The sequence below is a fragment of the Monodelphis domestica genome, chromosome 6, assembly GCF_027887165.1.
Source record: "Monodelphis domestica isolate mMonDom1 chromosome 6, mMonDom1.pri, whole genome shotgun sequence".
Classification (NCBI taxonomy): domain Eukaryota; kingdom Metazoa; phylum Chordata; class Mammalia; order Didelphimorphia; family Didelphidae; genus Monodelphis; species Monodelphis domestica.
In genome coordinates, this window is record NC_077232.1 from 240,470,088 (window position 1) to 240,542,176 (window position 72,089).

Below are 72,089 nucleotides of genomic sequence, written 5' to 3' on the forward strand. Positions count from 1 at the left end.
TTTCATTATATTAAATTTAAAGAAAAAGGTTTTTGTATGAACAAAAATAATGCAACCAAAATTTAGAGAGAAACAACTGAGTGAGATATTTTATGCAAATTTCTCTGATAAAGGCCTCATTTTCCAAATTTATAACAATACATGTCATTTATGTCATTTACCAGTTTAAAAATGGTCAAAGGATATTGACAGGCACTTTTCAGATGAAGAAGTTAGAGCTATGTATAATAAAATGTTCTAAATAATTATTGATTAGAGAAATGCAAATTGAAACATTTCTTAGTACCATCTCACACTTATCACATTGGCTTTTATAACAGTATACGAAAATGACAAATGTTGGAAGGGATGTGGCAAAATTGGAACAATAACACACTGCTGGTGGAGTTGTGAACTTATCCAAACATTTTGGGGGCAATTCAGAACTCTTTATAAAGGACGATGAAATGGTGCAAACTCTTTCTTCCAGTCCATATTCTAAATAGAGTTTTTTTTTAAAGGAACAAGCACGTATTTGTACAAATAAATATGTATTGCAGTTCTTTATGTGGTAGAAAAAAATGGAAAATTGAGGGTATATCCAAAAATTGGAAAATGGCTAAATAAATTGTGTTATATGGTTGTGATGCCAAATAATTGTGAAAGAAGGAATGCTGATTGGCTTGATTTCAGGAAAACCTGAAAAAATTACATGAACTGATGCAGAGTGAAATAAGCAAAATAGGAAAACATTGTCCACAGTAATAGCAATATTATAATGATCAGTTGTGACAAACTAGCTATTCCCAGAAATGATTCAAGATAATTCTGAAAGTCTTATGAAAAGGAATGGCTATCCAAATTCAGAGAAGGAAATGACAAAGTCTAAATGCAGATCAAAGCATACTATTTTTCACTTTATTGTATTTTTGTGTTTCATATATGAATATTCTCTAACAATATGACCAATATGGAAATATTTTTGCATCCTTATGCATATGTAATCTAGATCAAATGTTTACTATTTTAGGGAGAAGAGAAGGAAAAGAGGAAGAGAGATGATTTGGATCTTATAATTCCCGAAAATGTATATTAAAATAATTACATGTATTTGGGAAAACAAAATATGCTTGAGAAAACATTTTTGTCCACTTAAAGCAAAAGAAAAACATGAAAATATTTTACTTGTAGAATTAGAGACATATCTTTGCTGAGTATCAGAAGAAATATGTTTTCATAAAAGAAGAAATCTCATGAAAAAAGCAATCCATAAAAATCTTGTGACATAACCTATAAATCTTTACAAACTTCTTTCTCCTTTTACCTTAAAAAAAGATAACCTCATTACTGCTCAAAACTCTAGTTTGATATGAATAAGCTCAGATTCATGGCTGGAATTTTTTTTGTTGTTTAAGTTCATACAATGTGATCTTTAAGATTTTAATTTGTTTTTGAAATTTAAATTGCTTGCCTTTTGATTATAGTAATTTAGTGAATGTAGTGTTCCAGAAAATTTAATCTCTTTTGTTTTTCTTCTTTGTGCATAATTTGCATTTCATACTAACATTCAGATATTCACAGATTTCTTAGCATTATTTCCTACGTACATATGCATACTTTATATACATGCATGTACACACATGCACTATATGTTAATATGCATTTGTACATATGCACATACTTGTGTGTAGTGTCCTGAATCATATAACAATTTATTTTTATTACATGAATATAGGGGTGTATATGTATATGAATGCATTTGTGTATAAACATATGTAAAACAAAGAAAGAGAAAGAGGAGAGAAAGTTTTAATCATCCTCAGTAACTGGGGTCAAGAATCATTGGTCATATTTAGAATTGGAGGAGTTTTTATCTAATTTAGTTCCCTTATTTTTTTTTAAGTGAGGAAACTAATGTGGTATGCAGTGATTTGTCCAAAATGACATCATTAAACAAGGATTTATTGTATAATTATTATGTTGCAGGTATGGCACTAAGCTCTAGGAAAACATAAAATTCATAAAAGTAACCTATTTTCAAGGAGCTGTCATTCTAATAGGAGAGACAACATGCAAACAGCTATGTACCTACAAGATGTATAAAGTATAATGTGGAGGTAATCTCACAAGAAAGATATTAAAAATAAAAGGGATAAGGAAAGGCTTCTTGCAGAAGTTGGGGGTTAGGTGAAGTCTGGAAAAGCCAGAAAAGCTGAGCCATGAAAGTTGTAAGGAAACCAGTAATAAGCATAGGAAAGTTAGTAAAAACTGATCTAATTAGTACATGGAGTGTTATGAATAAGGAACAGAATGGAGTTCCAATGTCATTAGGTCTTAGATAATATGAAGGGAAATATAGTGTAAGAATGGAAAGCTAGAAGGGCACTATATTATAAAGGCCTTTAAAAGCCAAAGAGGGAGACAAATAACTCATAGTACAGAAATCCAGGCCTAGAGATGAAAGGTCCTGGGTTCCAATATAGCCTCAGTCTTGCTATGTGACCTTGGGCAATTCACTTAACCCCAACTGCATAGCCTTTACTGCTCTACTGTCTTGAAATTAATGCTTAGTATTGACTCTAAAACAAAAAATAAGGGTTTTAAAAAAAAGTTCAAGGGGATTTTATATTTGGTCTTAGAGATATGAAGAAGCTTTAGGAGTTTATTTAATGAGGAATATTGTAGTCAATCCTATTTTTTAGGAATCTCATTTTGAGAGCTGAATGGTAAGTATATAGAAGTACGGAGAGACTAGAGGAAAAGAGAAAAACTAGAAAGCTATTGGTAGAGTCCAAATGGGAACTGATGAAGACCTGTACCAGTAAAATGGCAGTGGCAGAGGAAATAAGGTGATATATAGAAGAGGTTTTTCAAAGTCAGAATCAGCAAGAGTTGGCAACAGATTAAATAAGGGGCTGTAAGAAAATGAAGATTTAATGATCACTTTTAGAATGAGAGCCTGAGTGACTTGTAGGATTTCCCAAAGAATAACAGAAAAGTTAGGAAGATGAGAGAGTGGGGGAAAAGATGAGTCCATTATTGGACATATTAATTTTAACATATTTCCAGGTCATGTAGTTCAAGATGTCCCACAAACTGTTGGAATGGTGAGAACTGAGTTCAAGGGAAAGATTAAGACTAGATAGATAGATGATCAAAATATCTGCATTTGTAAAAATATGAATCTGGATTCTGAAATGAGGAGATAGTCTTGATGGTAGTTTGGTAGAGGTGAGATATTGAGTTTGATGGCTCTAGATAACCCACAGTGAGGATAGACCTTACAGGGCTCCACACACACACCCAGTGTGCTTATCTGACTCTTAGACCAGTTAAAAAACAAAGACAAGTTTTTATTTGAATCTCAGCAAGATGGATGGGAGGATTAGGGAATACAATGCCCTAAAATCTAAATTCTCTAGCTAACCCAACCCCCTTCAAAGATACCCCTTTTTATAATTTTTCCAGGTTCCAGAACACAGTCAGTTCTTCATCATGTGGCAATGTCCCTCTTTGCAAACTCTCCTCTCTGCTACCTGTTTGCAAACCATTTCTTTCCTTTCCTCATTAGAATTCTAAGCAATATCTTCTGGCTCCAAATATTTCTTGTGTATGTTACTTTGATTATAGAACCTAGCCAAAAGTTATTCTCAGATTAAATTTTCTTATATCAAGAGTTCAATTCAACAAATATTTATTGCTCAGTATATCCAAGATCCCATACGTAGACAACATTTCTTGCCTCCAAAGAATTTATATTCTATTGGAAGAGAAAACATATAACAAGGTAAGTAAATTCCAGATTACTTCAAGACAATGTGAGAGCTCTCATTGCTAATTAGGAAAATTAAAAAAGATTCTGAAGAGAAGCTGGCTTTTGAGTAAAGCTTGTGAAGAAGCTATGGCTTCAAAGAGTAAGATATTAATAAGGAGTACTTTCCAGGAATGGGGGCAGCTGTTTGAAAGTCACATATTCAAGAGGTAGAATTTCAAGGTCAATGAGCACCTCTCAGAAAAATTCAGGTAGAATACAGCATTCCAAGAATAATGATGAATTACACAAGAGAAGATAGGATAAGACATAATTATGAAAGATGTTAAAAATAAAGCACAGGATTTTTTAATAGCTAGAAGGAAGTCAATTTTTTTAAATAGTGGGGATATGATGTGGTCAGACTTGTACCTTTGAAATAATTTGGCAAAATTCAAAGATGGACTGGGAAAAAGAAATCTTTGAAACGAGACAATAATTAAAGATGATTGCCCTGGTACCCTTGAAGACCACAACTAGGAAGTCATGTCTATTTGTTTCTTCACCAGAATGACCAAAGAACAAAAAAGAATCTAACCTATACTTTTGTGAGCCAATAAAATTATTGCCACCAAATTTTTAAATGTCATTTGAAGTTCTAAATCTGTTCATTTGATATAACTACCTAAAAGTTTCTCCTTTCTTCTGAAACAGCGGGTGTGGATATCAAGTAAAAGTTGCTTTCGCTTTAAATTATTTTGGCCTAAGAATATTGCTGGCTAGGTTATAATTTGTACTTCTGGTCAACAGGTGTCCTGGTGCCCTTTGCTAATGAGATGGCTGCCCTACTGAAATAAATAAAAATGAAGACCTCATTAAGTAAAGAGTGAAATTTAATTTCTTCTCTGAGAGAACGAAATGTACATGGCATTCTACCAAAAACTGAGGATTCTAGACCTTTCAGATAACATGTAATTTCAGTGCTAAAACCAGATGCTTGGCAGGAGAACTTGGCACTTATTCAGCTTCATAAAAGTTTTATAGCTATTTTTCATGTCTTTTAAAAAAATTAAAAACTAACCTATAGAGCATTTTACTCAGCTTTTATTCTCCAGTTTAAAATAAAAATTACAGTTGATTTTTACCCCTAAAGTCACTTCTGTTCATCTATCTCTTTCTTTTGAGTGCACCACCATTCTTCAGTCACCTAAATGTGTTACCTCAGAGTTACCCTTGACTCATCAGTTTCCCTCACATCCAGGCAGAGGGAAATAAATCAGTATTGAAGTCAGAAACTCGAGCTCAAATCATTCTTCAAGTTGCTATTTGTAACTTTGAGCAATTCATAGACAACATCTTAGCCTCAGTTTCCTAATCTGTGAAATTGACATAGTAATATTACCTAGTGTGAACATTAAATGAGATAGTTTAAAGTATTCAATAAATCTTACGAAGTTATTTATATAGTCATTTTAACCTGTTATTTTTGATAAATCTGTTTTGTTTGTTATCCATTCTCACATGACCAGACCCCAACTTCTAACCTCATAACCTCACTGCAACAAATGTCTTCCCTTTCCTCCAAATAGTACCAGATGGGTTTTCTTATAGTTTAAGTTCAACCATGTTACATTCATGCTTAGGAAACTCTACTGCCTCTATATTACCTAGCATGGTGGTTTAAAACTCAAAGAGAAACTGGAGGCCAGTAAACTCTACATAAAGATCCCTTCTGACCACATATTGACTTAGTCTTAAAATGTTACCTATGTTTTGTTGCATTTGTATTTATTTAAAAAATATTTCTCAATTATATTTTAAGCTAGTTTAAGCTGTATTCAGTTGTATTGTGATCTGCATACAGCCTGCTTGTGTTTGATAGCTTTGACCTAGGGGAACATATTAAAGCTCTGTATTTAGCACTAATTGATAGAGTATTGGACTTACAGTCAAGAAGACCTGGGTTCAAATGTGGTATCATATACTTCCTAGTAGTTTCTCAGGTAAGCAATTTAACATGTCTGCCAAAGTTTCCTCATCTGTAAAAATTAGAACAAGCATTGCAACTCCTTCTTAGGGTTGTGAGAATAAAATAAGAAAATGTTTGTAAGAAACTTTGCCAAAAGCTTATTTTCATCATCATTAACTTACAATATTATCATGTATTTAGCCCCTTCATAAACTCTGGGTTATCAGAAAACTGTTCTTCTTGAATTTCCTCAAGATTGCCTTTTTTATCTATCAGCTTCATACAGATACATAGTCTTTTCTGCCTGCTTAAAACTATAATAAATAGGTGATATGATGGTATAGCATACCAGACATGTTGGCATCTGGGATGTATGATTGATGTATTGATATTGTATTACCAGACACATTGTCAGACCTCTTGATGGTCATTGTATGGAAAGGGACAGGTGGAAGTCCTAGCAAAGGACGGGTAAATTCATGGGCTGGGTCTTGACAGTGCTATGTTGCCTCAGCACAGAGTACACTCATTTGCAAAGCATGGGATGGATTAAACTCCACCTCTTTGATCTTGTCATTGTCAATTCAACCAATGTTAAAACCTATGTCATGTTACATATACGTTCCTAAAACCCTCAATAAATACTGGGAACAAGCGCTAAACTCTTCTCTTTCTAACTCCTTTCTTGCACTCTCTTACTAGCTCTCTCACCCTTCATTTCCTCTCTCCCTCTGATCCCTCCTCTTCACTTACTCTCTTGCTTCACTATATCCCTTTCTTAGTGACATGGTCATCCCCAGTGCCTACTATTGTTATAGAAACACCAGGAGTTGAGAATACCATCTTTTCTAGCAACGTTGTCGGCCCCAAAGGAGACTCTCTTGTCTAGGAGTATCAAGGAGTTGATACTCCCCACCTATTCTCTTATTCCTCCTATTTCCTCAGAGTTCGAGGTACTCCCCATGTGTTTCTACTTTTGTCCCTGAGTCATTATTATTCTCCCATTTCTTTAGCCCCCTCTTTCCACCTCAGGTCTGTAAAGATTAAAATTTAGGGGAGACGGGGAGACTGAGGCATGTGAGGCAGGTAGAAATGAGTTTCTCTCTGCAAGGAGTATTATATTTTTTTAGAGGTTTATTAAAGTTTAAAGATTAAAGTATATACAAGTAAGAAACATGTGCCTAGGCCTGAGGCCTAGACAAAATAACCTCACATCACGCAAGAGACCGCCTGCTCCAAAACAGAAGTCCAAAAAGAGCCAAGAGCGCTCTCAAAAGCCTTTTTATCAGCTTAAATACCTTCTTGATCTCGGCCCAGGTGAGATTACAAGGCATTCTTGGGAAGTGGAGCAAAGGCTCGTGGGGATTGTAGTCCTGTATTCGAGTCTATTTTTTACAGGTCATTAGCTACAGATAAATGTTATAGGGCTCCCGAGGGGGTGGCTATAAATGGATAGAGCACTGGGAGAAGAATCAGGAAGACATGAGTTAAAATCTAGCCTCAGACACTTCCTAGTTTTGTGACTCTGGGAAAGATACTTTAAACTCTTGTTTACCTTGAATTTATCAGTTGTAAAATGGGGATAATAAACTTAAAGGATGACCATGAGTGTCAAATTATATAATAATGTTAATATTTCATTGATTCCATTGATATTTTTGAACTTTTGTTTTTTAGAAGGATTTTGTTATCATTTTTTCTAGTTTGTTAGTTTGGATTTATGGTAGTGAATAAGTAAATTAATTTAGGTAAAATTATTATTCCAATTAATAGTTACTTAACATTTCAATAATATAGCCACTTCTCTATGAAGTAAAGTTATAAATGAATTTTATTCAACAGTAATGAGTGGATTTCAAAATCAGAAATTCTTGACAAAAAAGGAAACACACATGCTTTCGTCAATAATCGTCACATTGTTATCATTCGCTTAGGGTTCTCAATTTTTTGGATTATATACTCCACTCTCAAAAAATTATTCCTTCAGAATCATTATTTGGTAAACTAGTCTAAACAAACTCAAGTTCCCTCTAACAGATGAAGCTCATTGATACTTCTATATATTTACAATTTCATCATCGTAAGTATCCTCTTCAAACTCTTCTGAACCAAAAACTTCATTTTATTTTGTATAATTCCATATTCTTCCACAGGACATAGACCTTTTAAGTTGTATAGATACCACAGGCTGTGCATTATTTATTATTTCCTAGATGGCTGATCTACTTTTTCTCCACCATATCCCTCTGATGATATTTGCAAAATGTGTTATTCTTATATTACTCTTTATAGCTTCAAAACATAGGTTCAAGAAATGGAGTATAGTAGTTCAGTAAGCTATCAATTAGAAACAAATCATCCTTCTGTTCTGGTAAGAATAACAATCTAATGTTCTTGGGACCTTTTATGTTGTAGTCTCATTATGAACTTCATAAACTAAACCATAAACCACATTTACTGAGTAAACCAAAGATTCAATTTAGCATCATTTTCATAGGTCCTGGAGGCCCAAAAGCAAATGAGATAGGAACAACCTTTTTATTGTGAAGGGTGTAAGGTTTGCTCGGTGCCAACTGCTTACCTCAGGGTAAAGCCTACAAACATGAATATGGAAGATAAATATCAGCTATGACCAAATAATGTGTTTTGTCTCTTAACATATAGAGGCATTTAGGTCAATAGGGAAAGGGAAATGTTCAGAACACTGCAGAGCTAGAAACTATTCTCCATCATTTACTTTTCCCTTTCTTTATCCTATTTTTTCTGGTTCTCTTTTTTCTATTATTTTTGTGCCATACATTTTCTCTATCAAATAAAGAACATTAATTTATTAAACACTTGTTATATGCCTGACTGTCATTTTCCTAAAAATAAACAATCTTCTTTCAAGAAGTTTAGATTCTATTAGGAAATAAGTATATCTAGCTACTTATCAATCTATCTGTATCTGTCTGTCTATGTATATCTACCTATATCATATATTTGTATATAAATACATATATCTTGACATCCACATATACCTATTTATTTATGCATATTTATTAGTTCACAGTATGAGTGTATACACAAGCATAATACACTGGTTATTTCTAAGGTGCTTGTCACTATACTTCTTTCACTCTTCTAAGGAACAGCTTAGGAATACGCTCTGATCTGAATGTACACAAGCAGTCTGAAATGGGTTTATTCTTACAGGAACCTAACTACTTGCCAAAAAAAAACAAACAAAAAAACCAACATGTTCCTTTTCCTGGTATTCTTTGACTAGTTATATTTCAACTTTGGAAAGCAAAGTGGGGGTACTTTTAATTTTGACTTGTGTCCAGGTTCTCCCTGAAAAGGGAAAAGAAATGTATCTAATGCACAATGCAAATCATATGTATACCTCACTAAACAAATAATAAGGGTCTCACTAGTAGAATTTAGAAGAACATTAAGATAAACTAAACAAGTATCATTAATAACTATTGTTAGAATCTCAGAGGAGGTTAAAATCACCAAAATATGGTTTAAAGGGTTAATATATATTTCATATTTTATCTCTGTTTCTAACAGGTAAGGGTGGGACTCATTCTTTAACTGTCAGTCAGTATTTCAAGAACAGTGGAATAGTTGTGATTGATTCTTTTTTAAATTTTATTTGGTCAATATCAAAAAATATTCCTTGGTTACAAAAATCATATTCTATCCTCACCTCCACTCTCCCTGCCCTTCCCGTTGCCGAGACACAATTCCACTGGACATAATGTGTGCCCTTAATCAGAATATATTTCCAGGATGTTGATGTTTGCACTAGGATGTTCCTTTAGGGTCTATATCCCCAATTATATCCCCCTTGACCCATGTAATCAAGCAGTTGTTTTTCTTCTGTGTTTTTATTCCCACAGGTTTTCCTCTGAATGTGGGTAGTGTTCTTCCTCATAGATCCCTCCGGGATATTAATGATCACTACTGTAGTGAAAATTTCACCTTTGAAGATTGTTATAATATTAAAACTATGGACACCAAGGAATTTACTTATGAAATTCCTAAAATGAAACACTCAAGTCAGAACGGAATTTATGGTGGTTTAATCACAATGGGAGTAAGAAAAGGGAGAGGGAGAGAAGGAGAGAGGAGAAAAGGGAAAGGGGTTACTCAACCTCTGGCAGGGAGCCAGAGGGAGTTTAGGCCCAAAAGGCCAAGATAGAGAAGGAATCAGTCCTTGACTCACGTGACTGATCTGAAGGGAAGCTGTCTGAGGGCCTCCACCTTGCTCAAGCTTCTAGCACCAATTGGCGTCTAGCCCTATCCACAGGAAGTGAGCGAATTCCAGAGGCTGCTTTCTCCATCACTTCCTGTGCCTCACAAGTGCCAATGGTGGCTCAATCTTGGCTTAGGACAGCCCAGGTGGGCAGTTATTTATTTTTGATTTGTCATTGACCAGCACATACCCATGTAGTGTGGGTATGCACAATTTTGCGTGCTAGACCAAGCAAGATGGAGATTTTAAAATTCACACTACATTGCCACTAATGGAGAAGTTCATTACATTTGATTGTACCACAGTGTATCAGTCTCTGTGTACAATGTTCTCCTGTTTCTGCTCATTTGTTCTGCATCACTTCCTGGAGGTTATTCCAGTTCACATGGAATTCCTCCACTTTACTATTCCTTTGAGTACAATAGTATTCCATCACCAATATACACCACAATTTGTTCAGCCATTCCCCAATGGAAGGGCATCCCTTCATTTTCCAATTTTTTGCCACCACAAACAGTGCAGCTGTGAATATTCTTGTACAAGTCTTTTTTCCTTATGATCTCTTTGGGGTACAAACACAGCAGTGCTAAGGCTGGATCAAAGGGCAAACAGTCTTTTATCGCCCTTTGGGCATAGTTCCAAATTGCCCTCCAGAATGTTTGGATCAATTCACAACTCCACCAGCAATTAATTAATGTTTCAATTTTGCCACATGCTCTCCAGCATTCATTACTTTCTGTTGCTGTCATGTTAGTCAATCTGCCTGGTGTGAGGTGATTCCTCAGAGTTGTTTTGATTTTCATTTCTCTGATTATAAGAGATTTAGAAGAGTTTTGATTTAGTTGACTGAAAATTGCCTATTCATGTCCCTGGTCCATTTATCAATTGGAGAATGGCTTGATTTTTTTGTACAATTGATTTAGTTCTTTGTAAATTTGAGTGATTAGACCTTTGTCAGAGGTTATTACTATGAAGATTGTTTCATAATTTGTTACTTCCCTTCTAATTTTGGTTACATTAGTTTTTTTTATACAAAACCTTTTTAATTTGATGTAATCAATATTTATTTTATATTTTTTGACTTTTTCTAAGTCTTGCTTGGTTTAAAAAACTTTCCTTTCCCAAATGTCTGACATGTACACTATTCTGTGTTCACCTAATTTATTTGTAGTTTCCTCCTTTATGTTTAAGTCATTCACCCATCATGAGTTGATCTTGGTGTAGGGTGTGAGGTGTTCATCCAAACCTAATCTCTCCCACTCTGTCTTCCAATTTTCCCATCAGTTTTCATCAAATAGTGGATTTTTGTCCTAAAAGGTAGTATCTTTGGGCTTTTCATAGACTGTCTTGCTGAGGTCACTTATCCCAAGTCTATTCCACTGATCCTCCTTTCTGTCTCTTAACCAGTACCATATTGTTTTGATGACCACTGCTTTATAGTATAGCTTGAGATCTGGTACTGCAAGATCACTTTCCATTGCATTTTTTTCATTATTTCTGTGAATATCCTTGATCTTTTGGTCTTCCAAATGAACTTTGTTATATTTTTTCTAATTCAGTAAAAAGTTTTTGGTAATTCGATTGTTATGGCACTAAATAAGTAAGTAAGTTTAGGTAGGATTGTCATTTTTATTATGTTAGCTCATCCTAACCATGAACAGTTAATGTTTTTCCAATTGTGTAGATCTAGTTTTAATTGTGTGGAAAATGTTTTGTGTTCATATAGTTCCTGTTTTTGTTTTGACAGAGAGACTTCTAAGTACTTTATATTGTCTAGGATGATTTTAAATGGAATTTATCTTTCTAATTCTTGCTGCTGAGATGTGTTGGAGATATATAGAAGTACTGATGACTTATGTGGGTTTATTTTGTATCCTTTATCTTTGCTAAAGTTGTTGGTTATTTCCACGAGCTTTTTGGTTGATTCTCTAGTATTCTTTAAGGAGATCATCATATTGTCTGCAAAGAGTGATTCCTTGTTCTCTTCATTGCCAATTTTAATACCTTCAATTTCATTTTCTTCTTTAATTGCTACAGCTATTTCTATTACAATGTTAAATAATAGCAGTGATAATGGGCATCCTTGTTTCACTTCTGATCTTATTGGGAATGCATCTAGTTTATGCCCATTGTAGATGATGTTGGCTGATGGTTGTAGATAAATGCTGTTTATTATTTTTAGGAAAGATTTCTATTCCTATACTTTACAGTGTTTTCAATAGGAATGAGTGTTTTATTTTGTCAAAGACTTTTTTCTACAACTATTGAGATGACCCTGTGTTTTTTGTTTTTTTTTTGTTGCTTTTTGATATGGCCAGTTATGTGGATGGTTATCCTAATTTTGAACCATCTTTGCATTCCTGGTGTAAATCCAATCTGATCATACTGAATAACCCTCGTGATGACTTATTGGAGTCTTTTTGCTATAAGATTTTTGCATCTATGTTCATTAAGGAGATTGGTCTATAATTTTCTTTCTCTGTTTTTGGCCTGCCTGGCTTTGGAATCAGTACCATATTTGTATCATAAAAGGAGTTTGGTAGAACTCCCTCTTTGCTTATTATGTCAAATATTTTGTATAGTATTTGGATTAGCTGTTCTTTGAATATTTGATAGAATTCACTGGTGAATCCATCAGGCCCTGGAGATATTTTCTTAGGATGTTCTTTGATGGTTTGTTCAATTTCTTTTTTCTGATATGGGATTATTTAAGAATTCTATTTCTTATTCTGTTAATCTAGGCAATTTATATTTTTGTAAATATTCATGAATATCACCTAGATTGTCATATTTGTTGTCATATAATTGGGCAAAATAGTTTTAATGATTGCCTTAATTTCCTCTTCATTAGAGGTGAGTTCTCCCTTTTCATCTATGATACTATTAATTTGGTTTTCTTCTTTCCTTTTATTTATTATATTGACCAGGACTTTGTCTATTTTTTTCCTTCAAAATATCAGCTTCTTATTTATTAGTTCAATACTTCTTTCACATTCAATTTTTATAATTTCTGCCTACATTTTTAGGATTTCTAATTTACTTTTTTTCTGGGCATTTTTAATTTGTTCACTTTCAAGTTTTTTTTATTTGAATGTCCAATTCATTGACCTCTGCCCTCCCTAATTTGTTAATATATGAACTCAAGGATATAAATTTCCCTCTGAGTACTGCTTTGATAGCATCCCATAGATTTTGAAAGGATGTCTCATCATTGTCATTTTCTTCAATGAAATTATTAATTGTTTCTATGATTTGCCCTCTAACCGATTTGAAGAATCATATTATTTAATTTCCAATTAATATTGTATTTACCTCTCCTTGTACCCTTACTGATCATTATTTTATTGTCTTATGATCTGAAAAGGTTGCAGTTATTATTTCTGCTTCTCTGCATTTTTTTGCCATGTTTTAATGACCTATTACCATAGGTATACCATGAGCTGCTGAAAATAGGGTGTATTACTTTTTGTCCCTATTTATTTTTCTTCATATATTTATTAACTCTATTTTTTCTAACATTTCATTCACATCTTTTACCTCTTTCTCATTTATTTTTATTTGATTTATCTAAATTTGATAGTGGGAGTTTCAGGTCTCCCACTATGATAGTTTTACTTTCTAATTCCTCCTTCAATTCCACTAGTTTCTCCTTTAGAAATTTGGATGCTATATTATTTGGTCCATACATGTTGATTAATGATATTTCTTCATTGTCTATGCTCCCTTTGATCAGGATGTATTTACCTTCCCTATCCCTTTTAATGAAGTCTATTTTTACTTTGGCTTTGTCAGATATCATTTTTGCAACTCCTGCCTTCTTTCTATCAGGTGAGGTCCAACAGGGTTTGCTCCAACCTTTAATTCTAATCTTGTTAGTATCTACCCACCTCAGGTGTGTTTCTTGTAGACAACATATGATAGGATTTTTTATTATAATCCACTCTTCTATTTGTTTTCTTTTTATGGGTGAATTCATCCAATTCACATTAAAAAGTTATGATTGTCACTTGTGTATTCTCCAGCATCTTAATATTCTCTCCTAGTTCTGTCTTTTCTACTTTTGCTATATGATTTTAAATCACTGGTTTACTTTTAATCAATCCCCCTAATCCCCTCCCTTAATACGCTTCCCATTCTGGCCCCTCCTTTTTTGTTCCCTTCTTGATTTTTTAGGGTCTGTTTAGTCCCCCCCCTCTTTCCCTCTTTTTGTACTCCCTTTCCCCAACCCCCTTTAGTTTTCCCTTGTCACTTTCCCTGTAGGATAAGATAAAATTCAAGACCCCAATGGATCTACATGCTCTTCCCTCTCAGAATTTATTTCACTGAGAGTAAGGTTTAAGTATTACCTAATAACACTCTCTTCCTCTCCTTCTTATACGAGTATTCTTCTACTCCACTTCCCATGTGTATTTTTGTGTGATAAAGATTATCCTATTTATTTTATTTCTTCAAGTATCTCTTGGTGCCATCTTCAATTCCCCCTCTCCCTTTTTCTTTTTTTGCTTATCATCTTATAGAACTTAATACCCGAATCTCTTCCTGTGAATGATTCTTCTAATTACTATAATAATGAATATAATTTTTGAGAGTTACAAATAATATTTCCCCATATATTAATATATATATATATATATATATGATTTTATCTAACTATCACCATCAAAGAAGAGAGTTTGAATAAAAAAAAGTTTTCCATTTTCCCTCTCTTTCTTATTTACCTTTTCATGTTTCTTTTGATCTTTGTGTTTGGATATCAAACTTTCCATTTAATTCTGGTCTTTTCTTTACAAATCCTTGGAAATCTTCTATTTTGTTGAATGCCTATATTTCCTCCCAAAAGTATATAGTCAGTTTCGATGGATAGGCGATCCTTGGTTGAAGAACCAATTCCTTTGCCTTTCTAAATACCTTTAGTGTTGAAGCTGCCAGGTCAAGTGTGATCATTATTGGTTCTCCTTGGTGTCTGAATTATCTCTTTTTGGCTTCTTGTAGAATTTTCTCCTTAGCTTGAAAGTTCATGAATTTGGCAATTATATTCCTGGGAGTTGTCTTTTGAGGATTTAGTGTAGAGGGTGTTCTATGAACTCTTTCAATGACTATTTTCCCCCCTTGTTCAAGAACATCAGAGCAGTATTCTTGGATGATTTCTTGTAGTATGATGTCAAGACTTCTGTTTATTTCTAGCTTTTCAGGTAAACCAATGATTCACAAATTGTCTCTCCTTGCTCTATTTTCCTGATCTGTCAGCTTGTCAGTGAGATAGTTTATGTTTTCTTCTATTTTGTCAGTATTTTGACTTTGCTTTATTAATTCTTGCTGTTCTGCAAAATCATTGTCTTCCAGTTGCCTAATTCTAGTCTTTAAAGACTGGTTTTCCTTTTCACTTTGGTCTATCCTGCTTTTCATGACTTCCAACTGTTTCTCCAGTTGGGAGTTCTTGTCCTTTAAACTGGTATTTTGTCTTTGAACTATTTCCCACTTTTCTTGGCAGAAGGTTTCCATCTTTTTGAGAAGCTCCAATTTAAAATCTTCAAGAGCTTGTGGACAATTTCCATTTATTTTGGAAGTTTTGTGGTTTATTTAAATTTCCTTCTCTATTTCCTTTGTAGCCTGGGTTTTTCCTCCATAAAAATTTTCCATTGTCAACCCCCTCTTCTTGTTTGTTTGTTTGTTTTTGGAGGGAAGTTGTTGCTCCTGGGCACAATTAGCCATCATTGTGGAGGTTTTTCCTTCCCTTCTTAATCAGAAATCTGAGTGAGATGGGCTGGCTCTCTGTTTATGGAGTTAAGGAGCAAGGATTTTGCCTGAGGCAATGTCTCAAATCTCCACAGCTTTTGCTGTTTGCTGCCCTTCTATGCCCTTCTATTCCTGCAAGGGCCCATGGTCTGCACACTTCAGACTTCTGGGGTTTCACTTGTAGCTGCTTTCAGGGTTAGGTCTTTGGTGGTTTTAGTCAGCTCTCAAGGACCTAGAGGTGCCCTCTACTCTCTCTCTGATTCTGGCTCATGCTGGCTTTGACTCTGGCTCCATAGTTTTATTGGGGAAAGGTAGATCAGCTCTCGTTTTGGTGGGAGCTTTTTCACCTCCTTATAATGTGGAAATGCCCAAATCCTAGGTACCTTCACTGCTGCACCCTTTGGTAGAGTCCTTTAATTCTTATGAATTTGTTTTTTTTTTTTTGGTCTTTTGAGGTAATCTATATTGGTGGGTGCTGAGGAGAGGACGAGTCTTGCATCTAAACTGCTGCCATGTTTACCCGGAAGTCATGATTGACTCTTAAAGTATATCATTTCATTCACTTCAGCGGCCACTGAGCACTCCAGATGTTTGCATCTCACAAGGCCATTTTTAGTCTTGGAATATCCACTTCCAGACAGATGTTTCATAGGATTAAGAAAGGAAAAAAAGAAAAGCCTGAAAGGTCATTTGACATCCTACCTGCAGAGGCCAGTGGAGCAAGACTTCCTCTGTACACATGGGAGACTTTTACAGACAGCACAGTGCAAGTGGTACCTGCCCTCCAGGCACTTGCAGTCTAGTTGGAGAGATCCAATACTGCAGACAGCAGGTTTGAGATTCTGGAAACTGAGGACTTGGACCAGTTTTGGGAAATGGACCCTCAGCACCTAGGGCAGCTACTCTTGGGGAAGGATGAAATCCTGGGGTCTTTGGCCTGGGCTGGGGAGGGCCATCAAGCTGTTCTCAAAGCTTAAGAAAGGATTGGTTGAGTCCATGTTGTGAAGAACTTCAAAAGTCAAGTGTAGAACCTATATCCCAAAAAGTATTAAAGAAAAATTTATTGCAGAATTTTTTTCTGCTAGGAAAAAATGATACTGAGTGAGTTTCCATCACTTCAGGAATGACTGAAAAATTATGGTATGTAAATGTGAAAAAGCTTTATTGTTCTATAAGCATGATTAAGGGAAAATTTCAAAGAAATCTGGGAAGACTTGTATGAACTATTACAGAGTGAAATGAGCAGAGGAAGGAGAATAGTTTATACAACAATACCATGAAGACAAAACTTTGAAGAAGTTTCAGCAGTGAAAAGGGAAGTATATGACAAGGGAATTGGGATAATCATCCTCTTGATAAATAGATGATGTTATCAGAGTACAGATTTAGAAATATAAATATATATGCACATGTGTATTGTGATAAGGAAATCATCTTAAAAGACAGATATAGATTTATTTAAGGTCGCCAAGGAATTCAGCTATGTCATTCCTAAATGAAACACTCAAGTCAGCTGCCAATTTTTATGGTGTTTTAATTACAAACAGGAGGAAGAAAGTATTAGAGGGAGAGAAAAAGAGAGGGAAAGGGGATAGAAGGAAATAGGGCATAAATACACACTCTGCTTAGGCTGAGCCAAAGTGGGCCCAAGGCCCTGGATAGCCAAGGCAAAGAAAGAGATCAGTCCCTATCCCTCACATGACCAAAATGGAGAAAACAGTCTGTGGGCTCCTCCAACTCCAAGCACCAGGCTCCAACTCCCTCTCTCCCTCCTCCCAGGAAGTCCCCAGAAATCCTGAGCTGTCCTCTACTTCCATTTCCTGTGTGTCACATGTGCCAATGGTAGCTCTAGCTTGACCCAGGACCACCCAGAGGTCTGTCCTTTTTGCAAGTCTGTTGAAGGCCATATTCTCAAATAATTAAATCTTGAGTTTTGCTGCAGCCCTTCCTAATCTTGTTACCCTGAGTAGGGTGGAGATTGTAGTTTCCAAGACCTGATTCTCTTATTCCAAGTATCTTCTTTGTTGTTGATCAGGAAATAGCTAAATCCCATCTTCTAAAGAATGGTCTGAATAGGGTTGAGTAGTTTTGAAATTCACAGTATATGTATATATATATATATATATACATATATATATAAGTACATAGATATACACATATATGTAAGCTTATATATAGCATGCATTTTGTAAATGTAATGTTTGTTTCTCTTGGCTAAACAAGATGGGAAGAGTGCCTTTGTTTTTCTTTTCTTCAGGAGAAAAGTGAAACATTATGGAAAGAAAAAAAAGTTTTCAAAAGGCAAATGGAGGGATTTTTATTTGATCCTAGAGGCTATTACTATTAGAATTTATTGAGTAGGACAATGACATGGTCAGATCTGTATTTAGGAAAATCACTTTGACAGCTGTGTGAAGTACAATATAAATTTCCAGTTATTACACAGCCTTTGATTTTTAGATTGTCATAAAAAAGATACATATAGTGTTCTAATTTTGGAATCACATGACCAGTAGATGGGATAGGGAGTTATTGGAAATAATGGTTTCTACAAATTGAATAATTATGTTGTAGTAGCATGTTTTCTAATTTTACTCAGAGTAAATTGTATAACCAATGGAAAAAAGCAAAAATTACACCATGTGAATACTGGAAAAGGAAAAACTCCTGCTCACATAATCTACTTAAAATAGACCAAAATTGATCAATATGTGTTATATTTCAGATGGCAATGTTGGATTGAAATATTTCTTTGAGGAAAAATTATTTAGGAGTTCCTAGGCTACATCTGCACATTTCCTTTCTTGTCATTTCTCAATATTGATTTTATTGTATTTCTCTATTTCAGTGTCAGAAACATAATGGCATGCATCAGTCAGCTTCACCTTCAAATGATTTAGGTGTTGTTCCTTTCAGTAACAAGCATAGAATATATAAAATTGTTTTGACTGATACTTTTCCTCCTCCTTTAAGTAATAAATAATAGAATGACCCAGTGTACTGTCTTTTTTCATCCAATTTCATTCCATAACTCTGAAGGATAATTTTAAAACCAGTACAAATTCAAAACTAGAGCATTCTGTCAGCCTTATAAGTAACATTTTAACATCATTTCACCTATAAAAGTTACATTTCTCTGCTTACTCCTCATATAGTCTCTGTAATTGACCTTTTATGCTTCTTTCTCTGGGAATATCTTTTCCCAAGAAATGTACCTGAAAGAAGTAGGGCTATTTACTAAATGCTCATAGGAAGGGTCTCTACAACCAAATCTCAATAAGATCAAGTCTCTAAATCTTAATTCCCATACTAATTATGTCCATGAAATATTGCATGGTATATAAAAAAATAACCTTGAATGAAACATAATAGGTTAAGCAGGAATATACAAATAAAATAGTGAATAATTTATGAATGTCTCAGATGTGACTATTGAATTGATCACTTTTTTGTCTGTTTTCTGGGTTTAATTTCATTCCGCAAAAATATATTCACAGATTCACAAACACTTATTTTGGTCAATAGAAATTTTTGCTTTTAGAGATTGTCTTCTATAAATAGAACACAAAAATGAAGCAGAGAAACCTCCTTTTCACTGATTATTCTTTCATTGTGCATTTTAAAATGTGACAGTAGAAACACACATATAAATATTATGAATTGAAAGTCCATATATTAAGCACTATTATGTGAAAAGAACTGTGATGAGCCCTGGGAATATAAGAAGAAAAGGGAAACAATGTTTTCTCAATCTTTTTTTTCAGGAAGCTCCAAAAAAGGCAATATATTTAGTAGGGTTCAGATGTGGGGTACATGGAAAGTCAAGTGGTCTTCAGAGACTAATGGCAAAGTAAATATAATTCCTCCTCTTTAATGTCACTTCCCTGGGAAAAAAGTATTTATTTCTGACATGGAACTATTTTATTATGTCAAGGACATCAGTGGTAAGAACTTTCTTATCTAGGTCTTGAATAATTTTGGCTTTTAATTGTGCAGGTTAGGCAGTGCCTACTATGATAAAGAATGAATGATTTGCAAAATCTGAGAGGTGCAAACATCAGAGACTTGGCATCACATATGAACCTGAGGCTAGAGATCTGGGAAAGATTCTATGCCAATGGACTTCATCAGAGTTTTCCTGGAAGGACCTTAGTTTGAGGCTTGGAAAAGGCTTTCTCCTGAGACCAACAGAAGAAAAGAAATCTTTTGCATCTGACCACTAGAAGCTTTGTATCAAGAAGATTGAAGATAGACTAACCAACTGAAGATACTGGCCCATTTGATTAGATTCCTGTTGTGAGATTTGATTTTTGGGGAATTTACTGTTTAGCTTAATAAGATAGTTTAGATAGCTTATAGATATTAGATTGTTAAAATAATTAGTATAATTTCCTCCTAAACCCCTGTTCCTTCCTCCCCTTCCCAACCAATAAATCTGAATTATTTATATGTACCCACTTCTTCTTTCCTCACCCAAAATTCCAACATAACACTACAGACATAATTGCTAAGATTGGGTCTCTACAGCACAAAGGCTGTAAATTCTGAAATGGAAGCAAGTACAATGCTCATATAGAGGTGGGTTCAAATCTCTCTTCTAATATTGACTAGCTGTGAAATACTTGAGCAAGTCACTTAACCTCATGAAGACTAATTTTTTTTTTCATCTGGAAAATAAAGGAGCTGAAAGTTTATGAATTCCTTTCTAGTTCTCCATGATACTATATTCTTAAATACACCCTGATATATAAACACACACACACACACACACACACACACACACACATATATATATATATATATATATATATATATATATATATATATATACATACCTCCTAGCTATTTCCCTTTCTAACTGTAGCTAACTCACATGAAACTCTCCCTTCTAATCTGTCTCCTGGCTTCTCTGACTTCATTCAATTCCAGCTAAAATTCCATGTTTTATAAGAAGCCTTTTTTAATCCACCTTAATTCTAGTATCTTTCCTCTATTGACTATATCTTAAGGATCTTTTATTTCACTTGTATTTGACTGTTTGTAGGCTGCCCCACCCCCACCCCATTACTTTATGAGCTCTTCAAAGACAGAGATTGTCTTTTTCCTTTTGTTGTATTTCCATAGTTGAGCACAGTACCTGTCATATAGTGGGAACTTAATAGATTTTTTGACTGACTATATTTATTGTGTTTATATATACTCTTCGTAGATCTACCTGTTTCTCTGTCTCTGCCTCTCTGTCCTACTCTTTTTAAAATTGTTTTATCTCTAATTATAATATAAACTACTTGTGAAGAGGAGTCATATTTGTATTTGTATACCCAGCGCCCAATATAGTGCTGGTATAGTAGGAGCTTAATAAAGCAGTTAGGTAATATAGTGGATAGAGAGCTAGGCCTGAAGTCATGAAGACTTGTTTATTATTTTTCCCTTTTTGTTCAATTTAAAATATCTTTCCATGGTTACATGATACATGATCTGCCCCATCCCCAAGTCTTTCTCCCCTCCTCAACCTAAATTTGACAAATAGTTCCACTGGCTTATTATACATGTATCATTGTTCAAAACCTATTTCCATGTTATTCAAATATGAAGTAGAGTAATGCTTTACATCAAAACTCCAATCATATCCCTATCACATTACATGATTCATCACATTTTTCTTTTTTTTTCAAATCCAGTGTTCTTTATTATGGTAACTAAATTGGACTTCCGGTTAAGATGGCGGCTTAGAGAAAACTAAAGTTCAGATCTCCGGAAAACCCTTCCCGACCGATCTCAAACTATAAGTTCCTAAGGTGCCTAAATTCAAAACAATCAACAGCACAGACCTGGGAACCCTCCTCCTGGACCTGGACCCGGTTCAAAAGGTACGGCTCCCCTCAAAAGCCAGAACCCGAGATCACTCGGACCTCAGGGGTAGGAGCGCAGAGTCCAAGGCTCCCGGAAGCTGCAGCCCGGCCGGGCTCAGAGAGCAGGGTCCTCGGAACAACAACCCTCAGGGCCTTCTACCCGAGTCCCGGTGAAAGTTACTGCCTGGGGCTTCTGCTGCAGAGAGCTGGTCGAAACAACAGCAACCCTCAGGGCGGGCAAGACAGCCTCACGGGCTGGATCCTGCTATCCAAGTCTCAGTGAAAGTCCTTGCCCTCAGAGCTTGGGGAAGCTGCAGCCCATCCCCCCGCAGGCCAACGAAACAGCCTCATGGCCAGCGATTCTGAAGGCAATTTCCGGAAAGCGAGCCGGGGGGAGAGTGTGGCCTTGTGGTCCGACCCTTCCATTCCAATTCCAGTGAGGCATATTCAGTTTAACCCAGGGAAAGCTCATAGAACCAACATCTGCCCAGGACTAAAGCCTCTGATCACCAGACAGAGATAAGAAAAGCTAATCCTCCACATTCAGAGATGACAAACTCCACAGAAGCACAGAACCCCCAAAATACCAAGAAAAATAAGAAGAAAGGGGCGACTTTGGACACATTCTATGGAGCCAAAATACAAAATACAGAGCAGATAGAAGAAGATATACAAGAAAATTCTCCAAAATCTTCCAAAGGAAATAGAAACTCTCCACAAACCCATGAAGAATTTGAATCAGAAATGACCAAAAAGATGGAAGCCCTCTGGGAGGAAAAGTGGGAAATAATGCAAAAGAAATTCATGCATCTACAAAACCAGTTTGACCAAACTGTAAAAGAAAACCAGGCTTTAAAGCAAGAACTAATAAAGCAAAGCCAAAACACCAAGAAATTTGAAGAGAACATAAAATATCTCACCGACAAGGTGATAGATCTGGAAAATAGAGGTAGAAGAAAAAATTTAAGAATAATTGGACTCCCAGAAAAGCCAGAAATAAACACCAAACTGGACATGGTGATACAAGATATAATCAAAGAAAATTGCCCAGAGATTCTAGAACAAGGGGGCAATACAGCCACTGACAGAGCTCACAGAACACCTTCTACACTAAACCCCCAAAAGACAACTCCCAGGAATGTAATTGCCAAATTCCAAAGCTATCAAACAAAAGAAAAAATCCTACAGGAAGCCAGAAAAAGACAATTTAGATATAAAGGAATACCAATCAGGGTCACACAAGACCTTGCAAGTTCTACTCTGAATGATCGTAAGGCATGGAACATGATCTTCAGAAAGGCAAGAGAGCTGGGTCTCCAACCAAGAATCAGCTACCCAGCAAAACTGACTATATACTTCCAAGGGAAAGTATGGGCATTCAACAAAATAGAAGACTTCCAACTTTTTGCAAAGAAAAGACCAGAGCTCTGTGGAAAGTTTGATACCGAAAATCAAAGAGCAAGGAATACCTGAAAAGGTAAATATTAAGGAAAGGTGAAAAATGTTATCTTCTTCTTTTACTCAAACTCTCTTCTATAAGGACTACATTTATATCAATCTATGTATACTAACATGTGGGGAAAATGTAATGTATAAATAGGGGGTAAAGAAAGACCAAATAGAATAATGGTTCTCACACAAAGATTCACATGGGAAGGGGAGGGGAAGAAAACTCCTATAAGAAGGAGAGGAAGGGGGGGGGTTTACTTAAACCTCAATCTCAGGGAAATCAACTCTGAGAGGGAAAAACATCCAGATCCATTGGGATCTTGAATTCTATCTGACCCAACAAGGGTAAGGAGAAGGGAAAACCAAGGGAGGGAGTGGTAGAGGGAGAACAAAAAGGGAGGGAAAGAGAGGGGGGAGGGGGAGGGAAGAAAAGGGGAGGGGCTAAAAAGGGAAACATATCAAGGGAGGGGATAAGGGGGACTGATTTAAAGTAAATCACTGGACTAAAAGGTAGAGATGAAGGAAAAAAGTTTAGAATTAGGGAAGGTTATCAAAATGCCAGGGAGTCCACAAATGACAATCATAACTTTGAACGTGAATGGGATGAACTCACCCATAAAATGTAGACGAATAGCAGAATGGATTAGAATCCAAAACCATACCATATGTTGTCTTCAAGAAACACACATGAGGCAGGTTGACACACACAAGGTGGGCCTCAACTGATAGAAAGAAGGCAGGAGTGGTAATCATGATATCTGATAAAGCCAATGCAAAAATAGACCTGATCAAAAGGGATAGGGAAGGTAATTATATTTTGTTAAAAGGGACTCTAGACAACGAGGAAATATCATTAATCAACATGTATGCACCAAATAATATAGCACCCAAATTTCTAATGGAGAAACTAGGCGAATTGAAGGAAGAAATAGACAATAAAACCATACTAGTGTGAGACTTAAACCAACCATTATCAAATTTAGATAAATCAAATCAAAAAATAAATAAGAAAGAGGTAAAAGAAGTGAATGAAATCTTAGAAAAATTAGAATTAATAGACATATGGAGAAAAATAAATAGGGATAAAAAGGAATACACCTTCTTCTCAGCACCACATGGCACATTCACAAAAATTGACCATACATTAGGTCACAGAAACATAGCACACAAATGCAAAAAAGCAGAAATAATGAATGCAGCCTTCTCAGATCACAAGGCAATAAAAATAATGATTAGTAATGGTACATGGAAAACCAAATCTAAAACCAATTGGAAATTAAACAATATGATACTCCAAAACTGTTTAGTTAAAGAAGAAATCATAGAAACAATTAATAATTTCATCAAGGAAAATGACAATGGCGAAACATCCTTTCAAACCTTTTGGGATGCAGCCAAAGCGGTAATCAGAGGCAAATTCATATCCCTGAATGCTTATATTAACAAACAAGGGAGAGCAGAGATCAATCAATTGGAAATGCAATTGAAAAAACTCGAAAGTGATCAAATTAAAAACCCCCAGCAGAAAACCAAATTAGAAATCCTAAAAAGTAAGGGAGAAATTAATAAAATCAAAAGTGATAGAACTATTGATTTAATAAATAAGACAAGAAGCTGGTACTTTGAAAAAACAAACAAAATAGACAAAGTACTGGTCAATCTAATTAAAAAAAGGAAGGAAGAAAAGCAAATTCACAGCATTAAAGATGAAAAGGGGACAACACCTCCAATGAGGAGGAAATTAAGGCAATCATTAGAAATTACTTTGCCCAATTATATGGCAATAAATACACCAATTTAGGAAAAATGGATGAATATATTCAAAAATACAATCTACCTAGACTAACAGAAGAGGAAATAGAATTCTTAAATAATCCCATATCAGAAATTGAAATCCATCAAGCCATCAAAGAACTTCCTAAGAAAAAATCCCCAGGGCCTGATGGATTCACCTGTGAATTCTATCAAACATTCAGAGAACAGTTAATCCCAATACTATACAAACTATTTGACATAATAAGCAAAGAGGGAGTTCTACCAAACTCCTTTTACGACACAAACATGGTAGTGATTCCAAAACCAGGCAGGTCAAAAACAGAGAAAGAAAACTATAGGCCAATCTCCCTAATGAATATAGATGCAAAAATCTTAAATAGGATACTAGCAAAAAGACTCCAGCAAGTGATCAGAAGGATCATTCACCATGATCAAGTAGGATTCATACCAGGGATGCAGGGCTGGTTCAACATTAGGAAAACCATCCACATAATTGACCACATCAACAAGCAAACTAGCAAGAACCACATGATTATCTCAATAGATGCAGAAAAAGCCTTTGATAAAATACAACACCCATTCCTATTAAAAACACTAGAAAGCATAGGAATAGAAGGGTCATTCCTAAAAATAATAAACAGTATATATCTAAAACCAACAGCTAATATCATCTGCAATGGGGATAAACTAGATGCATTCCCAATAAGATGAGGAGTGAAACAAGGATGCCCATTATCACCTATATTATTTGACATTGTACTAGAAACACTAGCAGTAGCAATTAGAGAAGATAAAGGAATTGAAGGCATCAAAATAGGCAAGGAGGAGACCAAGTTATCACTCTTTGCGGATGACATGATGGTCTACTTAAAGAATCCTAGAGATTCAACCAAAAAGCTAATTGAAATAATCAACAACTTTAGCAAAGTTGCAGGGTACAAAATAAACCCACATAAATCATCAGCTTTTCTATATATCTCCAACACAGCTCAGCAGCAAGAACTAGAAAGAGAAATCCCATTCAAAATCACCTTAGACAAAATAAAATACCTAGGAATCTATCTCCCAAGACAAACACAGGAACTATATGAATACAACTACAAAACACTCGCCACACAACTAAAACTAGACCTGAACAAATGGAAAAACATTAACTGCTCATGGATAGGACGAGCCAATATAATAAAAATGACCATCCTACCCAAACTTATTTATCTATTTAGTGCCATACCCATTGAACTACCAAAATACTTCTTCACTGATTTAGAAAAAAACATAACAAAGTTCATTTGGAAGAACAAAAGATCAAGGATATCCAGGGAAATAATGAAAAAAAAACACATACGATGGGGGCCTTGCAGTCCCTGACCTAAAACTATATTACAAAGCAGCAGTCATCAAAACAATTTGGTACTGGCTAAGAAACAGAAAGGAAGATCAGTGGAATAGACTGGGGGAAAGCGACCTCAGCAAGACAGTATATGATAAACCCAAAGATCCCAGCTTTTGGGACAAAAATCCACTATTCGATAAAATCTGCTGGGAAAATTGGAAGACAGTGTGGGAGAGACTAGGAATAGATCAACACCTCACACCCTACACCAAGATAAATTCAAAATGGTTGAGTGAATTAAACATAAAGAAGGAAACCATAAGTAAATTGGGTAAACACAGAATAGTATACCTGTCAGACCTTTGGGAGGGGAAAGGATTTAAAACCAAGCAAGATATAGAAAGAATCACAAAATGTAAAATAAATAATTTCGACTACATCAAACTAAAAAGCTTTTGTACAAACAAAACCAATATAACTAAAATCAGAAGGGAAACAACAAATTGGGAAAAAATCTTCATAGAAACCTCTGACAAAGGTTTAATTACTCATATTTATAATGAGCTAAATCAATTGTACAAAAAATCAAGCCATTCTCCAATTGATAAATGGGCAAGGGAAATGGATAGGCAGTTCTCAGATAAAGAAATCAAAACTATTAACAAGCACATGAAGAAGTGCTCTACATCTCTTATAATCAGAGAGATGCAAATCAAAACAACTCTGAGGTATCACCTCACACCTAGCAGATTGGCTAACATTACAGCAAAGGAAAGTAATGAACTCTGGAGGGGATGTGGCAAAGTAGTGACATTAATTCATTGCTGGTGGAGTTTTGAATTGATCCAACCATTCTGGAGGGCCATTTGGAACTATGCCCAAAGGGCGACAAAAGAATATCTACCCTTTGACCCAGCCATAGCACTGCTGGGTCTGTACCCCAAAGAGATAATGGACACAAAGACTTGTACAAAAATATTCATAGCTGCGCTCTTTGTGGTGGCCCAAAACTGGAAAACGAGGGGATGCCCATCAATTGGGGATTGGCTGAACAAACTGTGGTATATGTTGGTGATGGAGTACTATTGTGCTAAAAGGAATAATAAAGTGGAGAAGTTCCATGGAGACTGGAACAACCTCCAGGAAGTGATGCAGAGCGAGAGGAGCAGAACCAGGAGAACATTGTACACAGAGACTAATACACTGTGGTATAATCGAACGTAATGGACTTCTCCATTAGTGGCGGTGTAATGTCCCTGAACAACTTGCAGGGATCCAGGAGAAAAAAACACCATTCATAAGCAAAGGATAAACTATGGGAGTGGAAACACCGAGAAAAAGCAACTGCCTGAATACAGAGTTTGAGGGGACATGACAGAGGATAGACTCTAAATGAACACTCTAATGCAAATACTATCAACAAAGCAATGGGTTCAAATCAAGAAAACATCTAATGCCCAGTGGACTTACGCGTCGGCTATGGGGGGTGGGGGGGAGGAAAAGAAAATGATCTATGTCTTTAACGAATAATGCTTGGAAATGATCAAATAAAATATATTTTAAAAAAATTATGGTAACTAAATTGAAAAGCATTTGATGAAATTTAAGGCAACAACATCCTCCCAGTTCCTCCCATTCACAACCTAGAAATTGGCCTGGATTCTTCTCTTTTTCTTTTTTTTTTTAATTTTTATTTGGTCATTTCCAAACACTATTCATTGGAAACAAAGATCATTTTCTTTTCTTCCCTCCCCCGTCCCACCACCTCTCCCATAGCCCATGCGCAATTCCATTGGGTATCACATGTGTTCCTGATTCAAACTCATTTCCATGTTGTTGGTATTTGCATCAGAGTGTTCATTCAGAGTCTCTCCTCAGTCATATCCCCTCCACACCTGTATTCTAGCAGTTGCTTTTCATTGGTGTTTTTACTCCCACAGGTTATCCCATCACATGTTTTTCTAATGTATTTCTATTCCCAAAGTTCTTTCTCTGGATTTGGATCATGTTCTTTTTCACAAGTTCCTCTAAATTGTCCTGGATCATTGCATTGCTGCTAGTATAGAAGTCCATTATATTCGATTTTACCATAACGTATCTGTTGCTGTATACAATGTTCTCCTGGTTCTGCTCCTTTCATTCTGCATCAGTTCCTGGAGGTCATTCCAGTTCACATGGAATTCCTCCAGTTATTTATTCCTTTCGGCACAATAATATTCCGTCATGTGATAGAGATTTCAAACCTTAGAACTGGAGTTACAGTTTGGGAAATTGACAGTCTCAGTCACAGCAGGGGAGAGGCCCCAGGAGATGTTTTGGAATCTGGGGAGAGTAAGAATTTCTGTCAGAGAGAGGCAGTTAGCTCTCAATCCTGAGACAGACTAAGGAAAGGTCTGGTCCAGACTTTGCTCCTGAGGAAAACTTACATCTTTCTCCTGGTAATTTAGACACCCTTTCCCCCACTGATTCCTAACTGAAAGGGCAATCTAAGAAGACACCAAGTAGTTGACAAGATCACTTGACAGCTCCTGGTGCCCTAGTTCTGAACTGTGCCTGTGGACCAAGACCAGGGCCATCCAAACCTGAATCTCTCACAGGTGCCTAAGGCTGTCAAAGTCTGGGTTCCCCAAATTGAGGAAGGAGGTAAGGGTAGCTAGAATAGGGACACATTTTTCCCTCTTTCCTCACAAAAAACCATTCCCTCAGGCATTTCCTTGTGTTATTTCTAAATTGATTCAGTTAGAATAAAGTTTATCATTTTGCCCCAACTGAATCTAGAGTGAGTGGGAAACAATTCCAGCTTAAGGGGGAGGGTAACTCTATATTCATACATAGTGACAAACTTAACCTTTCTATTACGATCACCAATATATACCACAATATATACCCCAATCAGTGGACAACTCATCATTTTCCAATTTTTTGCTACCACAAAACATGGCCATAAATACTTTTGTACAAGCTTTTTTCCCCCTTATTATCTCTTTGGTTATAAACCAAGCAGTAGCATGGCTGGATCAAAGGGTAGGCATTCCTTTAAAGCCCTTTACACATAGTTCTAAATTACCTTTCAGAATTTGGAACAATTCACAACTCTACAGCAATGCATTAGTGTCCAAATTTTGTCATATCCTCTCCAACATTTATCATTTTCCTTTGCTGCCATATTGGACAGTCTACTAGATGTAAGTTGGTAGAGTCAGGAAGACTTGTTTTCAGATCTGGTCTCAGAAACCTACTACTTCTGTGATTCTGATCAAGATACTTAATCTTGTTTGCCTCAGTTTTCTCATCTACAAAATGAGTTGGAGAAGGAAATGACAAACCACTCAATTATCTTCACTAAGAAAAACCCAAAAAGGATCGTAAATGATTGCTGTTTGCATTTAATTTAACAATTAGAACTGGTACTGCCCCAGGGAGCTAAAGCATTGAAACTTTTCTCCATTAAGGAGTTTCACTTCACCAGTTTCACTGGACCTGGACACATGGTCTATGCAATTATTATGGGTTCAGTTATAATAGTTAAAAAGGATTGCCTAATAATAATAATTAAAAATTAGATCATGAGTTTGTTAGTAGTTTAATCAACTTAGTTAAATCAAAGTAGAGATAGTAAAGAGATGGAAATGTGGGAAGGAGGTAGAGAGTTGCCTAGCCTATCATCCTGAGTGCTATTGCTATAAAACATCTCACCCCCAATAGGGTTCCAATCTCCAGTAAGTGTCTCCCTTCACAAGAGTCACCAGCACAGTAGAGTCTCCAGTAAGAATATCGCCAATGCAAGAATGTGTCTTTGGTCAGAGTCCCCAGAGCCAGAGAGTCCCTTCAGTTTAGTCACCAGTGCCCAAGTCCAAATTTCAGTCCTTTCAGCCCGAGACACCAATGCAGGAATGAATTTGGGTCTCCACCAGAATATGGGAATCCAAATCCCTCCTCAGATCTCTGATCATACCTTTATAAGGCCTTTTCTTCTCTACCCACTAGCTCTCCCATGTCACATCTCAGGAGCCTATCATAGTTTCCTAATTTGCCTGGAACCAGGGGGACAGTGCCTGTAGGAACAATTTCCTGTCTCATTGGTGTGTACTTGCTTTCATTGTGAGAATGTTTAAATCTTCCCAATTGAGGAGTTTGGGAGATCAATATGCCTAGTCTCCCCAATGAATCATTTCAAATAACCAAAGGAAGATGAATTCCTTTTTCAAAAAGACTTGGGGACTTACGGTCAAGATGGCGGCTTAGAGGCAGCAAAAGTTCAGGCCTCTGAAATCCCTTCCTTACCGATCACAAACTGAATGCTCCTAGGGGACTGAAATTCAAACTTAACAACAGGACAGAGCTGGGGAACCCTCCTCCTGGACTGGGATCAAAAGGTACATCCTCCCCCAAAGCCAGAATCCTAGATCACTTGGGTCTAAGGGGAAAGCAGAAGGAAGTTCCCAGGACCCTTCCCCCCCAACCCAGAGCTCTGAGCCCGAGGCAGCAGCAGGAAAATTAGGGCTAGCAAAAGGGCCTTAGGGCCAGCTGTTCTGAAGGGCGCACTGTGAAAGCAACCTGAGCCAGTCTAAGGGGCCTCCAACACAGACGGCAGTGGAGGTTTTAGCTTTGGGGCACATCCAGACCAACCCAGCCAAACATAATCCCATCAGGAGCCCTGAGAGCTCAGGGAGGCCAGGACCCCTCCCCACTTAGAGTGCAGGGTCTTCTGAAAGGACAGAAACCTCAGGGCCAGTAAAAACACTGAGATACCTTGCAGATAGTGCTGTGCCAGGCTCAGAGCGTGGAAGTAAGGAAGCAGAGAAGCAATTGGAGGGAACTGAGAGCAGTAACAAATGAAATGCTGGTAGGCAGGGGAGGGCAGACACTGGGCTTCCCTGGGAAGACAGCACAGCTACGGAGAATGGACAATTTGCCTGGGGCTAAAGCCTCGGATAATCAGACAGATACACTAAGAGCCAGTCCTCCTCACTCAGATAGAGATGGCAAACAGCACAGAAGTGCAAAAGCCTCCAAACACCAAGAAAGGCAGGAAGAAGGGGGTGACTTTGGACACATTTTATGGAGTAAAAATACAAAATACAGAGGAGATAGAAGAGGAAACACAAATAAATGTTCAAAAACATTCCAATGTAAATGGAAATCCTCCACAAACTCTTGAAGAATTTAAATCAGATATTACCAAAAATATGGAAGCCTTTTGGTAGGAAAAATGGGAAACAATGCAAAGGGAACTCAGCAATATGAAAGACCAAAATATGCAAATGCAGAAACAGCTTGAAGCCTCACAAAACAGGTGAGACAAAACTGAAAAGGAAAACCAGTCTTTAAAGGTCAGAATAATGCAACTGGAAGACACTAATCTTGCAAAAGATCAAGAATTAATAAAGCAAAGTCAAAAGACTAAAGAATTAGAAGACAACATAAAATATCTCACTGACAAGGTGACAAACCTGGAAAACAGAGAAAGGAGAGACAAAACTTTAGATTCATTGGTCTACCAGAAAAAAAAAAACATAGATAAACAGTAATCTTGATATCATAATACATTATATCATCAAAGAAAACTGCTCAGAGATTCTAGAAAAAGGGGACAAAATATGCATCGAAAGAGTCCACAGAACACCATCGACACTAAATCCCCAAAAGACAACTCCCAGGAATGTAATTGCCAAATTCGAAAGCTTCCAAGCAAAAGGAAAAATCTTGCAAGAAGCCAGAAAAAGACAATTTAGATATAAATGAACACCAATCAGGGTCACACAGGACCTAGAAATTTCCACTCTGAATGACTGTAAGGCATGGAACATGATATTCAGAAAAGCAAGAGAGCTGGGTCTTCAACCAAGAATCAGCTATCCATCAAAACTGATTATATGCTTCCAGGAGAAAGTATGGGCATTCAACAAAATACAAGATTTCCAAATGTTTGTAAAGAAAAGACCAGAGATCTGTGAAAAGTTTGATATCCAAACACAAAGAGCAAGAGAAAAATGGAAATGTAAATATGAAGTAAAGGGAAAAGGAGAAAAACGTTACCTTTTACTTTTATTCAAACTTTCTTATATAAAGACGACATTTATATCAATTTATATATATATATATATTAATATGTGGGGAAAATGTAATGTGTAACTCTCAAAAATTGTATGCTTCATTAGAGTAGTAAGAAGAATCATGCATAGGGAAATTTTGGGGCATCAAGAAGATATAGAGAAAGGGGGGATAGAAAGAAAAAGGGAGGGGGGAATCATTGATAGTACTAAGATATACTCCAAGAAATAGGACAAAAAAACCTAAATAGAATAATCTTTCTCATACAAAGATACACATGGGAAGGGGAGGGGAAGAATTCTCCTATAAGAAGGAAAGGAAGAGATTTTTTACTTAAACCTAACTCTTAGTGAAATCAACTCTGAGAGGGAAGAGCATCCAGATACATTAGGATCTTGAATTTTATCTTATCCAACGGGATAAGGGAGAAGGGAAAACCAAGGGTGGTTGGAGGGGAGGTAACCAGAAAAGGGAGGGAAGGAGAGGGGGAGGGGGAGGGAAGAAAAAGGGAGGGGTTAGAAAGGGAAACATATCAAGGGAAGGGACGAGGAGGACTGATTTAAAGTAAATCACTGAATTAAAAGGTTATAGCTAAAGAAGAAAGGTCAGAATTAGAAGATAACAGAATGACAGAGAGTCCACAAGTGACAATCATAACTTTAAAAGTGAATGGGATGAACTCACCCATAAAACGTAAATGAATAGCAGAATGGATTAGAATCCAAAATCCTACCATATGCTGTCTTCAATAAACACATGAGGTGGGTAGACACTCACAAGGTCAGAATTAAAGGATGAAGTAAGACCTTCTGGGCCTCAACTAATGGAAAGAAGGCAGGAGTTACAATCATGATATCTGACAAAGCCAAAGCAAAAATAGATCTGATTAAAAGGGATAGGGAAGGTAACTATATTTTGTTAAAAGGGACTTTAGATAATGAGGAAATATCACTAATCAACGTGTATGCACCAAATAATATAGCACCCAAATTTCTAATGTAGAAACTAGGAGAATTGAAGGAGGAAATAGAAAGTAAAACCATATTAGTGGGAGATTTTAACCAACCACTGTCAAATTTAGATAAATCAAATCAAAAAAGAAAAAAGAAAAAGGTAAAAGAAATGAATGAAATCTTAGGAAAATTAGAGTTAATAGACATATGGAGAAAAATAAATAGGGACAAAAATGAATACACCTTCTTCTCAGCACCACATGGCACATGCACAAAGATTGACCATACACTAGGTCACAGAAATATGGCACACAAATGCAGAAAAACAGAAATAATAAATGCAGCTTTTTCAGATCATAAGGCAATAAATATAATGATCAGTAAGGGTACATGGAGTCCCAAATCAAAAATTAATTGGAAACTAAACAATATGATACTCCAAAATCGTTTAGTTAGAGAAGAAATCATAGAAACAATTAATAATTTCATCGAGGAAAATGACAATGGTGAGACCTCCTTTCAAACCATACGGGATGCAGCCAAAGCAGTAATCAGAGGAGAATTCCTATCCCTGAGTGCATATTTTAACAAACTAGGGAGGGCAAAGATCAATGAATTGGAAATGCAAATAAAAAAAACTTGAAGATGAACAAATTAAATCCCCCAGGGGAAAAAACAAACAAACAAACAAACTAGAGATCCTAAAAATTAAGGGAGAAATTAATAAAATCGAAAGTGATAGAACTATCAAACTAATAAATAAGACCAGAAGCTGGTACTTTGAAAAAAAATAAGTAGACAAAGTACTGGTCCATCTAATTAATAAATGAAAAAAAAGCAAATTAACAGCATCAAAGATGAAAAGGGGAACCTCACCTCCAACGAAGAGGAAATTAAAGCAATCATTAAAAACTACTTTGCCCAATTATATGGCAATAAATATACAATTCTAGGTGATATGGATGAATATATATAAACATATAATCTGCCTAGACTAACAGAAGAAGAAATAGAATTCTTAAATAATACCATATCATAAAATGAAATCGAGCAGGCCATCAAAAACTCCCTAAGAAAAAATCCCCAGGGCCAGATGGATTCACAAGTGAATTCTATCAAACATTCAAAGAACAGCTAATCCCAACACTATACAAACTATTTGACATAATAAGCAAAGAGGGAGTTCTACCAAATTCCTTTTATGACACAAACATGGTACTGATTCCAAAACCAGGCAGGTCAAAAACAGAGAAAGAAAATTATAGACCAATCTCCCTAATGAATATAGATGCAAAAATCTTAAATAGCATACTAGCAAAACGACTCCAGCAAGTGATCAGAAGTGTCATTCATCATGATAAAGTAGGATTTATACCAGGGATGCAGGGTTTTTCAATATTAGAAAAACCATTCACATACCAACAACCACACACCATATCAACAAGCAAAAAAACAAAAATCACATGACTATTTCAATAGACTCAGAAAAAAGCCTTTGATAAAATACAAGACCCAATCCTATTAAAAACACTAGAAAGCATAGGAATAGAAGGGTCATTCTTCAAAATAATAAACGGTATATACCTAAAACTACAAACAATTTTTCAGTGCCCTCAAGACTGTCTATGGGCCATTAAAACCCACCACCACTCACTTGCTATCCTCTGATGGTGACACTCTCATAAAGGATAAAAAAGGCATCAGGAACAGGTGGAAAGAACACTTCAGTCAGCTTCTCAACCGACCCTCTTCAGTAGACCAAAACTCCCTTGACCAGATCCCCCAAAACTGCACCATTGAACAACTTGATGTCCCTCCTTCAATAGAGGAAGTTCAAAAAGCCATTAAACAAATGAGTGCAGGCAAGGCACCAGGTAAAGACAGGATCCCAACCAAGGTGTATGAGTCCTTAAATGGAATGGCGCTCCAGGCATTCCACATACTGCTGAGCAGCATATGGGAAGATGAAGACATTCCCCCAGAACAAATAGATGCCTCCATCATAGAACAAGAACAAAGGTGCACGATCAGCCTGTGACAACTACAGAGGCATCTCACTACTCTCCAATGCTGGAAAGATCCTCAGCCGTGTTATACTCAACAGACTCCTGTCATCTGTTTCAGAGCAGAACCTGCCTGAGTCACAATGTGGTTTCCGACAAGATCGTAGCACCATCAACATGGTCTTCACGGTGAGGCAAATGCAGGAAAAATGCCTTGAGCAGAACCTGAGTCTCTACATTGTCTTCATAGACCTGACAAAGGTGTTCGATACAGTGAACAGGAACACATTGTGGGTGATCCTTAGCAAGCTCGTTTGCGCAGTAAAATTCGTCAAACTGATCCAGTTATTTCATGTCAACATGACAGGGGAAGTCCTATCTGGTGGAGAGACTTCTGATCACTTCAACATCTTCAATGGTGTGAAACAAGACTGTGTCCTCGCTCCAGTACTATTCAACCTATACTTCACCCAAGTATTATGACATGCTGTGATGGATCTAGATCTGGGCGTCTACATCAAATACCGACTAGATGGCTCACTATTCGACCTTCTCTGCCTGACTGCAAAAACAAAGACTCATCCTGGAAGCTCTCTTCGCAGATGACTGTGCTCTCCTGGCCCACCAAGAAAATCATCTCCAAACCATTGTGGACAGTTTCTCTTCAGCAACAAAACTGTTTGGCCTGATGATCAGCCTCAGCAAAACAGAGGTGCTGTTCCACCCTGCACCAGGGAGGCCAACGAACCAGCCGTGCATTACAATCGATGGCACGCAGCTTTCTAACATCAAGACTTTCAAGTACCTGGGAAGCACCATTGCCAACGACGGGTCCCTAGACCATGAGATTAATGCCAGGATCCAAAAGGCCAGCCAGGCACTTAGGCAGCTGCTCTCCAAAGTCCTCCAACACAGAGGTGTAAGCACCGCGATGAAGCTCAAAGTGTACAACGCAGTGGTCCTCAGCTCACTCCTGTATGGTTGCAAGACATGGACACTGTACTTGAAGCACATGAAACAGCTGGAGCAATTCCACCAACGTTCTCTCTGGTCAATCATGAGGATCTGATGGCAGGACCATATCACAAACCAGTAAGTCCTCGACAGAGCCAACTCCAACAGCATCGAAGTAATGGTCCTCAAAACCCAGCTACTATGGTTCGGACACGTCATCCGCATGGACCCACAGCGAATACCAAGACAGGTATTCTATGGTGAACTGTCAGCCGGACTCAGGAAACAAGGCAGACCAAAGATTCAAGGATCAGCTAAAGTCAAGCGTGAAGTGGGTTGGCATTACACCAGAGCAACTAGAACTTGCTGCCTCTGACAGAAGCAGCTGGCAAACCCACATTAACCATGCTGCCACCACCTATGAAGATGAGCGACGTCGACGTCTTGCCACTGCACGTGAATGCCGATACCAGGCCACAACAGCACCCCCCGTAACAACTGGTGTTTCATGCCCCATGTGCCACAAACTCTGTACATCAGTCTTTGGACTACAAAGCCACATGAGGGCACTTCAATAGATGAAAATGCACAAAGACAATTGTCATTCTCAATCATCAAGAGACTACCACTATATATCTAAAACCATCAGCTAATATCATCTACAATGGGGATAAACTAGATGCATTCCCAATAAGATCAAGAATGAAACAAGGTTGCCCATTATCACCTCTATTATTTGACATTGTACTAGAAATACTAGCAGTAGCAATTACAGAAGAAAAATAAATTGAAAGCATTAAAATAGGCAAGGAGGGGACCAAGTTATCGCTCTTTGCAGAAGACATGATGGTCTACTTAAAGAATGCTAGAGATTCAACTAAAAAACTAGTCAAAATAATCAACTTTAGCAAAGTTGCAGGATACAAAATAAACCCACATAAGTCATCAGCATTTCTATATATTTCCAACAGAGCTTAGCAGCAAGAACTAGAAAGAGAAATCCCTTTCAAAATCCCTTAGACAAAATAAAATACTTAGGAATCTATCTCCTGAGACAAACACAGGAACTCTATGAACACAACTACAAAACACTCTCCACATAACTAAAACTAGACTTGAGCAATTGGAAAAACATTAACTGGTCTTGGGTAGGACAAGCCAATATAATAAAAATGAACATCCTACCCAAACTTATTCATCTATTTAGTGCCATAAACATCGAACTTTCAAAAATTTTCTTTACTGATTTAGAAAAAAAACATAACAAAGTTAATTTGGAAGAACAAATGATCAAGGATATCCAGGGAAATAATGAAAACAAAAATACAAAGGAAGGGGGACTTGCAGTCTGTGAGAGTTAAAATTGTTGAGGTCTTAAACTGTAGTGATTAAAATAGTGGAAGATATAAATTGTGATAGATATAAGAGAGGGTGAGTAAATTTGACCACAGAAATATGTTTCACTACAGTGTCTTAGGTTTAAAATCAAATATAAGGTGGTCGCCAGGGAAATATTCCCAATTATTCAAATACCCAAGTCAATTGGGTTTTATAGAGATTTTTAATTAACAATACAATGAGTAATCAAAGAAAGAGAGAGAGAGAGAGTAAGAAAGGAATAAGTATGAAGAGCCTCAAGCCAATATGGCCCAGACCTGAGTCTTAAAAGAGAAATGTCAGTTTTTTAACACTCACCACAAGGTCTGACTAAACAAGGATTCTAGTAACACCAGGCCAGTATCCTTCCTCAAAGAGTCTTCCAGCCAGAGATTGTTTCAAAGGGCCTCTCTCAAGAGCCTCCAGAGCTCCTACCCCAGAGGGACAGAGCCCCTCAGAGGAGCTCCTCAAGGAGCTGCCCTTCAGAATGAGAGTCAGAAATCGAGATCTGTGAATGAGATCCAAGCTCTTATTTTTAAGGGCAAAATCTCCTCTGTCACCTCCCCTAAGTCCTTACATCTACCAATCACTGTAGATGTTTCTAAAGGACAGCCCATTTTGAATTCACAGCTGAGTAGTTTTAATCTCTTTAGTAAGTCAGGAAAAAATGCTGCTGTGTAGACAAATTTCATTAAAAAAACCTCTGAATAAGTTATCACCCTTTTAGGTTTAAGTAGTTTACAAGTTGCCCCACCTTTATAGGTACTTACAATCCCATTGTATCAATTCTAAAACAGTCATGACTCAAAGAACTTCCTGTCCCTTCTATAAGCATGGATCAAAGTACTTTCATTGTTTAAAAAGCCGTTTTCTGTCCTAAAGCAGTCTTAAGTAGAGTGGAGCAGGGACACTCCCATAGCTAGGAGCCCCCACACTCAAGTAGAGTTCTCACCATCTGCTAGGGAATTTTTTTAAGTAGAAGATTCCCCAGTGGGGGAAACCCCTAACATTCATAAGTCTGAGAAATTTTGAGGTTTACAAGTCCCAGATGTCAAACTAATATTTAAAGCAGAGGTAATCAAAACAATTTGGTACTGGCTAAGAGACAGAAGGGAGGATCAGTGGAATAGACTTGGGGCAAGGGACCTCAGCAAGATAAACCCAAATATCCAGCTTTTGATACAAAAATCCACTATTTAATAAAAACTGCTGGGAAAATTGGAGGACAGTGTGGGAGAGATTAGGTCTGTATCAACACCTCACACTCTACACTAAGATAAATTAAAAATGGGTGAATTACTTGAACATGAAGAAGGAAACTGTAAGTAAATTAGGCAAACACAGAATAGTATACATGTCAGACCTTTGGGAAGGGAAAGCCGTTAAAACCAAGCAAGACTTCGAAAGAGCCACAAAATGTAAAATAAATAATTTTGACTACATCAAATTAAAAAGCTGTTGTACAAACAAAACCAATGTAACTAAAATCAGAAGGGAAACAACAAAGTCGGAAAAAATCTTCATAAAAACCTCTGACAAAAGTTTAATTACTCAAATTTACAAAGAGCTAAATCAATTGTACAAAAAATCAAGCCATTCTCCAATTGATAAATGGGTAAGAGACATGAACAAGCAGTTTTCAGATAAAGAAATCAAAACTATTAATAAGCACATGAAAAAGTTTTCTAAATCTCTTATAATCAGAGAGATGCAAATTCAAACAACTCTGAGGTATCACCTCACACCTAGCTAATTGGCTAATATGACAGCAAAGGAAAGTAATGAATGCTGGAGGGGATGTGACAAAGTTGCAAAACTAATTCATTGCTGGTGGAGTTGTGAATTGATCCAACCATTCTGGAGGGCAATTTGGAACTATGCCAGAAGGGTCATAAAAGATTGTCTGTTCTTTGATCCAGCCAGAGCACTGCTGGGTTTATACCCCAAAGAGATAATAAGGAAAAAGACTTGTACAAGAATATTCATAGCTGTGCTCTTTGTGGTGGCCAAAAATTGGAAAATGAGGGGATGCCCTTCAATTGGAGAATTGCTGAACAAATTGTGGTATATGTTGGTGATGGAATACTATTGTGCTCAAAAAATAGTAAAGTGGAGGAATTCCATGTGAACTGGAATAACCTCCAGGAAGTGATGCAGAGCAAAAGGTGCAGAACCAGGAGAACATTGTACACAGAGACTGATACACTGTGGTACAATCGAACATAATGGAATTCTCCATTAGTGTCAATGCAATGTCCCTGAACAATCTGCAGGGATCTATGAGAAAAAACACTATCCACAAGCAGAGGACAAACTGTGGGAGTAAAAACACTAAGGAAAAGCAATTGCTTGACTACAGGGGTTGAGGGGATATGACTGAGGCAAGACTCTAAATGAACACTCTAATGCAAATACCAACAACATGGCAATGGGTTTGAATCAAGAACACATGTGATACCCAGTGTAATTGTGCATCGGCTAGGGGAGAGGTGGGAGCAGGGGGGAGGAAAAGAAAATGATCTTTGTCTCCAATGAATAATGTTTGGAAATGACCAAATAAAATAATTTGTTATTTTAAATAAACTTGGGCAAGTCTGGACTCAATCAAAAGGGTTTAGGCCTTATACTCTGGCTCCTTACACTTATACCTTTTAGTTATGAAAAAAATTACTTAATGTTTATATTTCAGAATATCTTTATGGTATCCCCATGTAGCCCCAGAAAAGTATTCAGTATTTAGTCTAGATGAGAAAAAGGATAGGTATTCATTTCTACTACATAAATCAAATGTTTAATATACATAAGACCAAAACATAGGCACTGAGAGAAAACCTTCAGTAATAAATGCTTATATAATTCTCGTTTTATTCGTTCATTTGGTTGATTTTCAAGATCATCATGACATAAAGTTGATTTAGATGTTTAAATTAGTATTATCCATCTCAATCTGGCTCTGAGGTTATTTTTTTTTACATAATTCCCTCTATGCCCATATTTTGGCCAATTCAGGCCAAGGGTTGAGTTCCTCTAAGAATTGAACTCTTTTATACAAAATTTTTCCTACTGACAAAATTCAAACAAGGAATCAAGAAGTTCAGAATTCCTGGGTTCATGAGACATCTCACAAATTGTGTATATCAATTTTAGTATCTCTGTTCAGTAACCCATAATTAGACAAAGCAGTAGAAATAGCCAGAGACCTAGGTCCACAGAATTCATGCTGACAGTGTGAAAGAAATGGCACTACCCTTCCAAATCACTCTGGGCAGAAACTCAGAGATTCCTACTATGCTGAGTCTACAGAAAGGATTTAGAAAAGAAGAAAATAAACTGCATTTGAAAGATCCACCAAGTCAGTGATTCTTCCTGCTCACTTTAAAATCAGTGAAGAAGTTTTGGTCAACAGAGCTTTGCCTACATACATATATCTAGTAAGAATTTGAAGCAGATTTTGAATTTAGTCTCTCTAACTTCAGACCTGGTATTCTATCCACTGCATTATTTAGCTAAAAATTATAAAAGGTATAAAAGGTGTGTGTGTGTGTGTGTGTGTGTGTGTGTGTGTGATAAAGGGTGCCAAACAGGAATTTATAGTTTATCCTGGAAGTAGTAAGGAACCACTGGAATTTATTAAGTAGGAACTGAAATGCTTGGACTTGTACTATAAATAGTTCTAGGGTTATGAGGTACAGTTGAAGTTGTAATATGCTGATGATGCCTAAGTACCATGAAAGCTACTAATGTTATTGCTTGCTTATTCACATTATATGATAAACTAGATTTTTCTCAAGGCTACGTTTTCTGAAGTTGCCTGTCTACCAGTTTTAAAATGTATGTAGATTGTGGTTTTTTGAATCTATTTCATATATAATTTTGACTGAGTCCTGCTATAAATTCCATCTAAGTCTTATCTTTTCCTTCAGAATCAAGACGAGAAAGTATCCCTAAAGTGGCATCATGATGAAATTTTATATAAAAAATTACAAAAAGACATGAGAAAAAATGTGCCTAGCTCTTATGCAAAAATTCCACGTTTTGATAAAGGTTAGTGCTCCTACTAGTCTAATATCATTCAATATTTGGTGGGAGGAAAAATCTTCAGAAAAGGAATTACAGTTCCTCTTTTCTCATGGGAAGATCTTCATATTTATGTGGTACATTGCCCAAAAGATCAAGGACCCACTTCCTTGAAGGGCAGCATAGGGATCTAATCAGCCTTTATGTCAAAATTTCATTATTTTGATGATTTCCATTCCTATATTTCTGGAGATTTTATTAAAGTTAAAACACTACTATATTCCACAAATATTCCACAAATAATTCCTGAAAAATCTGAAATCTGGGATCCCAGAGGGCTAACATTTACATTTATATATACATACATATATAATAATTATATTTATGACATTGTATAAATATAAATAATGTTAAAATATGAAGATGTTAGGCGCTTCATTTTTATTTTCTTCATCATTTTTATTTTTTATTTAAAAAGTTAAAATGAAAAAAATATTTATTTAGCCTTTTATAAATCAGCTTTCTACTAGTAATGTATGAAACAATATTTGTAAAAGCTTCCTAAAATATACTCAGTGAAATAATGATTCTTAAACTTAGAAAATCTTAGTCCTTTATTTTAATATAACCCTATTTTGTAGTCTTCACATAAGTCTTATTATTTGAGAAAAGGATAATATTTATAATATTTGAAAAATCTATTTTAAGAAATTAAAAAGCATAAACTAAACAATTAAAAGAGAGGACACAAAATTCATTTGCACAATAAATATATAAGGAAATGGTAATAAATTGCAATTAACAAAAGAATATTTTTAAACCCTTATTGATTCTAAGGTAGAAGAGTGACAAAGGATAGGCAATGGGTGTTAAGTGACTTGCCCAGGGTCACACAGCTGGGAAGTGTCAGAGGTCAGATTTTAACTTAGGACCTCCCATCTCTAGGCCTTCTTCTCAGTCCACTGAGCTACCCAGCTGACCACAAAAGAATACATTATGACTAGAAAGGATAAACTGGTATATCAATTAATAGAAAGTCTTTCATTTAAGTCCTGTCTGAAATTCTAGGGGTCTAACAATGGGACATGCCAGTTAAGTTCTAAGAGCTCTTAGTCAACTGTCAACTTAGTAAAACATTCTGTTAATAATAAGTGTTAGAAAATGATCTGAATAAGCAAAGAGAAAGTTCCACCCTGAGATTTAGTATCTAAGTCCATACAAATAAAATACAATAATTTATAAGGATAAGAAAATGGAAATTTCATCTAGAAATATAAAGTAGTAAGAAATTTCAAATCTAAATATGTATATCATATATAAACCTAAAAAGGAAAAAAAAGGCTTAAGATCACAATCTGAATAAAAAGAAAGTTATATTTAAATATTTATATTTCTGCAACAACATATAAAATATTTCATTGTTCATTTTCTTTAACAAAGGGCAATTTAGAAACATGTCTCTATGTATTCATGTTAATATATAATGAGTTTCTTCAAAGCAGCTGTCCTGTATGCTAAATGATCAAAAAAGAAAATACAGGTGTAACAAAGATTGTTTTCTATTGAGAATGTCTCTGTCGGAACATTGGGTTGACAGACAAATAAAAAGTTAACTATTAACTATTAACATGAATACCTCTCCAGTCCTTTCAGCTTATGTAAATGAAATGAGATAAGACACACAAAATTAGAGAGCTGTGTTACCACTAGGAAGATTTTGGTCCCAAGAGTATTGCTGAAGAATTAAAGTACTTGGAAGAAAGGGTGTTTCATGAATATAAAATATTTATCACTTTCAGGGTTATAATTAGGAATATGCACATGTATAAAAATTACATGTTATTAAGGGTTGGTGGAGTTGCTCATAGGAGCTTTGGCTGAAGAAAAATCAGAGGAATAAGGGAATTCTAGGATATCATCAAATTGTTCATTTCTCCCTAGTTGGGTAAAAAGGGAAGGAGATTTACTCCAACTGAATAATGGTGTTCGCAAAAATCCCCTACCCTGTGTCAAAGCACTATAACATGATGTTTATGGCTATGATTATATATGTAACATTAATAAATTGCATATTCCTTAACATTAAATCTCATCAATTTTTATTAGAATGTTATTTTTTGATCTATGCAGTATTTCTGTAAATCAAAGCAATTAACCACCATTGAAAGTGTTTAGAAACATGTGGAATATTGCCTGTGCTCAGATAAGAGACATTTCTCATCAATGATGAAATTCTACAAATATTGTTGTTTGTAGGAAATATTATGCAAATTGCATTGCACCTGGGAATACCACAAAACTCAGTGAAATATATTGTTATTTGAAAGATATTAGTAGAAATTCAAAGATCAAAAAGTAAAATATAGTGAATGCACAATGCATAATAACAACAATAAAAATAGATATATTTAAATGAACAGCTCAATAAGTTATACTACAGTTAAAATCATAAATATGTTTGTCTAGTCTTATTTATGTATATGCCTATATTTGTCATTTTTCTCTATATCATATCTCTATATGATATCTAATTCTATAAATTTTATAGCTATATAATAGATATCTATAATAACCCCCAAAAGAAATTTACAATACATAAGGAAACATATTTCAGTTTTCAAACATCTGATAATGTTTTGAAATGTAGAATCTATAAGGTACTAATGCTTATCTATATAACTAGTAATGTACATTGAGTGTGTTGCCTTTTGAAGAATTATTCTAGGTATTTTAGCTCTTTAATATTCATGTATTAAAAATGCTCCTGGGATATTTTTTCTCTTTTGCTATTTACCATCAGAGTTTCATAGTCCCATCATTTACAAAAGGGTTACTCCACATTGACCACCACAAATCTATCTCATTCTTTTGTTTGTCTATACCCTAGTACAGTGATGGCAAACCCATGACACTCATGCCAAAAAAACTCACAGAGCTCTTTCTGTGGGCATGCCTGTAATTGCTCACCAGAGTTCATTACTCATTACTAGAAAGCCAGAGAGATTTGGGTTGGAGCTGTTCCCTTTCTGCTTTCCATAAACCTGAAGACATTCCTCACTTCACCCACCCCTTTGTCCAGTGGCCGAGTGGGAGTGTTTCCTTCCTCCCCTGATTTGGGTAAGGTTGGTGGAAGGTTCACATTCTATGTAAAGATGTGGCACAAAAGTCAGCCTGAGTCTGTGGTAAAGGTGATTCCTGTGAGGAGTTTGAGAGGAGCTAGGAACATATAGCTGGAGGGGAGCAGAGCTAGAGGGAAGCATTGCCCTGGGGTCACTCTCCTCCCTCTATCCACATGTGACTCTCATCACCCATCCCCGTACCTTACAGCTCAATAGGAGTGCTTTTTTCTCTCCCCTCACTGGATTAAGGGATGCTAGGGGGTGAAGTGGGGCAGAGCATGGTCCTAAGTGCCTGGGGGTGGGTGGGCACACATTTAGTCTCGTGGGGTGAGTTGTAGGGACCTGCACTCTTTTTAAAAATTATATTTAATTCATTAATTTAGAATATTTTCTATGGATCAGCTTATCCATGAGCAATTACTGTTTTGTCAGTTGTTTAGGTATGACTATTTCTGTGAAGAGTGTTTCATAATTGTGTTCATATAGCTGCTGGTTTTATGTGAATGGGCATTTTCCCAGGTATTTTATGTTGTCTAGAATTATTTTGAATGGAATGTCATTCCCTACTTCTTGTCTTGGTATATTTTGGTGGTAAAAAGAAATGCTGATGATTTATATGAGTTTGTTTTATGTTCTGTGATTTTGCTAAAGCAGTTAATTATTTTCATTAGCTTTTCATTTGATTCTTTAGGCTTCTCCAGGTATAACACCATATCATCTGTAAAGAGTAATAACTTTGTTTACTCATTGCCTATTCTAATTCCTTCTTTATTTGCCTATTATCATTGCTATAGTTAGTATTTCTAGAACAATATTAAATAATATTGATGATAATGGTCATCATTGTTTTAAATCTGAACTCATTAAGGAAGATTTCATTTTATCATCATTGCAGATAATGCTTGCTGATTGTTTTAGACTATTTCTCACTTTCAGTAAAGTTCTATGTATTCCATTGTTCTCTAATGTTTTCATAAGAAATAGGTGTCATATTTTGTTAAAAGCTCTTTCTTCTTCTATTGAAATGATCATATGGTTACTCTTGGTTTTGTTATCGAGATGATGCATTATGCTGGTGATTTACCTAATATTGAACCATCGTCAAATTTCTGGCATAAAATCCAATTGATCGTGGTGTATGTTTCTTGTGATATAATGCTGTAATCTTCTTGCTAGTATTTTATTTAAAAATTTTGCACCAATGTTCTTTTGGGAAATAGGTCTAGTTTTCTTTCTCTGTTTTAACTCTTCATGGTTTAGTTATGAAAACCATATTTTGTTATAAAAAGATTTGGAAAGAATCTCTCTTCCCCTATTTTTCCTATTTAGTTTATGTAATACTAGAGGTGTTTTTCTCTGAATGTCTGATAGCATTCACTTGTGAATCCATCTGACCCTGGAGTCTCTTTCTTAGGGAATTTTTTTTTTATGGTTTGTTCAATATCTTTTGCTGTGATGGAATTATTTAAGTATTCTATTTGCCCTTTTGTTAAGCTCTATAGTTTATATTTAATTTATATTTAGTATTCATTTATTTCACTTAGACTGTCAGATTTATTAGCATATAGTTCATCAAATTAATGTCCAATAAATCATTAATTTCTTCTTCACTGGTTGGAATTTTGCCTTTTTCATTTTTTATACTGGTCATTTGGTTTTCTTCATTTTTTCATCAAGTCAACTTTATCTATTTTTTTCACAAAACAAATTTCTTGTCTTATTTATTAATTCAACTCTTTCCTTACTTTATGCTGGTAGCTAAGATGGTGGAGTAAAGGGCACTGTCACTCCCATCCCTCCACACAATCAAAAAGAAATCAAATTACCTCAAAAGAAAGGCAAGCTGGAAGAATATGTTTCATTAGGGTAAGAGGAGAGAGTGGCCCAGGCAACACAGAATCTGTGAGAACCAATAGAACTTGGAGCAGCCCAACATACTATGACTCTGCCAGAGGTAAAGTAGCAGAACAAGAATGAACTCATCCCAAGGTATTCCACACAGCTTAAAGAAGGCATAGAAAGCAGGAAATCTACAAATTCCCATATTGACAGAGAAAGAAAACTGTACTGTAGGACTCTGATTACTCTTACATGGCAGCATATACTCGGGGCTACAAGGGAGCACAGAGGGGGGAACTGGAAATAGAATGACTTACTAATTTCCATGGGGGAGTGGAGTACCTGAGATAGCAGAGCCCAGAACAGAGAACTTCCCAGAAGAGACCACTTGGCAGGGGCAGGGAAGCTTTATATCAGGGATTTACCTAGCTCAAAACAATGTGTAAAACAAGGTGATGAATACTACAGCACAAATAGCTGCAAGCTCCCCAGAGCAGGCCAGCAGGGACATCTCTTTGCCAGATATACTGTCAGGAACAAAGGTAATTGGGCCTAAATCAAGTACTAGAGAAGTGCACTCTATAAACTTGGAGCACTATACCCTCTAATCCAGGAAGAGAGAAGAATCTCAACAGATAGATGAGGTAACAGGGGGAAAAAAACAACTAGAAAACTGAACAAAAGTCAAAACCTGTGACTTTAGAAAGCTACTTTAGTTATAGGGAAGACCAAAATGCAAACTCAGAAGAACACAACAATTTCAAAAAGTAAACATGTGAAGCTTAAAAGGAAAGTGTGAAAGAATGTTAGGCCTCAAAAGGACCCATGAAAGAATTTGAAAAGAAGTTTAAAAACCAAGTAACATGAGATATGACAGAAAATATCAACAGCTGTGGAGCAGGGGAATCACTGGAAAAAAATCAGCACCACTAAAAATAAAATAGGCCAAAAGGAAAATGAGGTGCAAAACTACCTTGAATAAAACAACTTTATAGAAATAGTTTCGTCGCAGTGCTTACACCTCTATGTGTGTGTGGTGTAAGCACTGATACAAAGCTCAAAGTGTATAATGCAGTGGTCCTCAGCTCGCTCCTGTACGGTTGTGAGACATGGACACTGTACCGGAAGCACATGAAACAGCTGGAGCAATTCCACCAACGCTCCCTCTGGTCAATCATGAGGATCCCATGGCAGGACTGAATCACCAACCAGGAAGTCCTCAACAGAGCCAACTCCACCAGCATAGAAGTCATGGTCCTCAATGCCCAGTTACGATGGTCTGGACACGTCTTCCGCATGGACCCATAGCGAATACCAAGACAGGTATTCTACGGTGAACTGTCAGCTGGACTCAGGAAACAAGGCCGACCAAAGAAAAGATTCAAGGATCAGCTAAAGTCAAACTTGAAGTGGGCTGGCATGACACCAAAGCAACTAGAACTCGCTGCCTCTGACAGAAGCATCTGGCAAACCCACATTAACCATGCCACCACCACCTTTGAAGATGAGCGATGTCGACATCTTGCCGCTGCATGTGAACGCCGACACCAGGCCACAAAAGCACCTCCCGTAACAACTGATGTTTCATGCCCCATGTGCCACAAACTCTACACATCAGTCTTTGGACTCCAAAGCCACATGAGGGTACACCGTAGATGAAAATGCACAAAGACAATAGTCATTCTTGATCACCAAGAGACTACTATATACTATATAGAAATAGAATGAATTAAACAGAAATGGTGGGAATTACTACCTGAAAAAGTAATAACTGAAATAATTAAGATATCTTTGATACTTGTGAAAGGTAAGGTACTTAAATTTTTCAAGGTACCTAAAGTACCTAAGATACTTAAGAACTTTATCAATATTAGGGCAATAAAAAGGAGTATATATAAAAAGAAGGAAGGAAGCTAAGTAAGATGACATGATATACACAAAAATAAGAGAGATAAAAAAGAGAAACATATGGGGAAAGGAGATTAGGAGATATAGAAGGGGTTAAATTAGTTCTCATTATGAAGCATATGATGGAAATAAAATACAGTGAAGAAAATGGGAGGGGTGGCTATGCTTGAATCTTATTCTCATCACCACTAGTTCAAATTTGGAATAAACTCAGTGAAGTATAGAAAACTACTTTATCTTATATGGAAGTAGCAGGGTAGGGGCACTTTAGCCTCCCCTTTCAAAAATAGATAATCCCATGAAAAAATTAAACACAAAAAAGTTAAGGAAGTAAATAGAACTTTAGAAAAATCAAATATGATAGACCTCTGGAGAAAACTGAATGGGAATAGGAAGGAAAAGACTCTTTACTCATAAATACATGATATCTTCACAAAAATTAGCCATATAATAAGACATAAAAATCTCACATCCAAATGTGAAAATGCAGAATATTAAATACATACTGTTCAGATCATAATGCAATGAAAATTATGCTCAACATAGGGCAGAAGAATGACTAAAAATTAATTAGAAACTAATGTCCTACAGAAGGAATAGATCAAAAACCAAATCATAGAAACTATAAGCAATTTAATTAAAGAAAAAGACAATGAGGAGACAATATATCAAAATTTATGGGATGTAGCCAGCCAAAGCAGAACTTAGGGGGAAATTCATATCTATAAGGCTTTCATCAATAAAATAAAGAAATGGCAGATCAATAAATTGAGCATGTAACTAAAAATACTACAAAAAGCAATTAAAAATCCCCAATTAAACAGAGAGTGATAGCAGATCCCAATGATGAACTTGAGTTCTCAAAATCTAAACCATCAGAACTTGAACTATAGCAGGTCTTATGCTGAAAATGTTTTGAATATGGATCCATAATCATTAGGCTTATTTTCTTGCACCATCCAATGTAACTATAAAGAGGTTTAATACCAATCAGTCTGATGCTTGGTGACTTTTTTCTTCATTTCAATTGAGAAGAAAAATAAAATTTTAAAATGACCCTGAGTTCTATGAGATCTCCTGACATCTCAGCAATCCCAGTCATAGAATAGTGGAAGAGCAAGTAGAAGGTACTAAAATTATATAACTTAGGCCAAACATAAATTGTAATATAATTAAGGAAAAGGTAAATATAATTTCCTTAAAGAGTTGTGGATAGTTGAGGTTATTGTGGAACAGGCTTGATGAACTTAATTTTATCACTCTTGTCATGAATGAGACAAGATGAAATGCTAAAGTATATTTAAAAGTAAGCTGTAAAATAGATACATTCTTGGGAAGCAAAAAATGAAAGATTAGATTTTATTACATGCAAACATATGAATAAAATTTTTTCAAATGATATTTGTTAATTGAACCACAATGTACTGATTATTTCTTTAAGATAATGGAAATAATTGATCTCCATCCACAATTATTGGTTGCTAATGATTAAGTGGTAAAAAAACATAATATAGAACTTGATAACCCCATCCTAGTTATGCCATCATGCACCCCAATACTTAATCAACCAGTGCATGTGATTATAAATGTTAGATGGATAAATCTGGAAAAATCTGGATCAGAAGAAAAGAGTAATGAAGGAGACCAAAAATTCATAGCTTATACAGAAAAATCATGTTTTTATATATCATAAATACTTTATCTTCAGAGTTAAATGGAAAGTTTGGGACATGTAAAGCATCAAATAAAACCATAAATATGAGACAAATTATAAAGTAACAGATACAAAATGTAAAAAGAGGTATAACAAAATTTTCTTTGAATTAGCTATCTCTATAAAGTTAGACTATTGACACGAGGAATAGAAAGAAGACAGAGTGGAAGAGATAAAGGGTAAGTAAATTAAAAGAACTTTGAAGTATTTGAGCAAATAATTGACTATCAAATTGTGATGTTGGCACTATAAATTGCTTTATCACTGACTAAAGTAATTTTACCCAGAATTTTTAATAACACCAATCATTTGCTAAAATAAAGGAACTAAAACACCTCAAAAGCACCTTAGCTAATAAACATCTGACTCACTTAACAATGACAACTTAACAGAGTCAAAGGCAATATGAAATTGGACTATATATTCATTTATAAAATCTTATGAAGAAAAATGAAGAATTATTATGAAAAATTTGTTTTTCTCATGCTGGGGATCAGACTATTTGCTTCATAACTTTTAAGCTGTGATTTTCCATATACCTTGGGGAATTCCACAGCCTTGCAGGAATTGAAGCCCCTAATCTTCTTATAGTGTTCTCACAACCATCCTGAGCTTGGTAGGTTCCCAATATTTAAACACTTTTCTGAGGAAATTTGTTTTATATTGATGAATGTATTTATTTTACATTTATAATGAAATGAGTCAATATTTGAAAGTTCTATTTAACTCACTGAATGGATATCTTCTATATTATCAGCATATAATCTAATAAGAGTATGCATGGACAAAAAGTCCACTAAAAGTACAAGATAGACCAGTTGAATTTAAGTATAACAGAATATAATTCAGAGAGTATTTAGTGAGCAAATTCATGATATCAGAAATAGCAATATTAAGGAATTACCCTGGGTCCTATTAAAGTAGATAATCATGCCAACTACATTTACATCATATTTTAAGATTGAATTTTCTATAGGTTTTTTAAAATCAATACTTAAGAATAATTATCATTTTCTCCTTGTTATTAAACACAATTTAATTTAATCAAAGTCTTATTTCAATAGTTTCAGTGAATATAATTTTCCCTTTTCATATTGAAATTCTGTCTTAGCTTCTACTGGACCATACTTGAGCAGATTTATATTTAGGTATGGAATACTGAATAAGCATAACGACTACTTTTTTTCATTTTATCTTACTTAAGAAAAACAATTTATTTATTTATTTATTTACTTTCCTTTTTTTAAATAAGAGGGTGAGGCAAGAGGGATGTAGTTTATGGTGAAAATGAAAATAAGTATCAACTAAAATTCATTTTTAAAAGCAGGAAAATAGAACACTGTTTAAGTGTTTGCATAATTTGGCACTAGAGATTAAGAAAAAGAGCTTTTTGTCTAATCCATTAAAAAACTCATACTTTTAATGCAGGAGGAAAAAAGAAGGGGACATAATTCTACTCCTTGTTTTAAATATGAAAAAATAGATTGTTGACTGGTAAGTTTTATCACACCCTGTGTGAAAGATTATATTATTAAACCAGTTATAATATCTTATGGAATAGAGACTTGGAAAAGTTAAATTATTTCATCAGTCAGATTTGTCTGAATTAGGATTTGAATCCAAATCTTCAGTATTACAAGTATATCACCCTATCCAATGCTGTATGGACTGCATTTAAATATTTTTTTGTAAATTGCTTTACAGGATGCCCAAAATGAAAGGTATAGTCCTCATTTTGAAAAACTTTACAATCTAGCCAAGTGCATAAAATATATAGAAACCAAAATGCAAATAATTATGCAGAAGATAAGAAATAAATGAATAGAAGAAACTAAATGAATAAAATTATGTACCTGGAGTAAGGTAGATCTGAGTTAAAATCAAGTCATATTTTCTAGAGGTGTGACCTTAAGGAAGTCATATAGCCCATGACTGCCTCAGTTTCAACATATATGAAATAAGGATAATAATAATATTTGCTCTAAGAGTTATTGTCAGTGCCAAATGATAAAACACTATATAAATGCCAGTTATAATTATTGTTATTATGTAAAAATGTATTTAATGTCAGCATAGTATATGATAAAATGTCATCTCTGACAAGTGCCATAATGAAGTAGATAATTACTCTCCTGTGGCTTAAAATAGAAGGAAGTATTTCCCCTCTTATCAGAATTCTCCCTGGAAACTACTAACATCTAATTTGAATTTATTTTCCTAACAATATTCAGGGAATCAATGACTTTGACAAAAGACCTTCAACATAAACCTCTGCTGAAAGTGTTCTCTAAAAGAATCTGCTTCTTTTATCAGACTGGAACATTTCTTTAAAAATTTACATGCTATTTTGAGCATAATTTAAAATGGTACATAATATACATGTATAATTGGCTATGGGCCATTGTAGATAATCAATTAATAATTTTTAAATTGAATTGAAATCATATACCTAAGTAAGAACAGGGAAATTGGCAAGAGTTGAAGCTAGCTTTGGCAAGGATTTAATGGTAAGTAGGAAAAAGGCACCAGATAACTTTCTCTACCTTAATTATTTTCTTGCATTTTTTAATTTAAAAAAGCAATCAAAACTTGGGATACTATAAAAAGTATCAGCCTCTTTCTTAAGTTATGAGGCTCAGAGCACTGGCATCTCATAAATATGTTGGTAGTATAAGAATTAAAATTAAATCTCATTAACAAAATATTATATTTTAGGAGATTTATTAATGAATTATCAGAAATCAAGGAGTAAAGAGGATACAAAATAAAGACCACCTGCCAATGGTTAATTAGCCATTTCAAAATCCCCATGCTTACCTAATCTACACCACCATGCTGGTTGCAAGCTTAAGAAAAAGGCCCAATAGGACTGCCCATTTCTAATATCCTCTGTCTACAGGAAGTATGTAATGACAGGGAGTCAGTGGGATCCTGGGAAATTTAGTTCTTTTTTAGGGTAACAGATTTTCAATTATACATTTCTCCCTGAGATCCATCGAAGACTAGTCTCTCCAATGGATCTTGTAAGCATAACCAACTTTTAAATTACAATAATTTGGGAATAAAAGAAAAAGAGAACAAAACCAATTATTGCTTGGCATATTGTCAAAAAACCAATTAGGGGTCAGTCCCCTTCGACCTAAGAGCATACATACAAAAAATGCATTCAACCCCACACAGTTCAAATCATCACATTCCAAAGTTCACTCTGGATCTTCTGGTGCAGTTTGTGGTCTGTGAAGGCATCTTCATGGTTCCTTCTCCAAAGAGTTCACTTTCTGGATTTGGAGAGGTAGCATGTTTCTTAGCCCAAAATTACTTTCAAAAAGAATTTAAACTTTACATTTTAGAAAATTATACATTCCCCCCTGAAGAGTTTGTTGAAAAACACAGGGATTACTTAGGAATGTATGGCTGAGTTATGAGGAATATGAATCAATTGGCAAGAGAAATAAAAAAATAAAACATCAAAAAATCTAAATAAAAGAGAAAATAATTTGTGTATGAAATATAGAATATCAAAGTCTTATGTGTAAAAATTCTAAGTAAAAGAAAATAAACCTATAACAAGTCCTTGAATTAGGGCCCAATTAAAATTGTTTCTGTCCCACAAGTCTGTAGGACAAAATGCTATAATATTTCACTTACCCATTTGCAGCCAAGACTACCAGAAGTTGTCATACTATAAGAGAGAAAAAAGGACTAGATTTTTGTGTCAGAGGGAAGTGTCATTTCTTGGTTTGATTTTACCTTCACTCTCAGGGATAGGGGAGCCAGGATGATAGCCAAACTTCTGCACTTGTCTGTGAATATTTCGCAAAGAGTGTGGTACAAAGTGTCCTACATCTTAACGTATGTCAAGCATCACAACATCAAGGCTCACATTAGGTTCAAGTTCTTTCATATTGGCTTAGAAGTTCATCAATCCTACCTGGATTAATTGGGTCCTTTTTGACCTTCTGTTCCTTTGCACTGTATAATGGCCCTTTTTGTATTTATTTCTCCTGGAATCAGACAGAATCATTAAGCAAAGTCCCATCATTTTTTTAAAACTATCAATGGCATCATATTTATATTCTAAAGCCTTTGGGGTATGTATTGACATTAGGGCAAATGTATTTTAAACTTATATTACTGCAAAATCAAAAAAGTTAAAGAAAGTTTTCTCAATACTGGTGACATGGGCTTCAAATACAAAAAGGAGAGAAGAAATAAAACTGAAAAGTGTATTGCACATGTAAGCAAAAACAATAATAATAATAATAAAAGTTTTCAAAATAAAAAATATATAGCTTACAATCATTGACACATTGTGTCAGCTAGAGAAAGGTAGAAAACAAAGGTTTCTTACCCAAAAATGAGATCCATTTCCTTTTCAAACTTGGCCATAATCCATGGTTTACAAAGTAATAGTTTTTATAAAGAACAATAGTAGAACAGGTAATACGCATTCAGGAAATATCAAAATCCCCTAAGTTATAATAGCCCATTTAATGACAATAGCAAACAAAAGCACTATCGTATTTTACATTAGTCTGTTGTATGACATTTAAAGATAATGGATACTAGTCACAGGTTTTTCAGGTGTAGTAAATCTTTCAAACTTGGTTGAGATATTTTTAAACAAAGTAAAACTTATTTGGGTCTAGAACATTACTAAGAAATCTAGATTGCTCTGGTGGAAGTAAATTAAACTAAGGAGTTACAAGTAAGAAATGTTCCCTCTTGGGAGCCATTCAAGGGTACCATGCCCTGGCATCAACTTCCTAGTTCCTTTGGTATGAGACTGTTATGTCCCATTGGGACATTTTTACACATGTGGGAGGTGGGGATTATCATTGTACTTCACTTCAGCTACTAAAAGGTATCCTTTACCTCTTGTTACAAATACAAATAACTCAGAGGTAGGAAAAATTATCAGTCAGAATTGTTGAAAAAAATTTAATCATGTCTAAAGACTCTTTAAAATAAATTTGAGATATTTAGCTCATTAAATTTAGCAAAGGTTGTTAACCAGGTAGACAGAGTCCATCCATCATCTGTATGACAATTTATAAAGCCAAAATAAAAGAAAAAGTTGTTTTCATATGGGCTTATTCAATGATATTTGTTCAGTATAGTTGTAGGGGAAAGGTAACAGAATACATCAGTAGTTAAAACATAGTAGATTAAACTGATTCAGTTTAACAGAATAGCATTGAATACATTAATATATGAACTTAAAACAACAAAATTAAAACTTAAAGATACAATCAGCTATTCAATAAAATACAGAGATTTTCATAAAACAATGTAGTCTGAAAAAGTTTAAAATATTCACCTCCAGTCTCTTTAAAGTTCCTTTCTCTATCCCTCCAGATTTCTTTTGTCAGATTTTTTTGGCTCTCCCCTAGTGAGGGAGAATTCCTCTCTGAACATAGTGAAGAGGAATCCCAAAGTGAATGAATTTTAGAACCTAGGCAGGCCCAAATGGTGAACTGGATGTTTTTTTTTTTTTTAACACCCACTTCAGGGGGGATTGTATTTTAATAAAAATCCAAGATTTTGACATTTTTGTTGGAGAAACATCTTCAAGGAAGAAGCTTGCTAACTTCTAAATCCAGAGAATGAATTGTTGCAGAAAGATGCCAGAAAACCTACACTACACCAAGAAGATCAAGAATGAACTTTGGGTGCGGTTGATTGAACATTTATTTGAATGTATACTCCTATGCCAAAAGTGGACTGCCCCCTAATTGGTTTTTGTCAATGCGCTCAGCAAACTTTGCTTTGCTGTCTGTCTTTATTCTATTTCCCTCTTTATCTATCTATTATAACTTGTAATTTCTCCTTAGAAATTGAATATTATATACATCTATAGTTAGAAATGCTTTAGGAATACAAGATGATTATGTTAAATGATCAATGGGGACTAGTCTCCCAGTGATCATCAGGGGTGATTGTGAAGATTGGATTTAGCTATCTCCTGATTTATAATAATGAAGATGCTTATTCTAATAACATCAGGGATGTTTTGGGAACTTTGCATTACTCCACCCTACTTTATATACAAAATCAGGAATGTCTGTAAACATGCTTGAAGATTGAGTGTTTAGGAGGATGGCCTTTGATAGAGAAATTGACAAATCAGAAACAGCTGACAGACCCCTGAGCTGTCCTAAGTCAAGATTAGGCTATGATTGGTGCAGAGGAGAAGCAAGAAAGGGAGGTAGCCCCATCCCCGCGGGGCTTCCTCTCATCTGTCTCTTTCCCCAGGAGGGGTAGCTCTGGCTGGCAGCATGCTAAGCATTCCAACATCTTGGCATGGTGGCAGCTGTTTGTCTGGGTTTTGGTGGTGAGTTTGCTCTTAAGCTAATTCAGGTTCAGGCATGTTGGCTAAGCCCTCTTGGAGTTTAGGCTGATTACTTCCTCTTTTACACTCCAAAACCTTATCTTCCTAGAGCCTCTAATCTTTTCCCTGGCACAAGCCAGGCGGGAGAAATCCTATACCCTTTCCTTCTCCCTTCTTCTTTTTTTTTTAAATAATATTTTATTTGATCATTTCCAAGCATTATTCATTAGAGACAAAGATCATTTTCTTTTCCTCCCCCCCATAGCTGATGCGTGATTCCACTGGGTATAACATGTGTTCTTGATTTGAACCCATTGCCATGTTGTTAGTATTTTCATTAGAGGGTTCGTTTAGAGTCTCTCCTCTGACATGTCCCCTCAACCTCTGTAGTCAGGCAGTTATTTTCCTTGGTGTTTCTACTCCCACAGTTTGTCCTCTGCTTATGGATAGTGTTTTTCTCCTAGATCCCTCCAGATTGTTCAGGGACATTACACCACCACTAATGGAGCATTTCATTACATTCAATTATACCACAGTGTATCAGTCTCTGTGTACAGTGTTCTGGTTCTGCTCCTCTCGCTCTGCATCACTTCCTGGAGGTCGTTCCAGTCTCCATGGAATTCCTACACTTTATTATTCCTTTTAGTACAATAGTATTCCATCACCAACATATACCACAATTTGTTCAGCCATTCCCCAATTGATGGGCATCCCCTCGTTTTCCAATCTCCCTTCTTCTTAATTTCTTTCCACTATATTAATTAAATCACCTTAAATTTCCAACTGACTTGCGTGTTTTTTTTAATTTGGAATATCCCATGGTGACAAATAACTAATATAGTTTAGGTCACAATGCTAAAATTATCCTTTAAAATGGCAAAGAGTTATAGGGAGATGAGTTTTCTCCCCTGAATCTTAGGCAATTCAAGTGAAAGGAGTAGGGCACTCATGAAAAAGCATTCTATAGTTGGATGCTTTTTGAAATAGGTAATGCATTGATCTTTTATAGAATGAGTCATGCTTATAATTAACTTCCTGTTTGGAAGAGTAACTTCCTTTTTCCCTTCCCTCTTGTGCTAAAATGTTAGTTTCCCCAGCCACATGGAGAGAGTTAAGAAGCTAATTGTTTCCTAAGGAAGATACACCCCAGTTTTTACCAGTTGCCCAGGGGGTGGTTCCATGTTTGTGAGTTCCAAAGATACAGTGGAAGCTACCAGCAATCTGGAAGCAGATCTGGGTCTGGGGCCAGAGATCATAAGGAGGATTCAGGAGTAAGAGCAGGCAGTATCAGCAAAAGCAAAGCCAGAGGCAGCAGAGAGGAACTGAGGAACATGGACTCAAGCAGATTGGTGAGAGAAGCAGTTTATCTCTTCTTTGCCAAGAATCTTCCAACTAAAAGTAGTCTGGCTATTAGTGAGAGCAACTGGGCAAAAAGTGGGGAAAGAAAAAAGCAGCAGCTCCAAAGAGAGTGTGGAGTTTGCAAGGGTATGTGGGTGAAAAGCCTTGGCAGGAGAAACATGGCTTAAATTTTTTTTATCTAGGCTATCTTAAAAAATATTGAGAAGTTCTTTTCTGGCTAGTGGTTGCCAAAAATGGTAAAAATTAAAATTAAATCTCAAATATTAAAATGTTATATTTTAGGAGATTTATTAATGATCATTAGAAATCAAGGTATACAAAATAAAGAACACGTGCCCATGGCTGATCAGCCAGTTCAAACACCGACCTTACCACCACCAAGCTCGGGACAGGAAGTAAAGAGATGGGACCTTCCATGCCCCCACCTAATATCTCTGGTCTACAGGAAGCATCTAATGACAGGAAGTTGGTGGGCTCCTAGAAAATGTAGTTCTTTTTTAGGGTAACAGATTTTCAATTATACAGTATCCAAACAGTTGGCAAAGTGTATCTTGTTTATCTCATAGAACATAAAATTAAAATTCCCTCACAGTTATTATTGAACATAAAATATATCTAATTATTTAATTGGGTTGGACAAAGGTAGACATCCTCCACACATGATAAAATAAGTTCCTACAAATCACATTTATTGTTTCTCTTTGAAAACAATTTTTGCATGTTTACCTTCCTGAGTATTATTCTTTTTTCCTGTCTTTGGCTGCTACTGGCTTGTTCTTTTAGTAAGGTGGCCTGACTCAGCTCCTCCTGCCAGAAAAGGAGTTCTGATTCACAGCAGGTTTCTAACATACTGACTATTCAAAGGACAAAACTCTCAGGAGTATTTAAGGAGAAACATGTTTTTTTTTGTTGTTTGTTTTTTGTTTTTTGACATCCAGGAGCAGGGTTAGGGGATTATCAGATTTTTTCCCACCTAAATGCTATGGTTGTTAGTAATATTCACGTTCAGATAATTATTCAAAGAACTTTTGCCTGCTTTAATTTATGGAAGAGTATTCACCACGGGGGTCTGTTTCAAATTGATTCCAAATGTGTCTCTGCTATGTGTACAGCCAAGGGCTGTCACTTTCTTTTAGTTCGCTTAAATTAATGCAAAGCTAGAGACTGATTAAAGGTGACCTGAAAGTGTCATGTTGCAATGAAGGATCATCCCTCCTCAGAAGTGCAGGTGAAAAATTCCTGTGTACCTTTCTGATCTAACTTCCTTCTGAGAATAGCCTGCAAATCAAATGAGAAGAAACCAAAAGGAAAGCCTATATCAGTCTAACTCAGATAGGATTCATGTTACAGAAGTGCATACGTATCATTGTGTCAAGAGTGGATAATTTCTGTTTACAAGTGCATGATAAATAACACCAACTTGTTCAGAAAGGAAATGTAATGCAGTATGGTTGATTTTCTGATTGCCTCTGGGCACAGGTAGGAAACTTGGATGCCCTGGATTATTTATAAACTCCAGGGATTAGGCAACTTCCAAAGATGCCAAATATTTAAAAGGGGAAAATTCAAGTAATTTAAAAGTTATTGGACCTGGCTTCAAATTCTGCCTCTCAAGCTAATTGCTTATATGCTTCTGGGCAAACAATTTAACCTTCTTGGAACTTGTTCTGTGCTATACTCAATAGTGTTGAGAAATGAAGGGGCTGGAGTCTTTGACCACTAAATGCATGGTTCTATAAAGAGTAGAGAAAAATGAGAAATATTTTTCATTAATAGCATGCTTGCTTTGGATTTAGTATGATTTAAATGTTGTCTCAATTTTCTGTTACCATCAGATAATATATTCTCCACGTCTACATGAAGGTTTTTTTTTTTTTTGGTCCAGTAATCATTTATTTATTTATTTATTTGTTTATTTAAATTTTTAACATTATTTTATTTGGTAATTTCCAAACATTATTAACTGGAAACAAAGATCATTTTATTTTCCTCCCCGCCCCCCCTCCCACCGACTTTCCCTCTCCCATAGCCGACTCATGATTCCACTGGTTATCACATGTATTCTTGACTCGAACCCATTTCCCTGTTGTTGGTATTTGCATTAGAATGTTCATTTAGAGTCTCTCCTCAGTCATATCCCCTCAACTCCTGTAGTCAAGCAGTTGCTTTTCATCGGTGTTTTTACTCCCACAGTTTATCTTCTGCATGTGGATAGTGTTTTTTAGATCCCTGCAGATTGCATTGCCACTAATGGAGAAGTCCATCACCTTCGATTGTACCACAATGTATCAGTCTCTGTGTACAATGTTTTCCTGGTTCTGCTCCTTTTGCTCTGCATCACTTCCTGGAGGTTGTTCCAGTCTCCATGGAATTCCTCCACTTTTTTATTCCTTTTAGCATAATAGTATTCCATCACCAACATATACCACAATTTGCTCAGCCATTCCCCAATTGATGGGCATCCCTTCATTTTCCAATTTTTGGCCACCACAAAGAGTGCAGCTATGAATATTCTTGTACAGGTCTTTCTCCTTATTATCTCTTTGGGGTATAAACAGAGCAGTGCTATAGCTGGATCAAAGGGCAGACAGTCTTTTATCACCCTTTGGGCATAGTTCCAAATTGCCCTTCAGAATGGCTGGATCAATTCACAACTCCACCAGCAATGAATTAGTGTCCCCACTTTGCCACATCCCCTCCAGCATTCATTACTTTCCATAGCTGTCATGTTAGCCAATCTGCTAGGTGTGAGGTGATACCTCAGAGTTGTTTTGATTTGCATCTCTCTGATTATAAGAGATGTAGAGCATTTTTTCATGTGCTTCTTAATAGTTTTGATTTCTTTGGCTGAGAACTGCCTGTTCATGTCCCTTGCCCATTTATCAATTGGAGAATGGCTTGATTTTTTGTATAATTGGTTTAGTTCTTTGTAAATTTGAGTAATTAAATTTCTGTCAGAGGTTTTTATGCAGATTGTTTCTCAATTTGTTGCCACCCTTATGATTTTGGTGACATTGGTTTTCTTTGTACAAAATCTTTTTAATTTGATGTATTCCAGATTATTTATTTTGCATTTTGTAACTCTTTCTAATTCTTGCTTGGTTTTGAAGTCTTTCCCTTCCCAAAGGTCTGACATGTATGCTATTCTGTGTTCACCTAATTTTCTTATAGTTTCCTTCTTTATGTTCAAGTCATTCACCCATTTTGAATTTATTTTGGTGTAGGGTGTGAGGTGTTGATCTAAACCTATCTTTCCCACACTGTCTTCCAATTTTCCCAGCAGTTTTTATCAAATAGTGGATTTTTGTCCCAAAAGCTGGGATCTTTGGGTTTGTCATATACTGTCTTGCTGAGGTCGCTTACCCCAGTCTATTCCACTGATCCTCTTTTCTGTCTCTTAGCCAGTACCAAATTGTTTTGATGACCTCTGCTTTATAATATAGTCTGAGATCTGTGACTGCAAGACCCCCTTCCTTTGAATTTTTTTTTAATTATTTCCCTGGATATCCTTGATGTTTTGCTATTCCAAATGAACTTTATTATGGTTTATTCTAAATCAGTAAAAAATTTTTTTGGAAGTTCCATGGGTATGGCACTAAATAGATAGATGAGTGTTGGTAGGATGGTCATTTTTATTATATTGGCTCATCCTACCCATGAGCAGTTAATGTTCTTCCAATTGTTCAAGTCTAGTTTTAGTTGTGTGGAAAGTGTTTTGTAGTTGTGTTCATATAGTTCCTGTGTTTGTCTTGGGAGATAGATTCCTAAGTATTTTATTTTGTCTAAGGTAATTTTGAATGGGATTTCTCTTTCTAGTTCTTGCTGCTGAGCTGTGTTGGAATTATAAAGAAATGCTGATGACTTATGTGGGTTTATTTTGTATCCTGCAAATTTGCTAAAGTTGTTGATTATTTTGATTAGCTTTTTGGTTAAATCTCTAGGATTCTTTGAGTAGACCATCATGTCATCTGCAAAGAGCGATAATTTGGTCTCCTCCTTGCCTATTTTAATGCCTTCAATTTCTTTTTCTTCTCTAATTGCTACTGCTAGTGTTTCTAATACAATGTCAAATATTAGAGGTGATAATGGGCATCCTTGTTTCACTCCTGATCTTAATGGGAATGGATTTAGTTTATTCCCATTGCAATGATATTAGTTGATGGTTTTAGATATATACTGTTTATTATTTTTAGGAAAGACCCTTCTATTCCTATGCTTTCTAGTGTTTTTATTAGGAATGGGTGTTGTATTTTATCAAAGGCTTTTTCTGCATCTATTGAGATAATCTTGTGGTTCTTGTTGGTTTGCTTGTTGATGTGGTCAATTATGTGGATAGTTTTCCTAATATTGAACCAGCCCTGCATCCCTGGTATAAATCCTACTTGATCATGGTGGATGACCCTTCTGATCACTTGCTGGAGTCTTTCTGCTAGTATCCTATTTAAGATTTTTGCATCTATATTCATTAGGGAGATTGGTTTATACTTTTCTTTCTCTGTTTTTGGCCTGCCTGGCTTTGGAATTAGTACCATGTTTGTGTCATAAAAGGAGTTTTGTAGAACTCCCTCTTTGCTTATTATGTCAAATAGTTTGTATAGTATTGGAGTTAGCTGTTCTTGGAATGTTTGATAGAATTCACTGGTGAATCCGTCAGGCCCTGGGGATTTTTTCTTAGAAAGTTTTTTGATGGCCTGTTGGATTTCTTTTTTCTGATATGGGATTATTTAAGAAATCTATTTCTTCTTCTGTTAGTCTAGGCAATTTATATTTTTGTAAATATTCATCCATATCACCTAGGTTGGTATATTTATTGCCATATAGTTAGTCAAAGTCATTTTTAATGATTGCCTTAATTTCCTCTTCATTGGAGGTGAGATCCCCTTTTGATCCTTGATGCTGTTAATTTGCCTTTCTTCTTTCCTTTTCTTAATTAGATTGACCAGTACTTTGTCGATTTTGTCTGTTTTTTCAAAGTACCAGCTTCTAGTCTTGTTTATTAGCTCAATGGTTCTGTCACTTTCGATTATATTAATTTCTCCGTTAATTTTTAGGATCTGTATTTTGGTTTTTTTCTGGGGTTTTTTAATTTGTTTGTTCTCAAGATTTTTGATTTTGATAGTCCCCTCCCTTGAGATGCTTCCCTTTTTAGCCCCTCCCTTTTTATGCTCCAAAATTATTTATTTTACATTTTGTGGCTCTTTCGAAGTCTTGCTTGGTTTTAAAGTCTTTTCTTTCCCAAAGGTCTGACATATATACTATTCTGTGTTTGCCTAATTTACTTACAGTTTCCTTCTTCATGTTCAAGTCATTCACCCATTTTAAATTTATCTTAGTGTAGGGTCTGAGGTGTTGATACAGACCTAATCTCTCCCACACTGTCCTCCAATTTTCCCAGCAGTTTTTATTAAATAGTGGATTTTTGTCCCAAAAGCTGGGATCTTTTGGTTTATCATATACTGTCTTGCTGAGGTCGCTTTCCCCCAGTCTATTCCACTGATCTTCCTTTCTGTTTCTTAGCCAGTACCAAATTGTTTTGATGACTGCTGCTTTGTAATATTGTTTAAGATCAGGGACTGCAAGGCCCCCATAATATGTGTTTTTTTTTTCATTATTTCCCTGGATATCCTTGATCTTTTGTTCTTCCAAATGAACTTTGTTATGTTTTTTTCTAAATCAGTGAAGAAGTATTCTGGTAGTTCAATGGGTATGGCACTAAATAGATTAATAAGTTTGGGTAGGATGGTCATTTTTATTATATTGGCTCGTCCTATCCATGAGCAGTTAATGTTCTTCCATTTGCTCAAGTCTAGTTTTAGTTGTGTGGAGAGTGTTTTGTAGTTGTGTTCATATAGTTCCTATGTTTGTCTCGGGAGGTAGATTCCTAGGTATTTTATTTTGTCTGAGGAGATTTTGAATGGGATTTCTCTTTCTAGTTCTTCCTGCTGAGCTGTGTTGGAGATATATAGAAAAGCTGATGATTTCTGGAGGTTTATTTTGTATCCTGCAACTTTGCTAAAGTTGTTGATTATTTCAATTAGGTTTTTGGTTAAATCTCTAGGATTCTTTGAGTAGACCATCATGTCATCTGCAAAGAGTGATAACTTGGTCTCCTCCTTGCCTATTTTGATGCCTTCAATTTCTTTTTCTTCTCTAATTGCTACTGCTAGTGTTTCTAGTACAATGTCAAATAGTAGAGGTGATAATGGGCATCCTTGTTTCACTCCTGATCTTATTGGGAATGCATCTAGTTTATCCCCATTGCAGATGATATTAGCTGATGGTTTTACATATTTACTGTTTATTATTTTTTAGGAACTACCCTTCTATTCCTATTCTTTCTAGTGTTTTTAATAGGAATGGGTGTTGTATTTTATCAAATGCTTTTTCTGCTTCTATTGAGATAATGATGTGGTTCTTGCTGGTTTGCTTGTTGATGTGGTCAATTATGTGGATGGTTTTCCTAAAGTTGAACCAGCCCTGAATCCCTGGTATAAATCCTACTTGATCATGGTGAATGATCCTTCTGATCACTTGCTGGAGTCCTTTTGCTAGTATCCTATTTAAGATTTTTGCATCTATATTCATTAGGGAGATTGGTTTATACTTTTCTTTCTCTGTTTTTGGCCTGCCTGGCTTTGGAATTAGTACCATGTTTGTGTCATAAAAGGAGTTTTGTAGAACTCCCTCTTTGCTTATTATGTCAAATAGTTTGTATAGTATTGGAGTGAGCTGTTCTTTGAATGTTTGATAGAATTCACTGGTGAATCCGTCAGGCCCTGGGGATTTTTTCTTAGGAAGTTCTTTGATGGCTTGTTGGATTTCATTTTGTGATATGGGATTATTTAAGAAATCTATTTCTTCTTCTGTTAGTCTAGGCAATTTATATTTTTGTAAATATTCATCCATATCACCTAGGTTGGTATATTTATTGCCATATAGTTAGTCAAAGTCATTTTTAATGATTGCCTTAATTTCCTCTTCATCGGAGGTGCTGTTCCCCTTTTTATCTTTAATGCTGTGAATTTGCTTTTCTTCCTTCCTTTTTTTAATTAGATTGACCAGTACTTTGTCTATTTTGCTTGTTTTTTCAAAGTACCAGCCTCTTGTCTTATTTGTTGTCAATAGTTCTATCACTTTTGATTTTATTAATTTCTCCCTTAATTTTTAGGATTTCTAGTTTGGTTTTCTGCTGGTGGGGTTTAATTTGATTGCTTTCGAGTTTTTTTATTTGCATTTCCAATTGATTAATCTCTGCTCTCCCTAGTTTGTTAATATAAGCATTCAGGAATATGAATTTACCTCTGATTACAGCTTTGGCTGCATCCCAAAATGTTTGAAAGGATGTCTTGCCATTGTCATTTTCCTCGATGAAATTATTAATTGTTTCTATGATTTCTTCCTTAACTAAATGATTTTGGAGTATCATATTGCTTAATTTCCAATTGGTTTTATATTTGGTTTTCCATGTACCCTTTCTGATCATTATTTTTATTGCCTTGTGATCTGAGGAGGTTGCATTCATTATTTCTGCTTTTCTGCATTTGTGTGCTATGTTTCTGTGACCTAATGTATGGTCAATTTTTGTGAATGTGCCATGTGGTGCTGAGAAGAAGGTGTATTCCTTTTTATCCCTATTTATTTTTCTCCATATGTCTATTAATTCTAATTTTTCTAAGATTTCATTCACTTCTTTTACCTCTTTCTTATTTATTTTTTGATTTGATTTATCTAAATTTGATAATGGTTGTTTTAAGTCTCCCACTAATATAGTTTTACTGTCTATTTCTTCCTTCAATTCTCCTAGGTTCTCCATTAGAAATTTGGGTGCTATATTATTTGGTGCATACATGCTGATTAATGATATTTCCTCATTGTCTAAAGTCCCTTTTAACAAAATATAATTACCTTCCCTATCCCTTTTGATCAGGTCTATTTTTGCTTTGGCTTTATCAGATATCATGATTACCACTCCTGCCTTCTTTCTGTCAGTTGAGGCCCAGAAGGTCTTACTCCATCCTTTAATTCTGACCTTGTGGGTGTCAACCCGCCTCATGTGTGTTTCTTGAAGACAACATATGGTAGGGTTTTGGATTTTATTCCATTCTGCTATTCATCTATGTTTTATGGATGAGTTCATCCCATTCACGTTCAAAGTTATGATTGTCATTTGTGGACTCCCTGGCATTTTGATAGCCTTCCCTAATTCTAACCTTTTCTTCTTCGGCTCTACATCTTAGTCCAGTGATTTACTTTGAATCAGTCCCCCTTGTCCCCTCCCTTGATGTTTCCCTTTTTAGTCCCTCCCTTTTTGTTCCCTCCCCCTACCCCCTCTCTATCCCTCCCTTTTTGTTTTCCTTCTCCCCTCCCTCTGGCTTTTCTGGAAGTCCTATTATTCTTAAATTATCTCTTCTCCCTCTATTTTCCAGATCTGTCACCTTGTTGGTGAGATATTTTATGTTCTCTGCTCATTTCTTGGTATTTTGGCTTTGCTTTATTAATTCTTTCTCTTTTACATGATCTTTGTCTTCCAGTTGCCTGATTCTGGCCTTTAAAGCCTGGTTTTCCTTTTCAGTTTGGTCACACTGGTTTTGTAGATGCATGAATTTCTTTTGAATTATTTCCCACTTTTCCTCCCAGAAGGCTTCCATCTTTTTGGTCATTTCTGATTCAAATTCTTAATGGGTTTGTGGAGAGTTTCCATTTCCTTTGGAAGGTTTTGGAGCATTTTCTTGTGTATCATCTTCTATCTCCTCTGTATTTTGTATTTTGGCTCCGTAGAATGTGTCCAAAGTCTCCCCATTCTTCATATTTTTCTTGGGATTTTGGGGCTTCTGTGCTTCTGTGGAGTTTGCCATCTGTGAATGGGGAGGATTAGCTTTTCTTATCTCTGTCTGGTGTTCAGAGGCTTTAGTCCTGGGCAGATTGTCGGTTCTATGAGCTTTCCCTGGGTTAAACTGAGTATGCCTTAAGGCAATGACTTTCACTAGAACTGGAATGGAAGGGTCGGACCAGGGGGCCACACTGTCCCCTGGTTCTCTCTGTTTCCCTGCTGCTAAGGTGCCCCCTCGACTGGACTGGGTCAGGTTGCTTTCCAGAAGTTGCCTTCAGAATAGCTGGCCGTGAGGCTGTTTTGTCGGCCCTGAGGGTTGCTGTTGTTTCAGAGTACCCTGCTCTCTGCGGGGGAAGGGCTGAGGCTTCCCAGAGCTCTGAGGGCAGTGACTTTCACTGAGACTTGGATAGCAGGATACAGCTGGTGAGGCTGTCTTGCCCACCCTGAGAATTGCTGTTGTTTCAGACGACCCTGCTCTCTGAGGGGGGTGGGGCTGCGGCTTCCCAGAGCCTTGGACTCTGCACTCCTACCCCTTAGGTCCGAGTGATCTTGTGTTCTGGCTTTTGAGGGGAGCCGTACCTTTTGATCCAGGTCCAGGTCCAGGAGGAGGATTCCCAGGGTCTATGCTGTTGATCCTTTTGAATTTCGGCATCTTAGGAGCTTATAGTTTGAGATCGGTCGGGAAGGGTTTCCTGAGATCTGAACTTTAGCTTTCTCTAAGCCGCCATCTTGACCCGAAGTCACCTATGCATGTTTCTCCTAACTACTCTTATAATGTACAATTTTGAGAGTTACACAAAACATTTTCCCCACATAATAATATATATAATTTGATGTAAATGTAGTCCTTATAGTAGAGAGTTTGACTTAAAGAAAAAGATAAGATTTATCTCCTTTTCCCTTTCTTTCCTATTTACCTTTTTATGTTTCTCTTGATTTCTGTGCTTGGATATCAAGTTTTCCACTAAGTTCTGGTCTTTTCTTAGCAAATGCTTGGAAATCTTCTATTTTGTTGAATGTCCACACTTTTCCCTGGAAGTATATAGTCAGTTTTGCTGGGTAGTTGATTCTTGATTGGAGACCCAGCTCTCTTGTATTTCTAAATATCGTGTTCCATGCTTTGCGGTCTATTAGTGTGTTAGCCGCTAGGTCATGTATGATCCTTATGGGAGCCCCCTTATATCTGAAGCTCCTCTTCTTGACTTCTTGTAGGATTTTCTCCTTTTCTTGGAAGCTCTTGAATTTGGCAATTACATTCCTAGGGGTTGTCTTTTGGGGATTTAGTATAGAGGGTGTTCTATGAACCCTTTCTATTTCTATTTTGCCCCCTTACTCCAGAACATGTGGGCAATTTTCTTTCATAATCTCCTGTAGAATAATATCGAGTTTATTGTTTATCTCTGGTTTTTTCTGGGAGACCAATAATTCGGAGGTTTTCTCTTCTCCTTCTGTTTTCCAAATATGTGACCTTCTCAGTGAGATATTTTATGTTTTCTTCTAATTCATTAAATTTTTGGGTTTGCCTTATTGATTCTTGCTGTTTTATGATCTCACTTTCTTCGAGTTGCTTAATTCTGGTCGTTAGGGACTGGTTTTGCTTTTCAGCTTTATCTGCCCTTCTATTGGATGCCTCGAGCTCTTTTTCCAATTGAGCAGTCTTATCTGTCAGACTGCTGATCTCTTTCTCCCATTTTTCTTTCCCGGTTTCCATCTTTTGGATAAGTTCCAGTTTGAGATCTTCCAGAGCTTGTTGATAGTTTCCATTTTGGGAGGCATGTTCTGATTTTTTTCTTTTTGGTTTTCTTCCTCATTCTCTTCTTTTCCTTGGGTACTTCCACCATAAAAGTTTTCAATAGTCACCTTTTTCCCTTTCTTCCTGGAGGCTTGATTTTGGGCCATGTGAGCCATCCCTTTGGTGGTTTTATTCCCCTTTCCTTTTTTTGTCTGGGTTTTGGGTGATATGGAAGGGTTTTCTGTGAATTTACATTGCCTCAGACTAGTTCTTCTAGACTCTGAGGTTTCTTAGAGCGATGGGCCCCTGATCACATCCAAACTGCCCAGGTGTTCAGCTACTCCCAGATAATTGGAACGTGATCTGCCCCTGGTGTTTAGCTCCGCCCAGATGCTCAGCGCAACCTCTTCAAGTAAGGCTCCTCAGTCCGTGCTCAGAGCCAGTTTCTCCCGTGAAACCGCTCTTAGACATTGTTTCCTGGCAGTGCCCAGATCCCAAGGACCCTGAAGTGCCCCCCCAGACAGAGACGTTCCCCACTCACTCAGTGTCCCAGTGAGCACTCTGGTAGTTCGCTCTGGTTTGGGGGGGGGGGAGGGTGGCTCAGTTCACGTTTCTGTGCAAGCTTTTCTTCCTTTTTATTATAGTGTGGAAATGTTCAAACCCCACATACCTTCGCCTCTGTGGGGTACTGGGGAGTCCTTTTCCTCCAAAGGTGATTTTTATGCTCCTTTGATGTAGTCTATTTCTTTCTGTGCCGGGGAGAGGAAGCGTGTGGCATCTAGATTGCAGCCATGATTACCCAGAAGTCCCCTACATGAAGTTTTAAAGGAAAATAAATTGTATATTGTTGTATAATTTAAAAGGTATTTATTTTATGTTATCAATTAAAAATAATGCCCAATTACAAGAAGAAAGTATCTGCACAAATTACATATTTTATCATATGTCAGAAATGTTTTTTGTTTTTGTTTTTATTTTTTTTTATTTTTTTACAGTGGGGAAATTGTTTTCAGATAGGAAAAAAGTCTTTTATTTACTTCACAGACTTGTGGAGAACAAATGACATTACATTAAGCATTCTGTCCCACACTTTTCTTTTAATATTTCTTAGAGTTCCAGCAGATGCCACAATTTTGGGTCATTCTTGTGAAAGCAGTTTATGTGATAACTGGCCTAAAATCAATTCTATTTCCCATTGTAAATTCTCACAATAGAGGCCTTATAATTTTATACATTTAGATGCACTGAAAAATACATAAAGAAAATTGTAAATCCTTTTGGACTACCTGACTCAACATGCTTAGTGTTTATATTGGTAAAATCTTGCTTCAGTATTTTTTTATTTTTATGAATTTAATTAATCATTTAATTAATTTTGAACATTTTTCCATGGTTACAAGATTTTTACTCTTTTCCTCCCATCCTGTCCCCTCCCATAGCCAAGGAACAAATCCACTAGGTTTTACATGCACCATTGATCAAGACCTATTTCCATATTATTAATATTTGCAATACAGGGATCATTTAGAGTCTACATCCCCAATCATATCTCCATTCAATTATGAGATCAATGAAAGGTTTTTTTCTTTTCTGTTTCTACTCCCACAATTCTTTCTCTGGAAGTGGGTACTTTTCTTTTACATAAGTCATTGAGAATTGTCCTGAATCATTGCATTGCTGCTAGTAGAGAAGTCCATTATGTTCAATTTTGGCACAGTGTATCAGTCTCTATGTACAATATTCTCCTAGTTCTGCTCCTTTTGCTCTACATCAAATGGAATTCCTCCACTTCATTATTTCTTTTAGCACAATAATATTCCATCACCAAGAGACACCACAATTTGTTCAGTCATTCTGCAAATGGAGAGCTTCCCCTCATTTTCCAATTTTTTGCCACCACAAAGAGTGCAGTTATAAATCATTTTGTACAAGTATTTCCCCCATTATGTCTTTGGGGTACACATCCAGTAGTGGTATGACTGGGTCAAAGGGCAGGCAGTCATTATTTAAAGCCCTTTGTGCATAGTTCCAAATTACCTTCCAGAATGGTTGGATCAATTCACAACTTCAGCAGCAATGCATTAGTGTCGCAATTTTGCCACATCCTTTCCAACATGTATTACTTTTCTTTGCTGTCATATTAGCCAGTGCCCTAGTTGTGAGGTGGTACTTCAGAGTTGTTTTGATTTGGATTTTCCTAATTACAAGAAACTTGGGACACCTTTTCATGTGATTATTGATAGTGTTGATTTCTTTATCTGAAAACTGTCTATTACTGTCCCTTGACTATTTATCAATTGAGGAAAGGCTTGATTTTGTGTTCAGTTGATTTAATTTCTTATATATTTGAGAAATTAGACATTTTCAGAGGTTTTCGTTATAAAGATTTCCCTCCTCCCATTTATTGTTTAACTTTAAACTTTGGATGCATTGGTTTTGCTTGTATAATTTTTTTTTAATTTAATGTAATCAAAATTATTCATTTTACATTTTGTGATATTCTCTATTTCTGCCTTGGTCTTAAAGACTTTTCTTTCCCAAATATCTGACAGGTATACTATTCTATGTTCACCTAATTTATTTATAGTTTTCTTACTTATATTTAAGTTGTTTACCCATTCAGAATTTATCTTGATGTAGGGTGTGAGATGTTGATCTTAATCTTTTCTCTCCTATATTCTTTTCCAGTTTTCCCAGCAGATTTTGTCTAATAGTGGGTTCTTGCCCACAAAGCTGGGATCTTTGGGCTTACCATATACTATCTTGATGAGGACATTTACCCCAAGTCTATTTCATTGATCCTCCCTTCTGACTCTTAGCCAGTACCATATTGTTTTGATGACCTCTGCTTTATTGTACAGTTTAAGGTCTGCTACTGCTGGGCAACAATCCTTCACATTTCTTTTCATTATTTCCCTTGATATTCTTGAACTTTTGTTCCTCCAAATGAACTTTGTTATAGTTTTTTTTTTCCTAACTCAGTAAAGTTTGATAGTGTAACACTGAATAAGTAAATTAATTTGGGTAGGATTGTCATTTTCATTATGTTATCTCATCCTATCCATGAGCAATTAATGCTTTTGCAATTATTTAGATCTAGTTTAATTGTGTGGAAAATATTTTGTATTTGTGTTCATATAATTCCTGTGTTTATCTTAGCAAATAGTTTCTTAAATATTTTATATTGTCTAGGGTGATTTTAAAGGGAATTTCCTTTTCTAACTCTTACTGCTGGATTGTGTTGGAATTATATAGAAATGCTGATGATTTACATGGGTTCATTTTATATCCTGCAACTTTGCTAAAATTGTTGCTTACTTCCATTAGCTTTTTAGTTGATTCTCTAGGATTCTTTAAGTAGACCATCATATTATCTGCAAAGATTAATAGTTTAGTCTCCTGATTACCTATTTAATCCTTTAAATTTCTTTTTCTTCTCTAATTGCTACTGCTAGTGTTTCTAGTACAATGTTAAATAATAGAGGTGGTAATGGGAATTCTTGTTTCACTTCTTCTCTTAGTGAGAAGGCTTCTAATTTATCCCCATTGAAGATGATACCTACTGATGGTTTTAAATATATACTGTATATTATTTTTAGGAAAGTTCCTTCTATTCCTCTACTTCCTAATGTTTTCAATTGGAATGATTGTTGTATTTTGTCAAAGACTTTTTCCGCATCTATTGAGATAACCATGTGATTTGTTGGTTTGGTTGTTTATTTAGTCAATTATGTGGATGATTTTCCTATTATTAAATTTAAATTATTAAAATTAAAATAAATAAATAAAATATTAAAATGTTCCCATTATT